A 70,752-nucleotide genomic window follows, 5' to 3' on the forward strand; every position below is an offset into this window, starting at 1 on the left:
CCTGGGCCCAGTTTTGTTCACGGGGGTGACCTTGTGTGGGGTGTGGCTGGGGCTGGCGGTCTGCCCTGTGACGCTGCTGTGTGTGCCTTGGCAGGAGGAAGCGCAGCTATAAGCAGGCAGTGAGTGAGCTGGATGAGGAGCTACACCTGGAGGACGAGGAGCTGCAGCCTCCCAGGAGCAAGACCCCCTCCTCGCCCTGTCCGGCCAGCAAGGTGATCCAGAACCCGCCCTCCCTGTGTTCCTTGCCCTGTCTGCTGAGTCCTGACGCTGGTCCTTGTCTGCAGGTGGTGCGGCCCCTCCGGACCTTCCTGCACACGGTGCAGAGGAACCAAATACTCATGACCCCAACCTCAGCCCCTCGTGGCAGCGTCATGAAGTCCTTCATTAAGCGCAACACTCCCTTGCGTGTGGACCCCAAGGTGAGGGAGCCCATGTCCCAGGCTGGGCTTTGCAGGAGCTGGGCTGCATGGCTGAAGGCTCTAGTGTGTCCCCTATGCTGCTGGGAGTAGCGTGTGTCTGGGCAGAGGCAGGCCCAAGCCTCTGTGGCCACAGCAGCCTCGACATCTGGGGACCTTGTCCTGACCTTGTGAGCCCTGAGTCTCGGGTTCTGGGCTGAGAAGTTGCAGGATTGGCCAAGCAGATCCCTGCACTGCCCAGCCACCCAATGGCCCTGGGGTCTGAGTGGGCACAGTGAGGGGCACACGTGGACACCTTCACCATTGGGGCTGAGGGTTAGGTGAGAGGAGGGTGGGTGGGTGGGTGCTGCTGGTGAAAGGGTGCAGGCCCTGAGACGTTGGCACAGCCGGGCACATGGCCTGCCTTCCAGGATGCCCTCTGCATGGCATTAACTCGGCTTTTTCCTTGTCTCCTCTCCTCCACAGTGCAGCTTCGTTGTAAGTAAAGCCTTTTCCTGTGTGGTAACCTAGCCCCACCTAGCACTTACCTGCGGTAGCCCTCTCCCTGCACCACTGACAGCACCTGTAGACGCACTAACATTGTAAGCGGGAGGGGAGCCTTAGGAACATGGGCAGTGGGGGTGCACTGGCTGGGGGTGCCCAGAAGTTCTGGGGCCCGTGTCCTCCCTGTGCAGTGCCCTCGCTGCCCTCAACTCTGCTCCCAGGAAGAAGCAAGGGGCTTGTGGCCTGTGGCTATTCACCAGGGCCACAGCTTGAAGTGTTCCCGGACAGCCATCTCCCCAAGACTGGGCCCCACTCAAGATCTGTGGGTCTGTGAAGAGAACAGACAAGTTGTCTCTGGTTCCTTAGAGACGCTGAGATGATGATGATGATGATAATGATGATGATGATGATTGGGTCACAGACCTGTGCAGTAGCCTTGAGTTGGGGAGGTGGTAGGGGAGGGGAAGTCTGGGTCTGAACTGAGGCTGGAGGCCAGGTCTTGCCATGCCAGGTGACAGAGGAACTGTCAGTGGCGGTGTCTAGAAACAAACCACAGGAGCTGTTCTCTTCTCAGGCACCTCAGTCAGAGCTGAGCTGAGCCAGGCCCCTGGCCATGAGCAAGGAGCCTCAGAGAAATGGCCCTCAGAGAAAGACCCACTCAGCCCCATGTCGCAGCTCCCTGTGCCAGTTGCCAAGGCTGCAGCCGCTTCGCTCCTATAGCTCCTGCAGGCTTTCTTCCTCCCGGCCACACAGTGATGCCCTGTGGCAGCAGGGAGAGCCTCTGCCTCCAGCTGAGGGGCTCGGGTGGGAGGGGCTTCGCAGCAGCTGGCCAGGTGGGCCCTGAACTTGCCTCTCCTGAACAGAGGCCTGCCACCTCTGGTTGGACAAGGTGACAGCATGCCTTCCAATACCACAGCAAGCGGGCTGTGTGGCCTCACGCACCTATTTTCACTCCAGGCCTCTGCTAGGCACCTGGGCCCATAGCGTGCAGAAGACTTGGACTTGTTCCTCCTATGAGGGGCCACCTGTGCCCCATCCAGTCTGATCAGAGTGGCACAGGAAGTTGTCCTTCCCTGCTTTGGGGATCCCAGGTCCCTGCACAGGCATCTGGTGGGTGCAGACAGTCCTTAGCTAGGAGATTGGGGCCTAGGAAGTTTGCAGGGGCCTTGGGGCCTTGGACAAGTTTCTTAACCTTTGGGCCTAAGTTTCCTGGGCCACAAACGAAGAGGCCAGCTGGGTACTACATGGAGATTTGGTGAACCAGAGAGTAACAGTGTCAAGCAGTCAGCATAGGGCCAGGTATCAAGTGGCAGAGATTGCTCAGGGGAGGGCCCTGGACGCAGGTGGGGCTGCTTGTGCTTATGGTTCCTCCTACCATCTGCTGGCCGCCTCCTAGAGAGCAGGGACAGCCTACATTTGTGGGTTGGACAGAGGAGAAACACAGATTCTGTGACATGAATGTCTCCAAAGCACCACGTTTTCTCCTATAAAATTGGCAATGCAACAGGATGAGTTCTCTGACCTGTGCTGGGGAACTAGACTCCAGCTTTGGGATGAAAACCTGCTCTGCTGAGCAGTGTTGAAAGCTGGAGTCTGGTTGGCTCATGGAGCAGGAAGAAGGTGGGGTAGGGGTGATCGCATCTGGTGCCACTTGGCCTCTGCTTTTGAGGGGCTTTCCTAGCAGGAGACAGGCAGGCATGGCTTGGCAGGAGAAGCAAGTTCTGGGTAGTTGGAGAAGGCCACCCCCTCCTTCCACATGGGGCCCCCCAAAGGCCAATGTCTGTACCCAGCTTGGCTTCCATAGCTCCTGGCATCTCTCTTTCCTTCCATTTCTCTCTTCATCTTTTAAACAGTGTACTATGTTAAAAAAAAAAAAAGATCAGAAAAAAATAATTATACCTACAGTAAAGTGGACTTTTTGGGGGTACAGTTAAATATGAATCATAACACATGTATCAATTTATGTAACGCCACCACAATTGGGGTACAGGACATTTCCATCACTCACAAAATGCCCCCTGCTACTACTCCTTTATGGTCACACACACCCCATCCGTGTTCTCCATCTCTGTAGTTTTGTCATTTTGACGATGTCATATAAATTATATTGACTGATATGATGCCTTTGGACATTAGCTTCCTTTACTCAACATGATGCCTTCAAATCCACCTAAATAATTGTAATTGAAGTGAGTTTCTTATAGACAGCATATAATCGGGCCAGGTTTTCTTTTTTTCAATTCATTCTGACAATGTCTTATTTGATGTATTTATATTTAATGGTATGTTTGGATTTAGGTCTACTTGTTCTCTGTTTTTCCCTCTGTTTCTTCTTGTCTTTTGGGGGGGATTTACATGAACATCTTTTAGTATTCCATTTTAATTATCTATTGTGATTTTGAGTATATCATTTTGGAGAGTTTTTCAGTGGTTGTTCTGGGCATTCCATACTTAACTTTTCACAGTCTGTTTAGAATCTGTTTACCAGTTCACTTGGAATGTAGAAATCTCACCCCGTATCTGTCCTTTCCTCTTCCCTACTGTATGCTGTGGTTGTCTTATAAATTACATCTATATACATTGACTATCCCATTAGACATGTTATCATTTTTGCTTTCAGCTGTCAAACATTTTAGAGAACTCAAAAAGAAAAGAAAACAATTTTCTAGTTACTCAGATAATCTGTTATTTCTGTTGCTTTTCTTTTGTTCCTGATATTCACATTTCCTTCTGGTATCACTTCTGTTCTATCTGAAGAACTTAAGCAATTCTTTTAACACAGGTATACTGGCAACGAATGAGAATACCTAGTTCACCTCTTATTTCTGAAGAATATTTTCACTGGATATAAAGTCCTTTTCTTTCAGCATGTTAAAATCTTCTGTGTCTCCCCTATGATTTCTGAAATCTTTAGTCATTTGAATTGTTGTTCCCCTACAGGTCCTTTTTTCTCTGGCTGCTTTTGACGTTTTTCCTTTGTCTTTAGTTTTCAGCAGTTTGATTATAGTATGTCTGGTCATAAATTTCTTTGGATTGATACCCTTTTTTTTGTGGGTCACTGACCTTGAATCATAGGTTTATATCTTTCACCAAACTTGGGGACATTTTCAGCCATTATTTCTTCACATTTTTTTCAGCATCTCCCTTTTCTCCTCTCCTTGTGGGTTGCTGGTGACACGAATGAAGACCTTTTTGTATTGTCTTATACTTCCCTGAGGCTCTGTTAATTTTTCTTCAATATTTTGTTCTCTTTGTGTTCAGATTAGATAATTTTTATTGATTTATCTTCAACTTCACTATTTTTGTCCTGTTTTTTCCATTCTGCTGTTGAGCCCATCTGGTAAGTTTTCAAATTTTAGTTATTGTATTTTTAGTTCTAAAATTTCATTTTGGTACTTTATATCTTCTATTTCTTTGCTGAGATTTTCTGTTTTTCCATTTGTCTCAAGAATGTTTGTGGTGACTGTTGGAGCATTTTTCTAATAGCTAAAGTCTTTGTCACGTGATTGCAGCATCGCGTCACCTTGGCATTGGTGTCTGTTGATTGTGTTTTCCCGTGCAAGTTGAGATTTTCCTGGTTCTTTGCATACTGAGTAATTTTGATTGTATCCTGGATATTATGCTGTGAGACTCTGGGTCTTGTTTAAATGTATGGAGAATATTGATATTTTTATCAACATTGCAATTTAGCAGCAATTGGCCTGGTTACGTTCAGGCTGAAGGTTCCAGCCTGCCTTCTGTAGGACGTGGTTCCAGTGTTAGTTCCAATTTCAGACGCTTTGCTGTGCTCTTCAGCTCTGTCCTAGGTGTGTTCTAGTCTGCAGTCAGTCTGGGACCTGGAAAGTGGTCTGTTAGTTTAGTTCTCAAAGTCTTTGGTGTGACAACTAGGGTCAGATCCTAGCATCTGCAGCTTGGAGTTGCACCCAGGAGTTCTTCAGTAACCTGTGGTATTATTTCCCTGAGCTCTTCAGCACTTTCTGGTTCTCTGAGGCTCCTCTTTCTGTCCTCCAGCTGGGAAACTGGGGCTTTGGTTACCCTGCTCTGCTGTGTGCTTCCACGACCATGTCCAGGGCCACCTATCAGGGGGACGGAGAAAGACAAGAGCAATAAACAGGGTTTGGCCCAGACTTTTGAGATCACAGCTCCATAGTTTGGAGAGGAAGGTTCTCCTCAGAGATTTCACTCTGAAGGTTCTTGTGGGCTAGAGCACAAGGGAAAGGAGAAGAGACAATAAACCAAAAACGAGGTTTCTGCACTGAGTGTTGGATGTTCCCTTTCTGCTCCTTGAGTCAGAACTGGAGGGCTTTTCCTGGAGTTCTGTCTGTACCCTGGCGACTCCTTTGGGGTTTCAGGCCGCATGAGTTAGGCTGGAGGAAAGGTAATGGCGAACTTACCGCTGTGGGGTGCTGCTTGGAAGTCTGGTCTTCTCCCATCTGCCTGATCCTTTTTCTTTTCAGAGGCCTCAAGTGACTGCTTTTTGTGTCCTGTCCAGGTTTTGTAGCTGTGTTTGGAGGGAGAAATAGGTAGTGTGTGTCTACTCTATCTTACCCATGACCAGAGCGCCTTCTCTTCATCTCTAGGAGGATGTATTACCTTTGGTCCAGGTCTCTAGGTGGGAGTGCTTCTCCTGGGGTCAGGGCCAGGGGCCAGGGGATATCAACAGTAGCCAGTGGGGAGACAGAGGCAGCTGCTTGGCACTGAACCCAGTGGTAGGAGTCTGGTGGGAGCCAGGATGGGGTACTGGGTGTGGGGCTTCATTCTGGGACAAGCACCAGTCTCGTCCTTGGCCAGGGAGTGCTGGGATTGACACTTGTGTACCTACCACCCCCTTAAATAGGGGGTCATTAACTGTGACTTTCAAAGCTGCCTTTCTGACCTTTTCTAAGGGACTTTCTTCTCTCTTCATTTTCTTTTCAAATGCACTGTTTACATAGTTATAATCAGTGTATAAATCCAATTTTGAGCCTGATGTTTATGCTGCCTACAACTTGGCAGGGCTCACTTGAGGCACCTGTGGCTTGGGCCCTTGGATGGGAGGCAGTTGGGTGCTCCTGGGAGGAGGGAGGGGAGATGCTGGCCTTGGCCTGGGTGGGGATGGAGGGCATGCTAGGGGCATCTCCACCTCTAGGAACCATTCTGGTGCTCACTTCGGCAGCCCATATACTAAAATTGGAACAATACAGAGAAGATTAGCATGGCCCCTGCGCAAGGATGACGCACAAATTTGTGAAGCATTCCATTATTAAAATATAATATTCAAAATTCAAAATTTTTTTTTTAATTATAAAAAAAAACCCAAAAGAACTATTCTGATGCTGCCACCCATGTGGCTGTGGGCTGTTGGGGACTGTGAGCAGCCTTTGGGGTCAGGGGCTTGTCCTCACTCACGTCCTGTCTCTCCCTCACCCCCGCAGGAGAAGGAGCGGCAGCGCCTAGAGAACCTGCGGCGGAAGGAGGAGGCCGAGCAGCTGCGCAGACAGAAGGTGGAGGAGGACAAGAGGCGGCGGCTGGAGGAGGTGAAGCTGTAAGTGGCCTGGCTCCCGGCCCCAGCTGGCCCCAGCCTGCCCCAGCCTTGGCGGGGCTCCCCGTGACTGCCCTGTGCCCCGCAGGAAGCGTGAAGAGCGCCTTCGCAAGGTGCTGCAGGCCCGCGAGCGGGTGGAGCAGATGAAGGAGGAGAAGAAGAAACAGATCGAGCAGAAGTTTGCTCAGATCGATGAGAAGACTGAGAAGGTGTGAGCCTGGGCTAGGGTGGCCGAGCCTCAGGTGGGCTGGGCCCTGGGGGGGTGCCCAAGCAGTTCAGATTTGGTGGCCCGAGGGTTGGGACTGGACTCCTTGGAAAGTTACAGGTTTGAGGCCTTGTACTCCTCTCCTGTTTGCCACACGGGCCCTAGAGTCCACTCAGAGCTAAGCTGAGGGTTGAAGCTCTCAGTTGTGGGTTTTCCCAGCAGCCCTTCGAGAGTCGGTTTTCTGATGCTCCTGGGCAGAACCAGCTTCTGGCATCTTCTTCCCTGGGCTGTGGGGAACAAGCCAGGTGTGCAGGAGCAGGGAGTGCCTGTCACGCAGGGTTCTGGGCCCCACACTGCAGGGTTGAGTGTGGGGCTACTGCAATGGGCGCATGTGGGTGGGCTCTGCAGGCCAAGGAGGAGCGGCTGGCAGAGGAGAAAGCCAAGAAAAAGGCAGCAGCCAAGAAGATGGAGGAGGTGGAGGCGCGCAGGAAGCAGGAGGCGGAGGCGCGCAGGCTCAGGTGGCTGCAACAGGTGCGAATGCAGGAAGGCCTTGGAGAGGAGGTTGGCGGGACGGGCACTAAGCGCCATGGGGACCTGCTGGGTGCACCCCACTTTGTGGGGTGGCTCCTGGCAATGGTGCTGCTTCAAGCCCAGAAGGAGGTTCGGCAAATGCCTCCAGGAGGGGGATGGTGACCAGAACCTGCCTTCTGTAGAAGTGGCAGTTGAAGGGTTAAGTGCATGCACTTGGAGCCAGACTTCCTATCTCAGCTGTGTCATTTATTAGGTGTGTGACCTTGCGCAGGTTACTTGACCTCTCTGTGCTTCCATTGCTTCAAGTAGAAGTGGTGTCTACATGATAGGGTTGTTGTGAGGATTGAATGTATTGATGTATGTAAAGTGTTCAGGTAGTGCCCGGCACATGCCAAAGGTTCTCTACATGATTACTGTTACGATCCATCCCTGGAATGTTCCACCCAGCTCTTCCTGGGGACTCTCAGTCTTATGATTCTAGGGAGTGCGGATCCGTCATTAGGGCTTATATAACTGATAACTAAGGTTTCTTATTTACTCTGTGCTACGCACTGTTCTAAGTGTGTTATGCATATAAACTCAGCAACTCTGTGTGGTGTAGATATGACTGTTGTCCCCATTTTATGGATGAGGAAAACTTGACCCAGAGGGGTTAAGCGGCTTGCCCAGTGTCACACAGCTAAGTCTGGCTCCAGAGTCCCTCACCTGCTGAATCTGCTGCTGCAGCAGCAGAAGTTGTCGCAAGATGCTTTTTCAGGCTGGTGGTGGTGATTTTTGCGAAGCCTTCCTTGGGTTGTCCCGCGGATCTGCCCCTGTATTGGTTGGTGTGAGGCACTTGGGCTGTGGCGGGGGCAGGCCTCCTCCCTCAGCCTCCTCCCTCCTCGTGGGCCACTGTTCTGCCTCTGTGGCCCAGGCCTGGCCATAGCGCCCGACCTTGCTCTCCATCTCAGGAGGAGGAAGAGCGGCGGCACCAGGAGCTTCTGCAGAAGAAGAAGGAGGAGGAGCAGGAGCGGCTGCGGAAGGCGGCCGAGGCCAAGCGGCTGGCGGAGCGGCGCGAGCAGGAGCGGCAGCAGGCGGAGCAGGAACGCAGGCGGGAGCAGGAGCGGCTCCAGGCTGAGAGGTGAGGGGCCTGCTGGCCAGGGAGCGCCTGCCCTCTGTGTGTGGCCCTCACCTAGATGCAGCCCCCACTTCCACTTGGGGGTTTGCAGGTGCTTTCCTTGGCTCCAAACCCAGAGGCCCACAGCTGGTGGCCTACCTGGCTAGGCTGCCCATTGGCTGCAGGAGATTCAAGGAGTAATGGGCAGGCCTGCCTTGTCTTGGTTCCGCCTCCAACTGCCTGTGCTGGCCCCTTTGGTGTCTTTTCCTCAACTGACAGGGCTGGAGGGATCATAGAATGAATTGGTATTTCTCAATAGGGCCACCGCGGGCGTTTTGGAGAGAAGAAATCTTTGTGGTACATTGCAGGAACTTAGCATCCTTGGCCCCTGTCCCCACTAAATAAATGTACCTCCCCTGGTGGTGATAACTCAGGTTGTGCCACCAGCATTTCCGACTGCCCCCCGTTGGGAACTGTGGATCCAGGCACCCCTGAGGTCTTCCCGCTCCGCAGATGCAGTGGTCTCTGTGAAACAGACAGGAGTTCCACATGTAGTTTTACAGGCATTTATCCAAGGCCTACCCTGCATCTGGCTCTGCTGAGTCCCGGGGACATCAAGGGGGATAAGCCACACTCAGTGTTGGCCAGGAGATAGGTGTGGGACCCCGTGCCCTTGAGTGTGGACGTAGAGAACTATGCCGGCATGTGTGTGCAGACATGCAGGCCTGGCAGCTGTCCCCTCTCCTACCTGTGCCTCCTGGGAAATACCAGGCAGCACTTTTTTCTGTGTCCATCTTTGGGTGGCTGCAGGCTTATTGGAGAAGTGAGGAGTCACAGCCAGAGGGTTGGATTGCATCAGGGCCATCTGATCGACACAAAGTTTTTCTGGTCCCCCCCTTTGGCAGAATCAGATGTACGAGTCCAGGAAGGGGAGAAAGTGTAGGGGGCAGTTAACATATGTGGTTTAGAATTGCATGGTGCCAGCAGGGCTGAGCACTTTGAAGGCAACGGTGTGATAGTCATAATGTTGCAGCTTCACCCACGTTTCTCTGTTGAATGCTCACTTGAAGCCCACTGTGGCATGGGACCGTCAGCTCCACTTGACAGACAGGGAAATAGGTTCAGAGGGGTTCAATGACTGTTCAGGGTCATGAACTGGTGCACTGTGGAGGTGATTCCCAAGCCCATCAGCCACCCCTCCCTTGCTTCATGCTTGGAACCAGATGTCTGTCCAGTGGGTTAGGATGAATAGAAACAGCATGCAGGGGTGGGGAACCTGCAGCCTTGGGGCCACACATGGCCTTCTGGATCCTTGAGTGCAGCCTTTTGACTGAATCCAAACTTCACAGAACAAATCCTTTTAATATGTTGGATCATCCCATTTGATTCTCGTGATGACCCTGGAGAAAACGTTATAATCTCCATTGTGTAAAAGTGAAGTGAGGCTTAGAGACTTATGTTGCGAGGAAGAGTGGGGGCCAAATCTTGGTAGACTGCAAAGGTCGCACTCCCTGCACCCTCGGTGTGCACGCGCCTGGCCTTTGGGGCAAAAGTGCAGCCATTGGCTCTAAGCTGGGTGCCCATTCTGCCATCCCACCATCTAGGACATGTCTTGCTGGGACTGGCTTTCCTAGCAGGGATGGAACGGGGCTGGGGCTCTGTTTGCTGCCCTGATGGGCTCTTGCTTGGTCCTCAGGGAGCTGCAGGAGAGGGAGAAGGCCCTGCAGCTGCAGAAGGAACGGCTGCAGAAGGAACTGGAGGAGAAGAAGAAGAAGGTGAGGGGAGCTCTGGAGGTGGCAGCTCCCGTGGAGTCTGCGCTGTAGGCTGGTCTGGGCTCTTGCTGCAGGGGCTGCGTGGGGAGGGCAGGGCAGGGCAGGGCACGGCTCCCTAACACCCTGTTGCTGCCTGGGTTCTAGGAAGAACAGCAGCGTCTGGCTGAGCAGCGGCTGCAAGAGGAACAAGAGAAGAAAGCCAAGGAGGCGGCAGGGGCCAGCAAAGGCCTGAACATGACCGTGGATGTGCAGGTGCGTCCTGGGCCCTGGTGGAGGGGCTCCCAGGAAAGAGACCCCCACTCTGATCACTCTCTTTCCAATAGCTGGAGGCACAGACTATATATGTTAGGACCCCAAGGAAGAGGACAGTTATACCTGGCCCAGTTTTTTTACTATTTTTGACATGTATATTCTTTCTTATTCTAAAAGTAGAATTCGTTTTAAAAAAGAAAGTGAACTTTATGAGTATAAAGTTAAAAAAAATGCAAGGAAGGACCCTCTGGAAAACCAAGCTGGTGTGTATGCATCTAGATTTTTACATTTTGTACACAGGCATACACACAGATCTTCACTGTCTCTCTCGAATACTCATACACATATTTTTAAATGGGCACATACAATTTGTCAGTTTGATTTTTTTCCCCCATTTACTGTATTGTAGACATCTATTTCCACATACATAAATTCTTACTTTCAGTGGCTGTGTATCAGACAGTTGTGCTGGAATTTAGCCAGCTCCTGTTGATGTGCATTTACTCTATTTTCAGTTCAGTTCTGTTACCAAACAGAAGATAGGACGAGGAAGCATTTTCATTGCAGCATAGTTAAGATGTTGAAAACTTGGGAGTTAGTAATGTCCATCCACAAGGGATGGTTACTTTGCAAATCCTGGAGTCCCCTGGAGCTGTTCCCAGGAGGTGAACCTAGACACACTGACCTGGAAAAAAGTCTGCAGTATATTATAACTTAACATGAAAAAGGAAGATGCAGAGTACTGTATGTCCTGTGACTTTTTAAATTTAAAAAGTGACCCCTGAACCTTTTTGTATTTCCTGTGAGATGGGGGGAGGTGAGCGGCACCCTTTGGTGGTGAGATGCAGGAATGCAGCGGAGGGTTATTTTTTCCAGTCTCCAGATTGTACCTCCTATCAAATGACTCCACAAGGGCCCAAGAGACCCCCCAAGATCAATCCGGATGACTATGGGATGGATCTGAACAGCGATGACTCCACCGATGACGAGGCCCAGCCCCGGAAGCCCATCCCCACCTGGGCTAGAGGTGAGCAGGGCCTGGGCTCCCTAGGACACTTGGGTCCTCCCCGTCCTCACTTTCCAGGGCCCTGGAAGTAAGGGTGGGCCGCTGCAGGTGTTGGGAGGCTGTTGTGCCCTCGGGCTGGTGGCTTGAGACTTTGGCCTGTGCCCAGGGGAGGGTGGAGCACCCTGAGGCCGGTGGGCTTCGAGTTCCACCCAGCAGGGCCAAAGAGTCTTGGACCCAAATAAGCAACCTGGGACAGGAGTAGAGCTGTGAGTGGTGACAGGGTTTAGGGAGAGTGCTTAGAGCTAGAGCCAGGGCTTCTAGCCAGCTGGGGAAGGCTGGGCAGGCCCTGAGGAGGGGCGTGGGCACTGGAGCAGGATTTGGCCGGAGTTTACAGGCCCCAGCATTTAGACAGGAGTGTGGGTGAGTGTGACTGTGCTGCCTCAGGTCAGGGCGCGAGACCTGCCCAAGTGGACAGGGGCCGGTGGGTACAGTGAGTGCTTCGCAGCGTTTGCTGGGCTGGGGGCCAGGGTGGGGTGCAGACTCTCCAGAGGGAAAGGCTTAGAATCCCATAGCAGGTCAGCGCTCTACAGAAAACAACCTGCTTTCATGAGTCTCACCTCATTTGAACCGCGAAGTAACTAGAATCTGCCTTAGTCTCCTTAACTACTAGTGTCAAGTCATGTGGGAGGTAGCAGCAAGCAGGGGCTGCAAAGCCACCTAACCATAGTTGACTGAAGATGGCTTAAACAGTTCCTTCATCTGTGCAATGGTGGTGATGAGAAGACCCACCTGAGAAGGTTTATCGAGAGTGACGTGAGCCCTTAGAGTAGCACCTGGAGCCAAGCAGGGGCTGGGGGCATGTTTCCCCTGTCACCCAGGGTCTCCTTCAGCCTTGGTGATGGGGCTGTATCCTCCCACAGCCTCGGCCCAGGAGTCCCCTTGGCCTGCATCCTGCACCTTTGGCTCTGTAGGCTTGATGAGAAGCTGCTGACCAAGGTGGTTGAGGATGGTGTCACGTGCTTAAGCTGTGGCGTTGGACTTGTCTCCAAACCTGGGCTCTGCCATTATTAGCTGTGTGCGTTTGGGCACATCTCCCCATCTGCACAATGGGGAGAATAAGTACCCACCTCCCAGGTGGTGAGGGGGACAGTGACCTCACATAGTCTAGGGTTCAGCGTGTGCCTGGCCCACCTGAACTCTTGAGGACTTTGTGCAAGTTAAGCTGCTGGCAAAGGCAGTGAGAAGGTAGAGTAAGAGTGATCTCAGTGTTTGCTGGTGCAGGCAGGAGGCGGGCCCTGAAAGAGGCATGCTGCGCTGGAGAGGGTGACAGAACGGGGTGGTTTATAGAGCCCCAAGGCAGCGACCAGCTTTGCATTCCCCCGCAGGCACCCTGCTCAGCCAGGCCATAATCCACCAGTACTACCACCCACCGAACCTTCTGGAGCTCTTTGGAATCATTCTCCCACTGGACTTGGAGGACATCTTCAAGAAGAGCAAGCCCCGCTACCACAAGCGCACCAGCTCTGCAGTCTGGAACTCACCACCACTGCAGGGCACCAGAGTCCCCGGCAGCCTGGCCTACAGCCTGAGGAAGTACTGAGGCAGGCCCACGGCCTTGCCAGCGGTCTCAACTCCTGTTTGTGTCTGTCTGTCCATTTCTGTGTTGGTCTGGTGCCCTCCTCCTGGTATGCCATGGCTGGGGGCTTGGTCAGGTGTATATACATGTCCTCTGTGTGCTGGTATTTCTGCTGCAGGTGGCAGGTGGCCCTGGGCCTATTTGGAAGATGGGCTTGGTGGGTGGTTGGGGAAGAACCAGGCCCAGCTCACCTGGCCTACAGATAGCACTCTGTAAATAGACTGTTATAATTCCAGCTGCATTTTAGCATTTTAGTCTCTGGTGTTTGAGAGCTAGATTAATAAAGTATATTCCTTTAAGCCTGCTGTTAATATTACTAAGACGGGGGCCTCAGCATGGTACCCTGGCCTCTGGCCCTGCAGCCCTGTGTCTTGGGCCACCAGAAGGGCTAGAGGACCAAGCCATTGTTCTGTCACCTGCGGTGTACATCAGAGTCACCTGGTGTTGGGGTCCCACCGCCAGAGGTGCTGCCACAGGCGGTGGTTCCACTGCCGGGACAACCCCTGAGGAATACTTCAGTTACTTTTGTGATGGAGCAGGTGAAGCTGCTTCCTGTTTTTCTGGGGTGCTCCCTGTTTGTAAAGGGGAGCTTTTTCACTGGGGAAGACCTGGGTCTTGACAGCTCTGCCACTTAGGCCCCAGCCTCTGCACCCTGGCTGCATGGGTGGCGAATGGACTTGAGAAAGGCTACATGCTGCTGAAGCATGACATCTGAGTAGAAAAGGGATGTCCCTTGAAACCATCCTGGGACCAGTGCTTGCAAGCAGTGAGATATTTCCCGCAATAAAACCCGGCACCACTCATTGAATGCTCGGCGCCCATGAAAGCTGGCCCTGGGCCTGCCTGCAAGCTGCCTGCTGCCTTCTGAATGCCCACCAGCCACTGCTCTATCCCTCGAACAGGGGTCTGTAGGCCAAATCATACCCAGTTTTTAAAAGTTTTATTGGTACACACCCAATAGAAAGGCCCGTTCATTTACCTGCTGTCTCCAGTTGCTCTGCTCTGAAGGCAGAGTTAAATCTTGCAGCAGAGGCCTATGTCCTGCGAAGCTGAAAACATTTACTGTCTGAACCTTTACAGAAAAAGTTCACTGGCTTCTGCTTTAGGATCAAATAAAGCCTAAATACAAGGGTGCTTTAAAAAAATGAGGAAATGGTGGCCACACACAGTCGACTGAAGTCTAGAAGAATCAACCCATACAAAGAAAAATGTGGTTCATTCAAATATGGTGCACAATTCAAATTTTTCCCACATATTTTCTGACTAGAAACTTGTATTGAGTAAACTGGCAAGTGTGGCTAAAACCACAATGCCAGAATACCACTTCTTGCAAGCATATCTATATAGTGTGTTTGAGAAAAAGTTGTTATTCAGCAGAAGATAATTGCAGTTGCTCTGCCTTCTCTCCAGACTTGCATTTGCCTAATGGCTGATGACGGTGAACATCTTATCATGTGCTTTTTTGCCATCTGTATGTCTTCTTTGGGGAAGAATCTACTCAAATGTTTCGTTCTTTTTTTTTTTTTTTCCAGTTTCCATAAACTGCATTGATTGTTCATTTGTAATTTAGGTTGTTTTATTACTGTTGAGTTTAAGGATCTTTATATATTATGCATGCAAATCTGTTGTTAGATATGTGCTTTGCAGTATTTTCTCCCAGTCTGCAGCTTTTCATTTACTTAACTGTCTTTTCACAGAGCAAAAATTTTAATTGGACAAAGTCCGGTTTATCAACTTTTTTTTCCTTTTATGGAGTATGCTTTTTTGGTGTTGTGTCTAAGAAAGCTTTGTTTAGTCCCAAGTTCTTAAGATTTTCTCCTATGTTTTCTTCTAAATATTGTTTTACATGTTACATTTAGATTTATGATTTTTTTCCTTTACCTTGGTCAATTTGCATAGATTTATGATCTGTCTTGAGTTAACTTTTTAAAAACTATGAGGTTTATGTTTTTTGTTTGTGTTTGGAGACATAGGGTTGGATGTCTAGTTGTTCCAGCACCATTTGTTGAAAAAGCCATCCTGTCCCTACTGAATTTATCTTGCATCTTTGTCGAGAATCAGTTCCCTTGGTATAGGCCTATTTCTCAACTTATTCTCTTCCTTTGATCTATGTGTTTCTCCTTTTTGCCAATACCACATGGTCAAGATTGCCGTAGTTTTGTAATAAGTGTTAATATCTGATAGTGTAATTCTTCCAACCTAATTTTTCCTTTTAAAATTATTTTGACTTTTAAGGCTGGGTGCAGTGGCTCACACTTGTGATCCTAGCACTCTTGGAAGCCAAGGCAGGAGGATCACTTGAACTCAGGAGTTTGAGACCAACCTGAGCAAGAAGAGCTAGACCTGTCTCTACTAAAAATAGATGCAATTAGCCAGGCAACTAAAAATAGAAACAAATTAGCCAGGCATGGTGGTATGTGCCTATAGTCCCAGCTCCTCAGGAGGCTGAGGCTGGAGGATCGCTTGAGCCTAGGAGTTTGAGGTTGCTGTGAGCTAGGCTGATGCCACAGCACTCTAGCTTGGGCATTAAGAGTGAGACTATGTCTCAAAAAAATAATAAAATTATTTTGACTTTTATCAATTTTACCTTGCCATACAAATTTTAGAATCAGCTTATCTATATAAAAGTCCTGCTGGGATTTTGATTAGAATTGCATTAAATCTATAGATAACTTTGGGGAGAATTCACATATGTATGGCAGTCTTTTAATCCATGAACATGACATGTCTCTACATTTATTTACAACTTTCTTTCATCAGCATTTTGTGGTTTCAGCATACAGATCCTGTACATATTTTGTTAGATTTATAATTATTTATTTTCTTGGAACTATTGTAAATAGTATTGGTTTTCTGATTTTGGTTTGTACTTGTTCATGGCTGGTATATAGAAATACAGTTGATTTTGTGTGTTGACCTGGTATCTTGTGATGCAACTAAAGTAGTACTCGGAGGGAAATTTATAGCACTAAATGCCTATGTTAGGACAAAAGGTCTCAAATCAATGACCTTAGCTTCTGCTTGCAGAAACTAGAAGAAGGGCAAATTAAAAGTGTATGCAGAGGGTTCTGGGCAAGATGGTGGAAGAGAAAAACCGCCAGCCATAGTGTCTCTGCAAGAAAGACAGATTATAGAAGAAAGTGAAAAAAAATAAACAGGCAGACAAACATAGATCATACGAGGGTCAGAAGGAAGGGTGCCTGAAACTACAGGAGACTCCACAGGAAGAAGCTGCAGAGGAGAACTGGAAGGAGAAAGGCCCCCAAGAGGCTTGGAGACCAGCAACAAGGGTAGGTGGAGCAGTTACATATCCCCTCCCTTGCATTTTGGACTGCAGGTGGGCTCCTGAGCAGAGAGACCTGCCCACACAAGCCCAGAGACGGCTGCCACCAGTGACCTGTGAGCCTCTTGCAGACAGGGCACCAGGCTCCCGGCTCCCTAGGGGCACCTTCCGGTCCGCAGACCGAGCCCATCGGCAAGCGCCATGTTGCTTCATTCTCCCCTCCCCTTTCCCTACTGGCGGCTGCCAAGAGAGACAATTTAGCTACCACCCGGAGGCATCTGCAGGGAACAGGACCTTCCCTTTTGGGGACCTACAGCAGACTGAGGGGTACTCAGATTGTGAGCTCCCTACCCGCCAGCCCTCCCAGGTGCTGCTTGCTTGGTGACTCCAGGAGAGCAGGGCAAATCCCCAGGCGGAGAGACGTCAATCCAGCTTGGGCATCCTGTGGGTGACTTGAGACCGGCACTCCTCTCCTGGAAGGGTCAGGGATTGATTTCCAGGGGACAGGCCTGCAGACCAGATCCTGTACAGGCAGGTCTCCATCGCATCGCCTTGGGGCACAGAAGGGATTTTTGTGAACGACTGTACTGAGTGTGTTTGCCTTCAAGGGCAGATCAGCATGCCTGAGTGGCAACCGTCCTCTCAAGGAAGGCCGTGCGCCCAGCCCGGTCTGCGATCCTGGGCAATGAACCTCCTGGCCTGCATGACAGCCAGGGTAGATCCACTGGCTTGAGATCCTGCCTGCTGGCAGAGGCCCTGGAGAAACTGCGGAATAGGAGACGGTGGAAAGGAGCAAGGCCTGCTTTAGACTGTGGGTCTCAGCCCCACCCCTACATGCAGACTTTTCTGCTGAGTGGGGCCATTCCAGCCCCTCCCTGGCAGCTTTGCCCAGAGGCAAAGAACAGACCTTTGACCCCTGCTAACAGCATTTGTGGAGCTTGAGGGCAGGCTCACCCAACCCAGCTCTGCCCAGACTCACTCCCTGACCTACCCTACTGAGGTGCAGAATAAGGACACACCTGGAAGTCCCAGGGCCCCACCCACCACGTGAGGCACTAGAGTGCCTCTCCAGAGGAACAAGAGCTGGTTATAAGACCCAAACACAACACTGCAGCCTGCCCCTCCCAGCAAGCGCCACCTACTGACAGGGAGGTCATTCTACACACCATTTTACTGCATCTACTGACTCATCATATAGGGTGTGGTCGAATCTCACCCACAAACACCACCTACTGGCTCAAAGACTAAACAGAGTGTGTCATTATCCAAATGAAAATCTAAAGGTAAGAAGCAACAGCTGATCCAGATGGGAAGGAATCAGCGAAAGAACTCTGGAAGTATGAAGAATCAAACGGAAAGCACACCCCCAAAGAGGAACACCAGCTCTCTAGCAATGGACATTAACCAAATTCAGAACAATAAAATGACAGAAGAATTTTAAACATGGATCATAAGAAAACTCAACGATATGCAAGAAAAAATGGGTAACCAACACAAAGAAACCACCAAAAAAAAAATCCAGGACTTGGAAGAAAAATTCACCAAAGAAATTGAAATATTAAAGAAAAATCAAACTGAACTCCTGGAAATGAAGAATTTATTCAGGGAACTACAAAACACAGTTGAAAGCCTCAAGAGCAGGGTAGACCAAACAGAAGAAAGAATCTGAGAGACTGAAGATAACACTTTCCAATTAAATAAGTCAGTCATAGAGATAGAGCAAAGAAATAAGAGAAAAGACCAAAGTCTGCAAGAAATGTGCGATTATGTGAAGAAGCCTAGCGTGAGAGTTACAGGCATTCCTGAGGGTGAAGAAGATAATATGCAAGGGTTGGATAAGCTATGTGAAGATATAATTGAGGAAAATTTTCCAGGCCTTGCTAAAAATCTAGATATACAGGTATAAGAAGCCCAAAGGACCCCTGGGAGATTCATTGCAAATAGGAAGACACCATGTCATACAGTCATTAGACTGAACAAAATATCCACTAAAGAGTCCCTTCTTCTTCAAGCTGTAAGGTGAAAGAAACAAGTAACATACAAAGGAAAGCTCATCTGAATAACACCAGATTTCTCAACTGAAACCTTACAAGCAAGAAGAGACTGAGGCCCCATTCTCACTCTTCTGAAACAGAATAATGCCCAGCCTAGAATCTTGTACCCAGCAAAGCTAAGTTTTGTATACGAAGGAGAAATTAAGACATTCTCAGATAAACAGACTGAGGGAATTCACCAAGACCAGCCCTCCAAGAAGTACTCAAAACAGAGTTGCACACAGACCAGCGCAAGAAACACTCACGAATGTAAAACTACTCAAAAGCTAAAGATCAAAGGCTAGATACCACAATGGCTCAAGAGAGAAAATGTAGCAATGAAGTTCTACCCAACAGGATGAACAGAAATCTGCCCCACCTATCAGTTCTCTCAATAAATGTGAATGGCTTGAACTCCCCACTCAAGAGACATAGGCTGGCCCAATGAATAAAAAATACAAGCCAAGTATCTGCTGTCTACAAGAAACTCATCTAACCTGCAAAGATGCATTTAGACTGAAAATAAAGGGTGGAAATCGATATTTCAAGCAAATGGAAGCCAAAAGAAGGCTGGCGTGGCGGTTTTAATTTCAGATAACTTAGTTTTTAAATCAACAAAAGTATTGAAAGACAAAGATGGTCACTATATAATGGTGAAGGGTACAGTTCAACAAGAAGACATAACTATACTTAATATGTATGCACCCAACTTAGGTGCACCCAGATTCATAAAGCAAACCCTACTTTATCGAAACCAAATGATAAACAGCAACACCATAATAGCTGGAGACTTCAACACCCCACTGACAGCACAGGACAGATCCTCCAAACAGAAAATAAACAAAGAAATAATGGACTTAAACAGAACACTAGAACAAATGGGCCTGACTGACATTTACAGGCATTCTATCCAAAATCCACTGAATATACATTCTTCTCATCAGCTCATGGGACATTCTCTAAGATTGACCATATCCTAGGACATAAAGCATGTCTTAAAAAAATTTAAAAAAAATAGAAATTATACCATGCATCTTCTCAGATCACAGTGGAATAAAAGTAGAAATCAACCCTAACAGAAATTCTCATTTCTACTCAAAGTTGTGAAAGCTAAACAACCTCCTGAATGATTATTTTATAAATGAGGAAATCAAGATGGAAATCAAAAGATTCTTTGAACTAAATGACAAAGGAGACACAAGTTATCAAAATCTGTGGGACACAGCTAAAGCAGTCCTGAGAGGAAAGTTTATTTCTGTAAATGCCTGTATCCAAAAGACAGAAAATTTACAAATAGACAACCTAATTAAGAGACTCAAAGAGCTGGAGAAAGAAGAACAGACCAACCCCAAACCCAGCAGAAGGAGTGAAATTAATAAGACCAAACCAAAACTAAATGAAATGGACAACAGGAAAACTATATGGGAGATTAATAAAACAAAAAGTTGATTCTTTGAAAAGACAAAATTGACACGCCTTTGGCTAGACTAAGAGCAGAAAAGAAAAATCTCTAATAAGCTCCATCAGGAACATGAAAGGAGAAATTACAACTGACGCCACAGAGATACAAAATATCATCTATGAATTCTACAAAAACCTTTATGCACATAAACTGGAAAATGTGGAGGAAATGGGCAAATTTTTAGAAACACACAGCCTCCCTAGGCTCAACCAGGAAGAAACAGAATTCCTGAACAGACCAATATCAAGAACTGAAATCGACACAGCAATAAAAAACCTTCCCAAAAAGAAAAGCCCCAGAACAGATGGTTTCACACCTGAATTTTACCACGCCTACAAAGAAGAACTGGTGCCTATCCTACAAAAGTTATTCCACAACATTGAGAAGGACAGAATCCTCCCCAACACATTTTATGAAGCCAACATAACCCTGATACCAAAATCAGGAAAAGACGCAACAAAAAAGGAAAACTACAGACCAATATCCCTTATGAATATAGATGCAAAAATTCTCAATAAAATCCTAGCAAATCGAATCCAGGTGTTTATCAAGAAAATAATCCATCGCGATCAAGTGGGCTTCATCCCAGAGATGCAGAGATGGTTCAACACACGCAAATCTATAAATGTAATTCACCACATAAATAGAAGCAAAAACAAAGACCATATGATCCTCTCAATAGATGCAGAAAAAGCCTTTTTGACAAAATTCAACACCCTTTTATGATAAGAACACTTAACAAAATAGGCATAGACGGGGCCTACCTAAAAATGATAGAAGCCATATATGACAAATCCACAGCCAACATCATACTGAATGGGGAAAAATTGAAAGCATTCCCACTTAGAACTGGAACCAGACAAGGTTGCCCACTGTCCCCACTGCTATTCAACATAGTGCTAGAAGTCCTTGTGAGAGCAATCAGGCAAGAGAGCAGAATCAAGGGTGTCCAAATTGGGACAGAAGAGATCACACTCTCACTCTTTGCTGATGATATGATATTATGCCTAGAAAACCCCAAGGATTCAACCAAGAGCCTCCTGGAATTGATAAATGAATTCAGTAAAGTCTCAGTATACAAAATCAATACACACAAATCAGAGGCATTCATATATGCCAATAACAGCCAAACTGAGAATGAAATCAAAGACTCAATACCCTTCATAATAGCAACAAAGAAAATAAAGTACCTAGGAATATTTTTAACTAAGGAGGTAAAAGACCTCTGTAGGGAGAACTAAGAAACACTGAGGAAAGAGATAGCAGAGCATGTAAACAGGTGGAAAACCATACCATGCTCGTGGATCAGAAGAATCAACATTGTTAAAATGTCTGTACTACCCAAAGTGATCTACAGATTCAATGCAATCCCAATTAAATTACCAACATCATTTTTTCATAGATATAGAAAAAATAATTTTACACTTTGTATGGAACCAGAGAAGACCCCATTTAACAAAAGCAATTTTAGGCAATAAGAACAAAATGGGAGGTATTAATTTACCAGACTTCAAACTATACTACAGGGCTGTGGTTATTAAATCAGCTTGGTTTGGCACAAGAACAGAGACACAGACTGGTGGAACAGAACTGAGAATCCAGATATAAAACCAGCCTCATGTAGCCATCTAATCTTTGACAAAGCAGACAAAAACATACACTGGGGAAAAGATTCCTTATTCAATAAATGGTGCTGTGAAAACTGGATAGCCACATGTAGAAGACTGAAACAAGACCCACACCTTTCACCTCTCACAAAAATCAAATCACGGTGGATAACAGACTTAAATCTAAGGTGTGAAACTATTAGAATTCTAGAAGAAAATGTGGGAAAAACTCTTATAGACATTGGCCTAGCCAAAGAATTTATGAAGAAGACCCCAAAGGCAATCACAGCAACAACAAAAATAGGTAAATGGGACCTGATTAAATTAAAAAGCTTCTGCACAGCCAAAGAAACTGTCACGAGAGCAAACAGACAACCTACAGAATGGGAGAAAATTTTTACATGTTACACATCCGATAAAGGGCTGATAACTAGAATCTATTTAGAACTCAGCAAGAAAAAATCAAACAACCCTATCAAAAAGTGGGCAAAGGACATGAATAGAAATTTTTCAAAAGAAGACAGAAGTATGGCCAACAAACATATGAAAAAATGCTCAACATCTCTAATCATCAGGGAAATGCACATCAAAACCACAATGAGATATCACTTATCTCCAGTGAGAATGGCCTTTATCAAAAAGTCCCAAAACAATAAATGTTGGCGTGGATGTAGAGAGATAGGAACACTCATACACTGCTGGTGGGACTGCAAACTAGTGCAACCTCTGTGGAAAGCAATATGCAGATACCTTAAACAGATACAAGTAGACCTACCATTTGATCCAGTAATCCCATTATTGGGCATCTACCAAAAGAAGAAAAGACATTCTATAAAAAACACATCTGCACTCGAATGTTTATAGCAGCACAATTCACAATTGCAAAGATGTGAAAACAACCCAAGTGCCCATCAATCCATGAGTGGATTAATAAAATGTGGTATATGTATACCATGGAGTACCACTCAGCTATAAGAAATAATGGTGATACAGCACCTCTTGTATTTTCCTGGATAGAACTGGAACCCATTCTACTAAGTGAAGTATCCCAAGAATGGAAAAATAAGCACCACATGTACTCACCATCAAACTGATTTCACTGCTCATCACCTAAGAGCATATTTAGGAAAACATTTATTGGGTGTAGAGCAGATGTGGGAGGGGGGAGGGGATGGGTATATACATACATAATGAGTGTGATGTGTACCGTCTAGGGGATGGACACACTTGAAGCTCTGATTTGAGGTGGGGGCAAGGGCAATATATGTAACCTAAACTTTTGTACTCCCACAATATGCTGAAATTTAAAAAAAAAAAAAAAAGTGTATGCAGAAGGGAAATAAAGGCAGTGCAAAAATCAATGACATTGGAAAGAGAAAAATCATAGAGAAAATTAAACAAAAAGCTGGTCCTTTGAGAAGCTCAAGAAAATTCTCTACCTCTATCTAGACTGATCAGGAGAAAAAGAAATAAGACACAGATTACCAATGTCAGGAATGGAAGAGGGTGGCATCCCTAAGCAGTCTACAGATATTGAAACAATAATAAGAGACTTACAAACAACTTATGACAATGCATTTGACAGTTTGGATGAAATGCATGCAAGTTCCTTCAAAGATACAGATGGTCTCCGTTCACTCAAGAAGAAATAGAAAACCCTTAATAGCTCTTAACTATGAAGGAAATTGAATTTGTAGTTAAAAATCTCACAAAGAAAACTAGGCATAGATGGCTTTAGTTGTAAATGTTACCACATAGTTAAGGAAGAAATACCAATTCTGCATGATCTCTCCCAGAAAATTGATGAGGGAAGAATACTTCTTAATTCCATCTATGGGGCCAGCATTGCCCTAATCCCCAAATCAAAGACATTGCTAGAAAAGTAGATAATTATCCTTAATGAACATCAGCACAAGAATTCTTAAAGTTTTAGCAAATCAAATCCAACAAATTATTCTTATATATAAAGGATAATACACCTTGACCAAATGGGGTTTATTTCAGGAATTTAAGGTAGGTTTAACATTTGAAAATTAAGTAGTGTAATTCACCATATTAATATAGAAGGAAAACCATATGATTTAATTAATAGATATAGAAAGTCAATAATCAGACAATTCAAAACTAATAATTCATGACAAAAGCTTTAAATAAATTAAGATTTTTAATATATTTTTCATAAATTTTTAAAATTATTTAAAAAAATAAATAAAGACGGGGTCTCACTCTTGCTCAGGCTGGTCTCGAACTCCTGAGCTCAAACAATCCACCCACCTCGGCGAGGCGTGAGCCACCACACCTGGCCTAAATTAAGATTTAAAGGGAATTTCCTCCATTTAATAAAGCGTTTGTACAAAAAATCTCCAGCAAACACTTCATGGCGAGTGTCATGCATTCCTCCTCCAACCAGGTTCAGTGCAAGGATGCTCACTTGCATTAATTACTTCTGAACATTTTACTGGAGGTTCTAGCCAGTGCTAAACTGGCAAAAAGAAAAATAAAAAAGGCATTGGAAAGGAAGAATTAAACTCTTCAGAGATGACTTGTAGAAAATCTGATAATATCTACCAAAAAACTATTAGGATTAACAATAAATCAGTTTAGCATATGAGATTAATATATAAAAATCTACTGTATTTCTACATACTAGCCATGTGCAAACAGAAATTGAAATTTAAAGAATACAATTTATAATAATGTCCAAGATTATCAAAATCTGATGAATAAGTTTAACAAAAGATCTGAGAGACCTATATAGTATGGTGAAAACTATAAAACATTGCTGGGAGAAATTAACAAAGACTTAAATGGGACGTATACTGTGTTCTTAGATCAGAAACTCAGTATGCTTAAGATGTCAATTTCCCCCAAAAAGATTGAACCCAATCATAATCAAGTTTAAATAGGCTTTTCTGGATAGAAGTTTATGATAAATCTGGTTTTAAAATTTATATGTAACTGCAAAGGACCTACAATAGCCAAAGCAACTTTGAAAAATAACAAATTTGTAGGAGTCACGTTACATGACTTTGACTTATTACAAAGCTACAATAATCAGCATAGTATGGTACTGGTATAGAAGTAGACATAGACCTATGGAATTCTATAGAGTCGAGAAATAGAAGTATATATATATATGATCACTTGGCTTTTTGACAAAGGTAGAAAGGCAATTTAGAGTTGCCTAAATCCATGAAGCTTTCTTCTTCTTTGCCCACAGATACATACACAAACACACCTACCTACATTGCTTTTTTCTTTATACAGTTCCCATTCCTCTACTATTAAGATATATGAAAGTTGGTCATATCAGATTAACTTCAGGTCAACCATTCTGAGGTTACCTATGACAGAAGAGCAATAACCTGTGAGTGCTGTGACATTTTTCTGGCTCCGTGTCTATTCTCCCTGCCAGCTCTGCCCTTGGCCTGGAGGGATCCATTCAGGGGGGGAATTGGTCCCAGAGAAGCTAACAGGGCAACCTGAGTGTGTTTGGTATCTCTGAATTGTGACTTGAGAGTAACAGAGGCAGGATTAGCAAAAACTATTAGGATTAACAGTAAATCAGTTTAGCATATGAAATTAACATACAAAAATCTACTGTATTTTTACAAACTAGCCATGTGCGATCAGAAATTTAAATTTAAAGAATACAGTTTATAATAATGTCCAAGATTATCAAAATCTGATGAATAAATTTAACAGAAGATCTGAGAGCCCTCTGAAGGGCTACTGCTCTGCTTGCCCCTGGGATACAATTAATACAACAAAACAAGCGTGGATTATCCCCAGTGAGGGCTCCTAAAACTAATTGCTTGAACTCAAAAGTGCCCCAGCGGTGCAGCAGACAGTTGGAGAGTGCAGCCACCACTGTGGGAGTTAGGGAGGCGGGTGGCAGCTTAGAAGACTCCTGCCCAGTTATCTCACGGTGTAGTCAGTTGCATGTTTGTGACAGCTCTGGACTAAATGGATTGAGAGCAGGCACGCACTATGGCTTAGAGAGAGAATGATTGATTTGAGGCTATGTGGGCAATCTGTAAGCTCAGAGTGGTGGTGGTGGCTTCATCTGGTCAGCATTTCATCAGAGACACCCTTTGGGGCTAAAAAAGAGCAGATTCAGTAGCTACTTGGGTGACTGCCACATTCCCTAGATGGACAACTTGTGTGGCCCCAAAGCTTTCCCTCTTACCCCAGTCCCCTCATTGTCCTCAGCACCAAGCCATCCTCTCCCACCACAGCACCCAGCCCTCGCCCACCTGTGTGGGAGACCGCAGCAGTGTTTTTGTGAAAGGAGCAGAGAAAGGGTGGCAGCAAGGTGGTTCCAGATTGAGATGGTGGCACTAGTGGGAGCAGGAGCATGTTCCCATTCAGGTCCAGGCCAAGTGCTCAGGTGGGAAGAGCATCCACCTTGCGCTGCTGTCCTCAGGATCAGGGACCGCTGGCTGACCCTTGGGCAGTCGTGTCTCATGTTCTACTGAAGCAGACTCAGAAGAGTGACTCGGGTCAAGAACACAACATGGTAGTGAATACCAACTCCATCTAACCATGTCCCGGGGAGTATTTTGGGAATACGGACAACAACCTTTAATTGTAAAGTGCCCATTGTGTGTGAGGCACTGGGCAAGTGCTTTGCCTTGGCTATAACCCTCAATCACAAATGTTCTCCGAGTTGGAGGTGATATTATTTTCATCTTCATTTTAAGCTTCTGGAAAGTGAGACTCAAAGAGTCAAGCCCAAGATTGCATAGAATGTGAAATCGGGTAGGAACCTCCTCTACTGTATTCCAAAGATACTGCTCCAAGTCAACTCTGCTACAATGCCTATTTCTTATTTTTTCAAATTCTTTGTAGAGAAAGGGCCTCACTATGTTACCCAGGCTGGTCTCAAACTCCTGGCCTTAAGTGATCTTCTTGTCTTGGCCTCCCAAAGTGCTGGGATTGCAGGTGTGAGCCACGGTGCCTGGCTTATGATGCCTATCCAGACACGAAGAATGTCAGAGGATGCCCTCCATTGCTTTTTGCTGGCCGAAAGCATTTTTCTGATGCCAGTGGGGAACACCCAGTCCTTGCCCTGGCAAAGCTGGACCCCCTCCCCAGATTACTGTTGCTCACCCAGAGTTTCTGGCTCCTGGCTGCAGGACATAGTATCTGGTACCACTGATGGAGGTAGGCAGATGACATATCCCAGCTGAAGTCTTTGTGGGGTGAACTTTTACCAGTGGAAAATAGGAGGGGCTGGGCAGATGAATCCTGTCACCTTCCTCTCTCCCGTCGGGAACTCCCAGGCACAGTTTCTCCTCCTTGCAGCCCACCTGGAGAAGTCCCACCTGCCGAACACACTGCTGTGTCTCTTGATGGCTGGGTGTGAACTGCACCTATCACTGCACTTTTGCCCTGTATCTGTCCTGTCCCGCTTCCCTTTTGCCAGGTTCCTGTTAGTCCAGAGATCTCACGGTGAGGCAGGGGCACAGCAGGTGTACCTGGTGTGGACATCCTGGGATTTGGCAGAGAAAGGGAGTGGCAGAGGAGTGGTAGAGTATATCAGGACCAAATGGGGTTTTTTTTAATTATTTTTATTTTTTGCTAAGTGACTCAGGCAGCTGGGCGACATTTTGGGGATCTGTGACTTCGGGTATTGGGATTCCACTTGTCAGGGGAAGAACCTAATGGTCATATTCTCACGTCTGCGCCCTGGCTGTATGCTGACAATGAACAGTGAAGTGGACATGCCCACCTTTGGGCCTCTGGGTCAGTTCCCTGTGGGGTTGTCCTGCCCCAGGCTGAGCCCTGACTCCAGATGTCACTGTGAGAGAGAAGTGCCAAGAGATGAGCACTTATATGATGGACAGTCATTGTCATCTACCCTCCCCTTGGGGGCTGGATCTTATATCCCGCACAAAACCAGAAGTGCCCTCCCCAGTCTCGGTTCACCTGGTTGCTGTGCTCGCTCTCCTCCCAGGAGTCCATTCTGCTGAGTTCCCACCATGCGGTGCAGGCAGGTCTTCTGCATTGACCCTGGGCAAAGCAGCTGAAGGTTGACTGTTACTTCGGCCTATATATTTTCTTCATTTCTGTCAAGCTTTCCAAAAGGCCTCCTCTGAATGTGTAGATTGGTTTAGGTGTCCTTTTCCCATACTCTCATGTTCCTTAAGCACACCTCTACTTCAGCCCTTGCTCATTGTGTGGAAGAAATATACTCGCGTTTGCTTCCCCCACAAGATGGTGCATGCATGGGTCTTTTTTATTCTTTTAATTACCAAAGCCTACTACAGGGACTGGCATATATTACAGGAGGAAATGTCTGTTGAGTTTTTCTTAAACTGAAAGCAACTATAAGGTTTGAACCTCAAGGTGGCACCATTTGATGCAGAATCTAGATCTTTCTGAACATTTGCAATATGCCATCGGTCACTGGGAGGCGCACTTAAGTTCGATTCCTGGACGCTCTGCTCAAAGTAACCACAAGGAAATAAAAGTTTTACTCGCGTTTGCATTAGCTGGAAACAACTGACCATCTCTTGTCTCCTTGACAAAAGAGGACTCTGCATCATCCCTGCAGGAGCATGTAACAGCTCTCTCCTCAGACTTCATCCGGACAGGAGCAGAAGCTAAGAAGAAATCCAGGGCAACATAGACTGCTGAAAATATGAGACAGAAGCTGAGAAGGAACTAGACTGGGGGGTTGTCCATTGAGGGGAGAGGGGAAGAAGGGTGAGATATGGTTGTTCTGGTGAACCATGGAGGGAAAAGGAAGCACTGGAGGAAGAAGCTGTAAGGGAAGTGAAAATGGCTCAACATTGACTTATCTGGAGAGGAATGAGACTGCCTGGATGGTTCGCGTTAAAGGGTTCGGTCATCCCAGCACTGTGCTGGGTGTTTTACACACAGACTACTATTTCATTTCTAGCACTTCCATCCAAAGAAAGTGCAGTCTTCATTTGCTGAGACTTAGAATGATTAGATGGCTTTTCTGAGCTCACATAATCTACATAACCTAGAGATGGAAAATTACGTCCAGACCTCAAAGCCTTGACTTATTTGTCTCTCTTCCTCTTCCCTATTGAACCTGGGAAGGCATCAGGATACCTAATTAGTGGTGTCCCACAGATAGACGAATTCTAAACTGGGTTATGAAAAGCTGGACTACTTTTCTCACTTAAATAATACCAGAACATCTTTCCCTGCTGTTGCTTCAGCTACTTTCGCCGGAATTATTTTCCACTTTGTCACTACCACAAATCTAGAAAGATTAGCGTTGCTAAGTACAGAAGCAAATATCAAAAGGAGATTTATTTATTTAATTTTTTAATTTTATTTTTATTTCAGCATATTATGGGGGTACAAATGTTTAGGTTACATATATTGTGCTTGTCCCCCCTCCCCCCCAAATCAGAGCTTCAAGCCTGTCCATCCCCCAGACGGTGAGCATCACACTCATTATGTGTGTATACACCCATGCCCTCCTCCCTGCTCCCATCTGCCTGACACCCGATGAATGTTATTCCTATATGTGCACTTAGATGTTGACCAGTGAAACCAATTTGATGGTGAGTACATGTGGTGCTTATTTTTCCATTCTTGGGATACTTCACTTAGTAGAATGGGTTCCAGCTCTATCCAGGAAAATACAAGAGGTGCTATATCACCATTATTTCTCACAGCTGAGTAGTACTCCACGGTATACACATACCACATTTTATTAATCCACTCATGGATTGATGGGCACTTGGGTTGTTTTCACATCTTTGCAATTGTGAATTGTGCTGCTATAAACATTCGGGCACAGATGTCTTTTTTATAGAATGTCTTTTGTTCTTTTGGGTAGATGCCCAATAATGGAATTGCTGGGTCAAATGGTAGGTCTACTTGTATCTGTTTAAGGTATCTCCATATTGCTTTCCACAGAGGTTGCACTAGTTTGCAGTCCCACCAGCAGTATGTGAGTGTTCCTATCTCTCTACATCCACGCCAACATGTATTGTTTTGGGACTTTTTGATAAAGGCCATTCTCACTGGAGATAAGTGATATCTCATTGTGGTTTTGATGTGCATTTCCCTGATGATTAGAGATGTTGAGCATTTTTTCATATGTTTGTTGGCCATACTTCTGTCTTCTTTTGAAAAATTTCTATTCATGTCCTTTGCCCACTTTTTGATAGGGTCATTTGATTTTTTCTTGCTGATTTTCCTGAGTTATAAATAGATTCTCGTTATCAGCCCTTCATCGGATGTGTAGCATGCGAAAATTTTCTCCCATTCTGTAGGTTGTCTGTTTGCTCTCGTGACAGTTTCTTTGGCTGTGCAGAAGCTTTTTAATTTAATCAGATCCCATTTACTTATTTTTGTTGTTGCTGTGATTGCCTTTGGGGTCTTCCTCATAAATTCTTTGGCTAGGCCAATGTCTATAAGAGTTTTTCCCATATTGCCTTCTAGAATTCTAATAGTTTCACACCTTAGGTTTAAGTCTGTTATCCACAGTGATTTGATTTTTGTGAGAGGTGAAAGGTGCGGGTCTTGTTTCAGTCTTCTACATGTGGCTATCCAGTTTTCCCAGCACCATTTATTGAATAAGGAATCTTTCCCCCAGGTAAAAACATTTAAAATCTACTCTTTTGGCAATTTTGAAATATACAAGGAATTGTTATTTATTATAGCCACCACTCTGTGTAATAGACTACTAAAGCTTACTCCTCCTGTCTAATGGAAACTTTGTACCCTTTGATCAACATACATCTCCCTTCCCTCTATATTAAAAAATAGACTTTATGTTTTAGAGAAATTTCAGGCTCACAGCAAAATTGAATAGGAAGTACAGAGAGTTCCCACATAATCCCACCTCGTGCTCTCAACATCTTACATCAGAGCGGTACATTTGTTACGACTGAGGAACCTACATTGACACATCACCACCCAGCGTCCACAGTCTACGTCAGGGTTCACTCTTAGTGTTGTACATCCTATGGGTTTTGGCAAATGTTTAATGACATGCATCCGCCATCATAATATCACACAGCACAGTTCCACTGCTCTAAAAATCCTCTGTGCACTGCCTGTGCATCCCTCCCTCTCCTGTAGCCCTGGCCACCACTTGTCCTTTCACTGTCTCCATAGCTTTGCCTTTTCCAGAATGTCGTATAGGTGGAATCACACAGTATGTGACCATTTCAGGTTGACTTCTTTCCCTTAGTAATATGCATTTAAGCTTTCTCCATGGCTTCTCGTGGCTTGTTAGCTTATCTCTTTTTTTTTTTTTCTTTTAGCACTGAATACATTCTGTTGTCTGAATGTACAGTTTATTTTTTTCATTCACCTGCTCAAGGATATCTTGATTGCTTCCAAGTTTGAGTAATTTACAATGATGCTGCTGTAAACATCCGTGTTCAGGTTTTCTGTGGACATAAGTTTTCAACTCATCTTAGCAAATACGAAGAAACACACTGGCTGGATTGTAGGGTAAGAATATGCTTACTTTTGTAAAAAACTACCAACTGTCTTCCAAAGCAGCTATACCACTTTGAGTTCCCACCAGTAATGAATGAGTTCCTGTTGCTCTGCATCTCACCAGCATTTGTTGCTGTCAATATAGGATCTGTTTTAAAAAGGAAAGGAAGAAAAAAGAAATGAAACAAAACAAATCAAAAACTAGGGTGAAGGGCCAGGCACGGTGGCTCACGCCTGTAATCCTAGCACTCTGGGAGGCCGAGGAGGGAGGATTGTTTGAGCTCAGGAGTTCCAGACCAGCCTGAGCAAGAGTGAGACCCCGTCTCTACTAAAAATAGAAAGAAATTAGCTGGACAACTAAAAATATATAGAAAAAATTAGCTGGGCATGGTAGTGCATACCTGTAGTCCCAGCTACTTGGGAGGCTGAGGCAAGAGGATCGCTTGAGCCCAGGAGTTTGAGGTTGCTGTGAGCTAGGCTGACGCCACGGCACTCTGGCCCAGGCAACAGAGTGAGACTCTGTCTCAAAAAAAACAAAAAACAAAAAACAAACAACAACAAAAAAAAACAGCTAGGCTGAAGTGTCACTGCCTAGAAGGCTTCATTTGAGTCAGAAACTGACATGCAAGGAGCAGCCGAGACAGAATGCGTCCACCTCCAGCCCATCCACCTCCAGCCCATCTGATGCATCACCACTACCAGAGGGATGGCCTGGAAGTACCACTTTGTGACTTCACAACTCACATATCATGGATGCCCAAGCTACACCTTCTTGTTACAAAACTATGGGACTTGAAGCAGGTTTATTACTTTCTGCGAGTTCGTTGCCTCAACTGTGAAGGGAAATGTAATAGCTGTTAGTGTCTATATTTGTACAAGGATTGAATATGACAAGTTTTGTTTTCCACAGTGCCTAGAATAATAGTAATCAAAAAATTTTGCCACTTTTTTTTTTATTACCGCTACTGTTACTAGGTGCAAAAGTTTCGCCACCCACAGCCTCTGCATGGAGGACGACAGCTGTGCGTTTCCAGATTCCCTTTTATTTTTTTTTTCTTTTGTAATTGAGATTTTATTGGTTGTGTTGAGGATCAGTACAGACATTTCAATTTGTACACAACTCTTAACATACGTACCGAAAATCTAAAAAACCATTTAATTCTTTTTAAGAGTTATTCCAGTGACTTTCCAGCTTAAAATTTGGAGGCAAATTTTCCTTAAGAAGATATCGAGTACCAGTGTCTTCAAATGTTGATAAGCTGTTACATAAGTCCCACCAATTCACAATTTATTATCATATATACTACATACTCAAATTTTCAATCTTTCACGGCACATTAACAAAGTTATTAGGAAAACAGGACTACCACGACCAAAGATGTTACAGAGTATACGCAATTCTGACAGAGACAGCCATGATCAAGGAGTGGTTTTCTTTAGGAAACAAGTCTACCAAAAAACAACATGAGAATAGAAGTAGTTTAAAATGTTCAAGACATTAAATGCAGGCCTGGGACTCCATATTGCCATTTAGTATGCTTTATATTATAGGATATAAAAACTAACCCCCATCTATGGAATGCTAAGCTGACACCCAAGCCAGTCAAAGCCTCCCATAATTCAATATCCCACACTATTTTCTGGTTGCACCAAACAATGAACAACCAGCAAATGATTTCACCTCTTAAAAAAAAGCATTTACACTTAAACAATGGGATGAGGTGGGGTTCCTTCCTTCTTAAAAATGTTTCTAGAGCTACTAAAAAACTTGCATTTACAAAATAGTTGATAAAAATATTCCTCTGGGTTGTACAAGAAGGGAGACAGGAACCACACTGATAAGACATGGTATATGATATTAATCAGACTTGGCTTCTTTCTCTCCTGCTTCATCAGAGGCTGGACTCTCCTCAGTTTTAGTTTCTCCATTTTCTGCAGGTAAATCTTCTTTAGTTTCTTGGTTAGCCACTTCGGCCTGTTTTCCCTTTGCTCCCCTTTTCCCTTTTGGTTGCACTTTTTTGTCTGAAGATTTATCCTTTGCTGCTGCCTTTCTGGGCTTCGTTTCCGCTTTTGCAGGAGCAGGTTTAGCTGACAGCCGCGTAGATCTCCCCTTGGGCTCTTCGTTCACCACGCCTTCGGCCAGCCGAGCTGACCTTGCTCTTGGGCATCTTGGCAGCAGGGAAGGGGGCGTGCCCCGTGCCTGTAGGCTGCGGTGCGCCCAGAGCCTTCGCGAAGCTGGGCTGCCTGGCCGCTGCCGTCGCTCCCGCCGCCCGAGCTGCTGAGACCGGCCCCAGATTCCCTTTTATTTTGATGCCTTCATTTATACTGAACATCCTATTCTCTTCCCCCTTGCCCCTGGAAACCACTATTCTACCTTCTGTTTCTATGAATTTGACTATTGTAGTTACCGCATATAAGTGGATTCAATACTATATTTACCATTTTGTGACTGGCTTATTTCAACTAGCAAGATGTTCGCAGAATTCACTCATGTTGTGGCATGTGATGGGATTTCTTTCCTTGTTTAGGCTGAATAATATTCTATTGTGTGTACAGACCACATTTTGTTTGTCCATCCATCTGCCAACGCACATTTAGGTTGTGTCCACCTCTGTTGAATAGTGCTTCTGTGAACAAGGATTTGCAAACATCTTGTCTAGACCGTTTTCAATTCTTTGGGGCATATACCCATAAGTGGGGTTGCTTGCTCATACAGTGATTCTATTTTTCATTTCTGAGGGACCTCCGTACTCTTTCCTTAGTAGCTGCTCCACCAACAAGGCATAAGGTTTCCCATTTCTCCATCCTGGAGTCAAAACTTGCTATTTTGTCTTTTTGATAGGAGCCGTACTAATGGGTGTGAAAAGCCCATGTGCTTTTGACTTGGGGTCTGAAACCCAGCAAGAAAGCACTGGGACAAAAAACACCTGGGTGGGTCACACCTGTCCTACCCATTCTGCCATCGTGACCCGCAGAGTAAAAGGAAAGTGCCCCTTCACGTGGCCCATCCTGTTCTGAGTCACAAAGCCTTCCCTGTTCCACCATGTGCTGCCTGATGATCTGCTCACGAGCGACTCCTGTTATTAGCCGTAGTGGTCGTGGTTCACCCTGTCTTGCTTTCCCTGGTGCTGTCCTCTCAGCCTCCCTCCCCCTCAAGTTTTCTGGATGACAAAATTCTATAGATCCTTAAAGTGGCTTTTGAATGCGCTCTGCTTACTTGTCCTCACCTCCCAACGCCTTTCATCAGACTGTTCCGCGCCCCCGCCATGTTTCTGTAGGGCCCTCTGCTCATGGCTGTGGAGAGGCAGAGGAGGAGGCCCCGTGGGCTTGCTGAGCTGCTGGGACCCTGACAGCTCAGCAGCTGTGATCCTCCTGATGGACAAGTAAAACTAAAGAAGAGCTTCTTTTTGTCAAGTCAGAGCCTGATTTGATTTGAAGACCCATTTGATTTTGGGGGAGACTTTGGATGATGGTAGAAAATTGGGAATTGGGGTGGTGGGTGGAGAGTCATCCTCTGGCCACTGTTCTTTCTAGAAATACAGAAAGCCACTCAATTTCTGACACACTCATAACCATACTACTAACTTTTCTCCCTCACTGTAAGTAACGGTGACTCGGTGGTCAGTCTGTGCGCATCCCAATATATCTGAACATAGGAAAGGTACAGTAAAAACACGGTATTATAATCTTATGGAGCCACCATTGTGTGTGCGGTCAGATATTGACCAAAACCTCATTCTGTGGCACATGACTCGTAGTTCTCAAAGTCGGTGATTTCTTAGATTTTGGCTCTGCTCTAACTAGGAACTGGTGACGATCCATGACATGTATGAAAAATGAGACTAGTTAACAGTAGTTAACATTATTGAGAATGTACTGTGTGTCAGACTTTGGTAGATTTTAAACACACACGTGCTTGCACACACACTCATTTGATCATCTATGAACCCAACAGTGGGAGATGCTATTATTAGCCTATTTGGACGAATGAGAAAACTGGGTTTACATGAGCTCAGTGATTTTCCTAAAGTCCAATAGACTGTAAACGCAGATCTGAACTCCAGCAGCCATGGGCTTCCCCAAGCACCTCACGCTCCTTGGTGGTGGAAGCAGAGCTGGCTTCAGGGATGCCCCCCTGCCCCCCACCCCCACCCACCCTGTGTGGTGGAAGTGACAGCCACTGTTGCCCTCCACCGGGCTTCAACCAAACCTGCCAATGTGTGTCTCACAGCACAGCCAGTAAGGTCTTTCTGGGTGGTTCTCAGCCCTCCTGCCCGTCAGAATCACCAGAGGAGTTTTAAACAGTGCAGGAGTCCAGGCCTCACCGCAGACCCACTGAGTCAGACCCCCAGAGAAGGAGGTGGGGCGGGGAGGGGGGTCTGGGATTTTCACAAGCTCCCAAGTGATTTGATTGCAGAACTGAGACTGAAAACTTCTGGCTTCCCAGTGACTCCTCTCAAATATCCTTTCATTTAAGTGAGAAATTTTTGGTGATTTCCTTTTTTTTTTTTTTTTTTTTCCTGTTGAGACAGCATCTCTCTCTGTTGCCCCACCTAGAGTGCAGTGGCATTATCGTAGCTCACAGCAACCTCCACCTCCTGGGCTCAGGCAATCCTCCTGCCTCAGCCTCTCTAGTAGCTGGCACTACAGATACGTATCACCATGCCCGGCTAATTTTTTTATTCCTTTTATTTATAGAGATGGGGCCTCAATATGTTGCTCAGACTGTTCTTCAACTGCTGGGTTCAAGTGATCCTCCTCCCTTGGCCTCCAAAACAGCCAAGATTACAGGTGTGAGCCACCACACTTGGCCAATTTCTGGAAATTTCCTAATCACACATCATAACAGCACAGGTCTGGACTGGCAGGGTGGGTTGTGCATGATGTTGACTAGGGGCTGCCTTGACTGCCCATGGAAACTGGGATTGGCCCAGACAGCAAAGCTAGGTTGGAAGTGGAAGACTTGAGCCCAAGGGGGGAGGGGAAAGTGCCACCCACCCTGCTCATCTGTCTCATCTTTCCTGCCTGGGGCCCTGGAACAGAACAACTCTCCGTGCCTCTGATGCTTACCCGGAACCTCACACCCCAGGAGCTCCTTAGAAAAAAAGAGTCTGGATCACTGAATCATCACATCACCCTGTGATGACATGGGGGTGGCTCGTTGTCCTAGGACACTGATGGACAGAAAATCTGAAGCTCAGCTATGCTGACAACTCCACCCATAAGCAAAGCCCATGGCAGGCTAGGGAACAGGCACGGCAGTTGCTGTCCCCAAGCAAGTTCTCCAAAGGTGGGGTGTATTCAACAATGCCTTAAGGCACCTCCGTGGTGAAGGTGGAGGTGATGGAAGGCGCTGGGGAGAGGATGTGTCTTGTTCAGACTTGATCGATGAGCAACTGAGGCGCACCTGGTCGGCTGTCAGACACAAACATGGGGGCGCAGAGTGGGGTCTTCTTATGTGCCTGCTGTCCGACAACCAGAGCCCAGGCCCCCAGGTTCCTGTGTCCCCCTGGTCTGTCCTCCTGAAGTCAGAACCTACCTGTGCCTCTGCACTGACACTAGAACAAACATATTGTTAGCAAATCCCAAAAGCAAACTGAGGATCCAGGAGCATTTCCAGAGGCACCTGCACACTCACCTGGAGGACCCAGTAGAGCTGCCTTTGGGCCACCCTCCCGTGGCCCGACCCACTCAGGATGCAGGGACACATGGGGACATGACATCGATGATGGAATCAGCCCTCCCTGAAGAAGGAAGGGCTGGAAGCCAGGCCTTGTGACCTGGTATCTGCCTATGTGGGCAGGTTCCCTAAGTACAAATAAATAGCCCTGGCTTCTCTGGCTCCATAGCCTCCCGCAGCTGAGTCCAAATTCCCCATCATTTGCCACAGCTGATAGCTCAAAGCAAAACAAACCACCATGAGGCCGTCGGTGTGTCTTCTGATGGTCATTCTGGCCCTTTCCTGCTACGAGGGTGAGTATCAGTTGTCATCAGTCTAGCCCCAGCCCCTGGCTGGTACCCTTCTCTGAGCACTAGGTAAACCTAGCAGGGGTGGGGTTGGGATCTGGAACAAACCAGAATTCAAAACTTTTCCTGTGCTTGTTGAACTATCCCTAAAACAGCCCAGAGCTCATCTCATCCACCCCAATACCATGGAAGGTTTACAGAAAACCATTCCAGGCAAATGTTAGGAATTCTCCCTGAGCATCACGCCCTGACTGTGGTCTGTATCCAGATGCAGCAGGATGTATCGGCAGGTTTGGGGGAAGCTGGGCTCTGCCACTTTCAGCCCTTTGACCTTGGGCAAGATGCTCGCCCTCTGCAAGCCTCCTCCTAGCACCAGTGCATGGAGCTTCTGCCAGGAGTGGCTCTGGGAGTGGAGTGAGATTAAGCCTGGTAAGAGTTCAGCTGTAGTTGGAAGCTGGTATCTGTGGTTATCAGACATTCTCCTCCTAGAGCCTTTAGTTGACAACTGACCCTTGAGCCCAGGCTTCCTAAGTCATAAATTAAGACTCATAACACGTTGCAGCTGGAAGGACCCTGGAGAGCTCCCACTGCAAGAAGCACTGGTGCCCTTGGCCTCTCTGAAAAATAAACCTGCAAATGGACTCAGACCAAGCAGCACTCAAAGTACATCTCGGGGCACGACTAGTTTTCTAGGGTCCTACCCGTCTTGGTAGTTAGCATTATTATTTCTGCTTTTCTAGAATTAGATTCTAGCCTTTCTTCCTGCAATTCTTAATGCACATCCTCATGTCCCCTCTCGGAACTGGTCCGGTCCCTCTGAGTTTTCTCTTTCTACCTACTTTCTGAATCTCCTCCTCTTTCTCTCTGTTGCTTCCGGTCCTGCCCTCTCCAAAGTCTCCCCGCAGTTTGATGCTATCCTGTCAGGGGTCATATCAGAGCCTGGTGGGGCCCTTTCTGGGTGCAGGGTGTTTGCAAAGACTTGGGGAATCCAGAGTCCAGACCAGGCGGAGTGAGTGCTCCAGGTCCCCCCACAATTCCCAACCGGGCCAGGAATGAGCCCCAGTTTCCTGCTCTCACCCTCTCTAGGGACTCTGGACGTCGCTACACAGTAAAGCAGCCAGTCGCACTTTCTGTACAAGCTGCTGATGGGGTGAAAACTGATTCGCTTTCTTTTATTTCATTTTCCTCTTAGCTCTGTCTGCATCCAAGGGCATAATCCAAACCCTCCGACTTATTCTCAAAATGTCACCTGCAACATTTTAACAGTTTTTCTTGTTTTCTGGAGTTGTCTTCACTTCTCTGATCTCGGGCAGGGTTCTGAATCACTTAAAAATCTGATTACCCCAAAACTGCTCTTCACCAATAGCCAAGACTAATAGGCATCACTCAGTAAGCAGAGAAAATTTAATATTCTCACATCTGGAAAAGGGAATTTCAACCAGAGACGCTTTGGGAAGTAATGCCTTAAATAAACAAAAGCTGAATGAGCGTTCAGGAAACCAGCTTTCCAGTCCCAGCTCTGGACCTTGCCCTGAGATCTTAAGGAAGTCACCATCTCCAGGGTCTTACATTCTCATTGGCACTATTATGGGATGGAAGCAGAAAACTGTTGGAATCCTGTTGGGTCCAACATAAGGCAGCAATGGAAAAAGATTGATTTCCTCTCAAAAATTATAATTTTATTCTTCTGCTCTAGCCAATGCCAGGATCTGTCCAGTCTTTACTTCTGAAATCACAAGCTTCTTGTTTGCTGAAGAGAATGCATTTCGGCTACGACTTGACAAATATAGGGCACCTCCAGAAGCTGTTGCAGCCAAGCTGGAAGTGAAGAAATGCACAGATCAGATCCCCTTATGGAAGAGATTGGAACTTGAAAAAATTCTGGTAATTTCTTTCTTCTTTATGCATAGTTAGAGGCTTCTGGTCAGCTACACAGCATCAAACGAGGTCAGCTTGCTGCCCTATGGGGACACAGGCGGTGGGGCACCTGCCTTGTTGGTCACCTCTTGATACGGTGACCAGGGGCCACAGGGTGGGTGCTATCATTCCTGCTGAATTCAGCTCAGCTGCACACAGAGTCCTGGGCATGCTCCTCCTCCTCAGGTCCCCTGCCTGCCTGCCGTGTTCCTGTTGTGTGCCAAGAAGGAGAACAGTCGGGGCCCAGGCAGGCAGGGATGGTGGCGGGCCAAGGGAGCTGTCCCGAGGCGGAGGTCCACTCAAGCACTGGGGCACAGTCACTGTGGAGCCTCGTGGGGAGTGGTGGGGGCACTAAACAGGGAGATAAAGGGGTGGGGGCCCAGAGCCGGCCCTCGGGCAGACATAGAGCTGGCAGGCTGGGCTTCTCTGGTGGTCTGTGCAGAGCCAGGAGCCCACACCCAGCCCTGACATCCCACTGTCCCCACCCTGCCCACATCACTCTCCAGATCACGGCAGCTGGCCAGAGACCTCGCTGCTTTGTGTCCGGCAGGGCTATGGGAAGCTGAAATGCTTCCATTATGTCTTTCTCAAGAAATCAGGTGTTTCCAGAGGCCTCTGGCCCGTCTTCCCCTGGGGTTAGGTCGTGAGGCTCAGCTGCAAAGGCCCATGGGAGCTGGAGGCCCCGAGCCAAGAGGCACACAGGCCATGAGGCACAATGCCCACCCTGCGGTGCTGGAAGCAGGGTCCCAGGGTCCCTGAGTCCCTCCCAGCCCCACCAGGCCTCCCGGCCCATGACCCCACTGCAGGGAAAGGGAGAGTCCTCAGCCCTGGACATCAGGGAAAATCACCCCGGGGCCGCTCTGTCCACTTCTCCTCCCTCCCCTCCCTCAGGAGCTGAGCCACGAGCTTGGGTGACCTCATTGGCCTGACGGGAAAAGGCTGTCCCCTCCTTGCATGGCGTGCGGTGATGGTACCAGGTCCAGGCCTTGGTGTCCCCCAAACGCTGGGCTCCTGCCTCTACCCCTCCAATTGCCTTTGGTGGCAGAATTCCATGGCGACCTGATGTGTTCACACATCCTCTCCAGTTTGGCATGACTGACGTCACCTTCATTTCTTCTTTCATTTCAGGAGATAATAGTGGATAAATGTAATCTCTGAGATGTAAAACCTATATTATCCTGATTTTCACCGTCTTTCAATGATCTTCACTGCAGAATGTGTGGTTTCGACGTCTTGCTTTAATAAATTCCTGTCCTGCACTTCTGCACTGGTCTTGTCATGATCCTCCGTCTGGGGCCTTGGGTCGAGGGTGGTTTTCAGAATGAAGTGCCTTTTGCTGTGGGTACTAATCGGTTCCAGAGAACCAACGTCCTCTTGGCAACGGTGGCCGGAGGTCCAGGCCTCACAAAGGAAATGCTTGGTCCGAGCCACCCTGCATTACCCACAGAGTCCCACTCAGGAGAGGAAGCGAGAACATGACAGTGGAGGGTGGACAGGGGCTCCAGCGTTGCTGCCGACCGTGCTCTGACGGAGCCCCAGCCTCGCTGGCTGGCCAGGCTCGGGGCTCGTGTCCAGCAGCAGCATGAGTGTGACGTCCCCTCAGAAGCACTGTCAGCCTGCTTGGTGGCCCCAATCCACTGTGGTTTGGCTGCTATGCCATGCCCAGTAGAAATTAGCTGCCATTTATCACAAGTTTAGGTGCATGCGCAGGTTTCCGCCTTGACTGACCATTTGCTTCGTGCACTGGCTCAGGGAGCCCCTCAGCGCCCGCACAGCCCCCAGCACTGCGGGCTCCTGCTTCCCCTCCCCCTCCGCCCGGAGCCCCAGAAACCAGCGTCCGGCTGCCAGCAGGCCACCTTCATGCACACCCTGCACAGTCATTTCAGAAGCATGATGGAGCCCGACCCACTCTCTCCCCTCCACTGCCTCTTCTCTCCATGAGCCCCCTCCTGGCCAGTGGACCCACCGCCCAGCAGGTCACCTGACTCAGGTGACCGGGTAGGTTCCTGGCTTAGAGCTGTGGCTGCCATAACAAACAACCACAAACTTGTTGGCTTAACACAATTTATTCTGCCCCCCTTCCGGAGGTCAGAAGCCCCAAATTGGTATCACTGTGGGGAGATCAAGGGACCCGCAGGCTCTGCTCCCTGCGGAGGCTGTAGGGAGAGTTCGGTAATGGTCGCCTACAGCTCCCGGGGGCTGATGGTCGTCCCTGTCTTGGGGCCACATCCCCCTCACCTCTGCCTCCAGGATACATGCCCTTCTCCTTTCTTTCCATGTCCGGTCCCCTCTGCCTTTCACTTAGGAAATACATGGGTTGGGCTTGGGGACCACCAGACTTTTCAGAACCATCTCCCCATCTCAGAATTCTTAACTTAATCACATCTGCGCGGTACCCTTTTGTCGTGTAACATAACATTCACAGATTCCAGGGCTGGAGTGTGGATACTTTTGGGGAGGAGGCCTTAGTGGGCCAACTACAGCTCCTCCCCCTCCCGACCTCTAATAGTGCACTAAGCCCCACCCCATCCACTGCCAGAGCGTCCCGCCTGCGAGTCCCTCCTTCCAGTCAAACGGCCATCCTCACAGTCCAGTCTGCGTCCTTCCCGGCTCACACCAAAGTCTCCTAAATTGTGTCCCCCCCTCTGTGAAGCCTTCCTGCAATCCGTCCTCCTCATTCACACCAACCTCAGCCTCTTGCAACGGGAATGTGAGCCTGATCCTCCCTTCAATAACCCAAATGACTAGGGGACTCTTGTCCTGAAGTGGTTCCAGAAGGGGACTTCTTTTTTTCTTGTAAACCCACCTTCATATGATAATAGCTATTTTTTTTACAATTCGGAAAATAGTATGTGACACTTATTAATTAAACATTGCTTTTAAAATCAATCTGTATTCTTAATCACATCGGGAAATATGTACCCTTGAAACTAGTACCTGAATGCGTGACGTTCACTACCAGTTCAGTCTACGTGCTCTGCCCGGCAGACGCAAGCACTCACGGAGCCCTTGCAACACTCTGGGGAACCCAGATTGGAGCCACTGCTGGAGGTGCAGCCCACAGCCTGGCAGTGCACGGGACCTCAGGGACGCTGTTCCTGCCCCGCCAGCCTCACCTCCCTCTCCCTGGGTACTCTGTGCTTGGCTATAGCTGCTTATGTATCATTTCCCCCAAATGTAAAGGCAGAGTAATTCAAACTAGCCCTATAAGTATATCTATTAACTTATATTTTCTTCTGAAATTAATTTGAATGGGTTATTAACAACTCATACAATACTAGTTTTCTACTGAATTTTAAGAATCTACCAGATGATGCTCAGGTTTGTACAAACGTTGGAATCACACTGAGCAATGTTTAGTCAATTACGAACTTAAACACATTCCTGGGTCTTTTATCTCAAACTATGAGCTCCAGGTAAAGTCTAAAAGAACATGCATAATAAAAATATTTCCTAATTTAAAAGACATGTAGTAAATACAAATGAATTAGCTCTGAACATTACCTCCTTACACACAAATTAAACAAAATCATAGCAAACACAACGCTTTGGGGAGCTGATTTGGTGGGCAGCCTCTTTGTCCCCAGTGCAACGCAAGGCCCAGTCTGCCTTCTTCTTCACACAAGGCATCGTTTCAATGGCATTGAAGAGAAATTCCCTTTCTTTGGAATCTTTAATGTGTCCATGAGGAACTATACATCTCAGAATGTATGTTTTACGTGGCAATTTGGAAGCCATAGAAACAGTGGGCTTCTGTAATCTGAACGTCTTGGCTAAAACGCTCCACTCAGTTGTCATTTACGCTGCCGTTGCTTGCTGCAAAGAAAGCCAGAACACATGACATAAGGTATCTCTCCTCAGTCGGGTTCAGTGGCTCACGCCTGTAATCCTAGCACGCTGGGAGGCTGAGGCAGGAGGATTGCCTGAGCTCAGGAGTTCGAGACCAGCCAGAGCAAGAGTGAGATCCCCGTTTCTACTAAAAATAGAAAAAATTAGCCAGGTGTGGTGGCTCCCCTGGAGTCCCAGCTACTTGGAAGGCTGAGGCAGGGGGATTGCTTGAGCCCAGAAGTTTGAGGTTGCTGTGAGCTAGGCCGATGCCACAGCACTCCAGCCTGGCCAACAGAGTGAGACCCTGTCTCGAAAAAAAAAATCAAACCAAAACAAAAAATTCTTTAGAACATGTAAATACCAGAAGAAACAGAGAAGAAGTTGAAGGTGAGGACAGGGCTGGATGGCCTGGAGGGGAAGGGGTAAGGAAGAAGGGCTTTTCATTGGAAGGTTTTCTGTGCTAGTTTACTTTTTCAAACAATGCATCTATATCACCTTGTAAAAATTAAAATTGTGAAAAATAGAGGATATTGGAAGACAGAAATGAAAAGTGAAAAGAGGATAGAAGAAAACAGGCAAAAAAGTGGGCAGAGGGGAGATAATGTGGCAGAAAGACGTTAAGAAGCTGCAAATGAGGCCGGGCGCGGTGGCTCACGCCTGTAATCCTAGCACTCTGGGAGGCCGAGGTGGGCGGATCGTTTGAGCTCAGGAGTTCGACACCAGCCTGAGCAAGAGCGAGACCCCACCTCTACTAAAAATAGAAAGAAATTATATGGACAGCTAAAAAAATATATATATATATAGAAAAAATTAGCCGGGCATGGTGGCACATGCCTGTAGTCCCAGCTCCTCGGGAGGCTGAGACAGGAGGATCACTTGAGCTCAGGAGTTTGAGGTTGCTGTGAGCTAGGCTGACGCCACGGCACTCACTCTAGCCTGGGCAACAGAGTGAGACTCTGTCTCAAAAAAAAAAAAAAAAAAAAGAAGCTGCAAATGATCTCAGGCCTATTCAGAATCCACCACACCAGACCATGGAGGAGCTGGACGCCTTTTGTTGAAAGCATTAATGGATTTCCTTAAGGAATTAATTATCAAGTTTCATGAGAAGATGTAGAACTGAAGAAAGATACAATGTGTATCACCAAGACAGTATCTTATTATACAAATTAAAGGCCTCTAGAAATTCAAAGAAGAACAAAGGAAGGCTTTGAAGAAGAGGTGATGGCTGTGGTGGACCATGAAGGACCTGGAAGATGAGGATGATAGGCAGGAGGAAGTAAGGCCGTCCAGGTGCAGGGAGCAGCCTGGGCAAAGGCATGGATGTGAGGCTGAATTCAGCCTCCTGGAGGACAAAGATGCCCACACTCCTGCTGTCATCTTGCCACCCCAGGGGCTCCACTCGCTGTTCACTAAGTGTGAGACTCACTCAAACTCCTAATCATATGTCACAAGAGCAAAGTGCTTTTTGATATTTCTCCAGCACAGGTTTCTCAACCTCATTAGTATTGGCATCAAGGATGAATAACTCTTTATTGTAGGATCTGCCCTGTGCATTGTAGGATGTTCAGCAGCTGCCCTGGCCTCTGCCCCCTTGATGGCAGTAGCACTCCCACTGCAGTCCAGCTGTGACAACCAAACACTCCCCAGACTACTGTCCCCAGGGCTGGGTGGAAGTGAGGAGTGTATACGCCCCTGCTGAGAATCACTCTCCAGCAGTGGAGGCTTTATAGCAGTTCTCCTGCTTAACTGTTCTAACGCCCCTGTGGATCACTAGAGTTGGTGGAAAAATAGCGGCATTGAAAAAAAACTAGAAATTGCTAACTTAATGGAGAAAATTTTGTGTAGATATTTGATGAACCAAATCAACTGTCACATCGTGTACAGCATTAAACTTTTAATCACACATTATTGGTAAATGTCAAGTTGAGTAAAGTTCAGGGTTTTGGTAAAGGAGCCAACGAGAATTAGCCAGGGGCTGACACCTGGCCCTGGCTCTGTTTCCAAATCCGGCTCCTGGTCACAACTCATTAAGTGCATCCGGGTTAGATGGTATCCGGATAATGGTCACTTTGGGGGGAAAGGGGACTGAGGGGACTCAGGCCCTAGTTGTCAGGGGCCCCACTCAGCCTCCTCCCAGCACCTACCTCCTTCCACCCCAACCCCAAAGTCCTCTTGCAGGAAAGTACAAGGTTTGTGTTAGTGCCCAGGTGTCCCTGATGTCTGGTCTAGTGTTGGCTCTGGTCCCTGCCTTTACTAAAGGTCGAAATTGAGATGCGCTTCTCTTTCTAAATAGTCCTAGTAATAAAACGTGGAATATAATCAGTGAACTCTTATAAAACATCAAATTTTTCTGCAGTAAATTAATTTCAAATTTAGGCCAGGCGCGGTGGCTCACGCCTGTAATCCTAGCACTCTGGGAGGCCGAGGTGGGTGGATTGTTTGAGCTCAGGAGTTCGAGACCAGCCTGAGCAAGAGTGAGACCCCATCTCTACTAAAAATAGAAAGAAATTATATGGATAGCTAAAAATATATAGAAAAAATTAGCCGGGCATGGTGGTGCATGCCTGTAGTCCCAGCTACTCGGGAGGCTGAGACAGGAGGATCGCTTGAGCTCAGGAGTTTGAGGTTGCTGTGAGCTAGGCTGACGCCACGGCACTCACTCTAGCCTGGGCAACAGAGTGAGACTTTGTCTCAAAAAAAAAAAAAATTTCAAATTTATATATTAAGCACCTACTGTATGACGGTGCCATACAAAGACAGGACGTGCACAGGCCTTGCTGTCGTGGAGCAGGGACAGGGAGGGATGCCAGCACTCAGGGTCCTGGAGATGGCAGGAGAGCTGCTCTCGGGACCTGTGGGGTCCTGCGAACAGGAACATCTGTGCAGATTCAGGGAACAGGAAAGGTGGACAAGGCATGGGTCTTTGATTGGCTTTGGGAAGGAACGAAGTGTTTCCTCCCAGAGTGACTGAGGCAGGGGCAGTGGAGGAGGGGCATCCACAGGAGCAGAGGGCTCAAGCAGAAAATCATGGGGCTTGTCCAGAAATCCACCTGGAGTCCACATAGTGCAGGAGTGGAGTCAGTAACAGTGCTGAGGGCTGTCTCCGGGGCCAGAGCACCCGCTTCATACCCCGTTTGGCCACTCACTGGCTGTGTCCCAGGGAGTTCTGTTTCATCTCTTTTCCTACTGTTAGCGTAGGCAGGAAAGTAAGCCCTGGGCAGAGGAAGGAAGGATCGAGCAGTGTGAACAAACCGTAAGAATAATGAGATGAGGGTAACCGTAAGTGTCACAGATGTTACGGTAGGTAGGAGAGTAAGACATGAGCAGGAGAACATACTGTAACAATGACAAGGTGAGGATAACCACGAGGGGCACATCACACCACATTGCAGTGTGCCCCTCCCCCAGCGGGCTTTGGGGGCCACGACACCCTGCACCTAACCATGTAAGGCGGAAAACTGCCCTGTGCGATGGCAGGAGGGGACAACATCCCCACTGGTCAGGAGAAAAGGGGATGAGGCAGCGCCACAAAGGAGGAGAGGAAAAGCGGTGGCACGGAGACCCCAGCCCCACTGTTCGTTTGCCCGTGTGCCCGCTCCTACCCTCTTTGGAGTGTACTGTTGCTTACTAATAAACTCCTTTGCTCGCTGACTTAAACTTTCGTGTCCCCGCTTTCCTTCTTCAGTCGTGGGGAGACAAGAACCGAGGGGTTCCCATCAACTGCCAGTGACACCATGTCCCACACCCGGAGTGAAATGACCGGCCCAGCCCTCAGGGTGGTGACCACACACCACACTTCGCTCAGGACAGTCCCGGGTTATCCTGCTGCCCTGGCATCCCATCCATTTAGTGTCCCTTTCACCCTGCAATGTGCCCCACTTATCACAATGAATATTATGGTCACTCTGGGCATAGGATTGTGATTGTGAAGATTCAAAGAGGCTTACAACAGTGCCTGGCATTTCATAATTGGTAAATAATTGTTTTTCACTTGTGTTTTATTGAACATGCTCATGACAATTGCCAAGAAATTAGATCATAAGTGTTCTTATCACAAACACAAGTTATCGGAGGTGACAGATTTGTTAATAAGCTTCAGTGAATTCTTTCACAACATACATATATCGAAACATGTCTTGTACACCGTAAGTATGTACCATTTTAACAGGTCAATTATTATACCTTAATAAAGTTGGGTAAAAATATTAAAAAGGAACAATTTTAGAAATATAAAATAAATTGGAGCAGGGTTCTGGCAAGATTAATATGGCAACAGAATGTAGAATATGCTTGGGAGAAAAGCTATTTTTTAATTACATCAGAAAAACTCCCTGAAAAAAGACAAACTCAGAAAAATCAAGTAAACATGCTCAAAATACAGTGCTTTATTTTTAAACCTGAAAGTTTAGCTGGTATCCGAATATGGCTGCTCTGAATTTTAGAGAATGTCAAGTGCAAGCTGAGTTTTCAGTGGTCTCCGAAAGTGCTTGGTGGTCCTTGGAGATGTATCATAAACACGTTTGCTAATTACGTGAAAATAATGACTAGCAGCGGACATTTAGACAGCACCTACTCTGTGCCAAGCACGGTTCTCAGGACCTTACACTTTTTAACTCATTTAGGACTCACAGCAGTTCTGGGACTGTTCCCATTTTAAAAAGGACACAGAGCATGGAGTCTCCTGCGCAATGTTGCACAGTCAGTGAACAGGGAAGCCAGGACGTGAGCACGGACGGTCTGGCCCGAGTCCTCGCTCACAACCCATCTGCCATCAGGCTCGATGAGGGAAAGGGCTGCGGATCCTGCAGGGACGTGAGGCAGCGGACGACGCACAGCCAGCTCTCAGCCCAGCCGCAGCGCCCCAGGCCCTCCCCTCCCGGGCCCTTCCTGGGAGCCGTGGGAAAGTCCAGCTGCGGGTGGGACCACACCATGGAATAAGGGATTTCATCCCTTCCTGGCCTTTCACATTTCTGACTCCTCTGGGCACACCCGCACCTCCTCATCTTCTGAATTCACCCAAATGTAACCCGCCTGTTCCCCACCACTGCCTCCCCTGATCCTCTGAGCCAAAGGAAGTCTCTCCCATTTAAGGGAAGTTCCCGCTCCCTCCTCTGGCCTCCCAGAGCCCCACCCCCCTCTCTGCCCTTCTCCTGGCACTTCTCCTCGCCTGTCAGGCGCGGAGCTTCCTGGGTGCGTCTCCTCAGGCCTCTCAGGGGTACAAAGGGGCACAGGTCTCTTCCGACAACTGAGTTCTCAGAAGAAATCCCAGAGAGCTGTGATGCGCATCTTCCTGTGTGTAGGGCGGGGGGCAAGGGCCTCTTTCTTGGTTGCTGTGGCCTCACCGTGGAGCCACTGGCCTCTCCTTCCTTCCATCCCATTCCAGAAAGGAGTCTATTTTGGGCCGAGTTACTGTTAATTGATTCACCAGAGAATGATCAGCTGTCTGGATAAACATGGAGATTGAAGAAAACAGAGCCTCTGTGGAGTGTGCATCCTGTACCTGATGTAGGGTATTCTTTAGATGAAAAAGAAACCTCTGAAGGGGCCTCTGGCTAGTAAGTGACAGGACAGGTCCATAAGGACGGGGGCACCAGGCAGAGCCCCCAATAAGTCCTGGCCAAGGAGACAGTCTCCTATTTCGTTATCACTACCCTTCTGCTCCCTTTGGAATGAGGGAGGCCGTGGCCAACTGCATAAAAGTGCACATCTCGGCACACGCCGCCTTCTGCTTCCTGTCCTTTTCCTAAGTCAGGTATGTTCCTGGCAACTGTGGCTCCAGGTGAGTGATGGAAAGATAATGTCCTGGGAATCCAGACAGCAAATAATGCAGTCGCAGATTAGGAACAGACTCTTCTCTCTGGCTCGCTTGTCTGTTCTTTTTTATAAAGCTGAGCCAACTTTGTTTTTCTTGTTCATGTTACCATCACCTTGTCCCTGATTAAACTGGGATGGGCTTTCGGTCATGTGAGGCTGCCCTGTCCCCCTGTTATCGCCAAAAGGCATACCTTCGCTGCCTTCTCTTACCTTGCCAAGTGCCATCTGCCCTCAGGCCTCTGAACTTGCTGTTCCCTCTGCCCAGAACACTCTTCCCAGATCTGTCCCTGGGCATGGCCGTCCACTCATCCCGCCTCATCCCACAGGCTGTCTTGGATGCTTGCAGGATGCTCGGCAGTCAGTCTTGACAGCGTTCTCCTTGTGCGCATGTTTTGCATTCTTTGCAGCAATTACCACTTTCCAATATCTCTGACTTATTTGTAGGTTTGTTCGTTGCCTTCCTCATTAGAAGGCAAGGTCCAAACAGCAATCACCTGGTCTAACTCGTTCCTACAGCTGAATCTGCAGCCAGGAGCTCGGGGCTCAGCTCGTAGGAGAAGCTCAGTAGTTACGTGTTCAACAGTGAACGGGCACAAGGATGGCAACTACCGTGTATTCATGGTTACCCCGTATCAGACCACGTGGTAGAAGCTTTTGTACAGTGTCTGTCTCCTTACAAAAATTCAGCATGGTGTCATTCACACCCATTTCACAAAAGAGGGAAAGAAAAGTCAAAGAGACCAGCAGTGTAACCCGCCCAAAGACTTGTCAGGACTCCATGTTGCCGCCAGGATCCAAACCCACATCTGCTCTTGCCCAAATCCCATGACCATTCGCTGTCCGGCACTGCCTGCCCTGTGCAAGCAGTTACTCTACTAATTCACAGCGTCCTGTGAATCCGTGCAGGGAAAGCCCCAAAAAGGCCATAAAGAACTAAACAAAAATTAATTCATGTATTCATAATGGAGTGAATTTATAAAGTGGAATTAAATTAGTGAGGTAATTCTGATGAAGAAACAAAAAGAAAACAAACAAACAAACAAAAACCCCCAACTTTCATTAGAGGTTAGATCTTAATTAGTTTTCTCCAAAACTTGAAACACCTTTCCTGGAAAAAAAAAAAAAAAAAAAAGGAAGAAATGTCTATGGGTTAGGAAGGTCTGCCTCCCAGAGGATAATTGAGGTATTGCACCTAGCCCAGCTGTCGGATCACAGAGGACAGACAGACACAGAGGTTACCCTTAGGAAGCTCTCTGCACCTTGAACAATAAGGAGAAGAGGAGGAAGATGATGAAGAAGACGAAGATGATGAATAGGAGCAGAAGAAACAAGAGCAGAAGAAGGTAAGGAGGAATAGACGAAGACCACAATAATAACAGTGGTGATGACGGCACAGGCTCACACTGTTGGATTTGTTTTAGAGTTTGGAAAACACTTTCACATCCATTTTACCTAAAGCCATGTGTCATTACTGCAGTCCCCAAATTGTCATGGATCCAAAAATCACTGCCTTCTGGGTTTCTACACACTGGCTGGCTGGGTTCCCCTGGGTGCACACGATTGTTTCCCGGTGCCGTGCCAGGCCGAATGTCTGACTCATTCCCTCATTCCTGGAAGGGATTGGGGTGCCCGCCTGGGGTATAAATAGAGCAATTCTGGAAGCCCAGCTCCACAGTGACTTCCTTGCTCCCTGCCACACACGACTGGACAGCCGACAACAGCAGCCCCACCATGAAGCTACTGACGGTCCTCCTGCTGGTGGCCCTTCCCCTCTGCTGCTCCGCAGGTAGGCCCCGTGCAGGGACAGCCTGTGGGCTGGAGGCGTTGCCTATTCCCTCTGGAAGAACTCTGGGTTCCCAAGCCCCAACACAGGGCAGCCCCAGGACAAAGGGTCTACATGCAATAGACCTTAGGATGACGATTAATTGCAGGCAACCAAGCAGGTAGTGCCCTCATGGACTTTCCTCTGCAGAAGAGCTACAAGTAGAGTCTCACTAAGTTCAGGGTGTTCCACCAGGGTCACAGTGACCCTGAAAACCAACATGAGTCTCAGGATCAAATATTGGAATTAGCTGTTTTGGCAGAAGGGAAGGAAAAGATGTAACTGAAGGCCCCGTGGCATCTGCATCCAGAAACTATGAGACAGTCACAAATCTCCTGAAATGGGGTTGCGGGGGGGGGGGGGGGGACACCTCCCAGAGAGAAGGCTCAGGCTGCAGTGTATGACCCAGCATCTTTCACCCTGTGGGTCTTGCTCTGCCTTTGCAGGGTTGATCTGAGCTCTTCTGAGGTGCCCTCAGCTCCCAGTTCCTTCCTGCTCCAAGCAGACTGGGGAGGAGAACACCCGGCTTCTGGGGTCTCCCTCAAGCAATGAAGATGGGGGCAGGAAAAAGCCCTGGGAGCCGGAAGGAGGGCAGCACTTGCACAGCACGTAGGAGGTGCGCCCTGTGCGATTTTCTAAGCCCGTTTACACACCCACCTCTTTTCTTCCCGGAGTGGGTGCAGATGGGGAAGCAGGTGATACGCTCACAATCATCTACATAGAAATCGCACGGCCGAGAGTACAACCAGCTCACAGGAACCCAAGGCCTGAGCTCTTTCCCCTCCACGACAGGGGTGGCCACAGCAGATCACTTCACAAACAGGAAGTTCTGTTTTATGTTCTTTGTTGTTGCAGACAATATTGAGAGTCAAGTCAAGCCAGTGGACAATATTCTAGACCCAATACTTCTATGATGCGTGGAAATCCTACCAGATGCTCTGAAGGATAATAGGGAATCATTGCATGACTTTAAACCGAGCAAGACCAGATAATGTTTAATATGTTGCACCAGGTCAGAGCATCTCAATTCCCAAGTGTCCTTATTAACCAAGGAGACATAGGGTTCAGCTTCTCTGGGCTTGGGAGGTAGTAGAAGAATACACAGGACTTAAAGGGAACCCCAGAGCCTAGGTTTACTCTACTGGAGTTGAGAACTCTAGACCATGCACCATAACCTTTCTGAATTTCAGTCTCTGCTGGGATGTACACAGAGGACTGATACAGGTATGTTCTAAAATGGGTGCACATTTGTGGTGACAAGCCCATGTTGTTATGCTCTGTTCTCAGGTTCTGGCTGCCAAGGACTCGAGGATATAGTTGCAAATACACTCAATCGAAACCTCTCCCTGTTCAAATTCACAAATGGGCTGACGGAGTTTCTAGGCGGCATTACCAACTCAGACGCCGTTGGGGAATTTAAACAGTGTTTTCTCGACCAGTCAGATGAAACTCTGAAAAATATTGGATTGATGCTGGTAATTTTGGCCTTTTCTCATGTGCCTTTTAACTGACCAGGAACAAGTAGGCTCTAAACTTGGCACCAGCGGTACCAAGCAACTGGTGAACAAGCTTTTTTAATACATCACTTAATTTAACTGTGTCTCTAGGCTGCTTTGCCACTTCACTTCGAGAATCTTCAGTGAATGATAAATGGAAAAGGCCAAAGAGAGAAAAGAAACTTCCAGAAATGGCTGAGCTACCCAGCTCCACACGACACACACAAATGGACACTCATATAGACGCACGTACACACACACAGACATGCACGCACACATGAACACACACAGGGACCGACACAAACACATTTTCTATCAAGAGAAAAAAATCTAATTCTCAAGGAGCTGCTCACTTGTAGGAGAAACCAACAAAGAAACTTAACCTAACCCTTTACAAAAAATTAGAAAAATGGTCTTAAAAATTTTTATAGAATCCAGAGAATACCATTTGTTCATATTGTACATATTCCAATATAAAGAATTTAAAATGAATGTCTGAGCAACCAAGATTTGTTAGCATACTTGATTGGAAATCATGCACCACTTAATTAAGTAACTTGTGAAATGGAAAGTGTAGGTTACGGGTATGAAACCAGCATAGATGAAGGAATTATTTAAAAGAAACGTCAATTGTTGTAACAAGGAGTATTTCTGTCTGGTTATATATACATGGTGTTCAGGGTGGAGGGGTTTTTTTTAGCATTTATTTAATATCCCAATATTCCATCTGAAACAATCCATAGGAGAAAATTTTAAAATATACCCAAAATTTTGAGGATAAAAGGGAACATCATCTGCAATTTAGGATTATTGGAGCATTTTTTCTTTTAAACCAAAATTATGTCAATCGTTTTTAGTGTAGAGCTCCAAGAATTTGTAGTTCTCAAAGGTAATGGTGGAGAACCTCAGTCTGTTAAAATATTTCTAACTTTTAAGACCATGCAAGGACTCAAAATCATCACATTCTTATATGTGAGCTGAGATTTTAACAATTCTGTGTTGAAAAAATGGTATCAGAAACAGTTCAGATTGGCAGGTCTTCAACAAATAGTATATGCAGCATATTTATTGGATAAATTATTTCAAAGAATAGAGATCTTGGAGGAAAAAATTATTAAAGCAGTCCCCGATAGGGAAAATATCTAGAAATATGAGCACCTCTTAGGTATTAATAAGATACTTCTGATTTTGTGTCCAGTGCTAATTCCCTTGGGAGTTAGATGTTTGCAGACAAATGCAGGAAAACAACAAGAAGAAAGGTTTCTGGATTTCAATATTTGACTTTGCAGGAGAGAATTGAAAATCTAAGTGACATGTCTGTTTTTGTTTTCCAGCGAATAATATATGACAGTCCTTGGTGTGCATCCTTTTAACTTTCCACAAGACCTTTGGCTCAGACACTGCAGTCAGACTATGATCAGAACCTGACTTCTGATTGCTAGAAACCACAATTTTCTTTCTTCTTTTGTTCTTTTAAGTGGAAACTGCAAGACAATTGTTGAAACCTCACATACATTTTCATTTCAATAAACTAACTGCAAAGCACTGAAGTTCCTTTCTTTTCTCCCATAAAAACAGAGGCTTTCCAGGGCCTCCCATGTCAGGGTGCTTGTTGGGGGCAGACCCAGACAGACACAGAAGGATTCAGGGAGGGACTTTCTTCCTCAGTTGTCCCCCCAAGCCTGGGCCTCCCTCTGGAAGGTGCTGTCCCTCCCCTCATCCCACCACCTGCCCACGAGATCCTCTCTGAGGCCCTCAGGCTCTCGAGTTCTGACTTGAGGTCGTGCTCAGAGTCCTTGTTCCCACCCCAGTCCCCCTGTCCATGCTGGCCCCTGCTGGCCATGGCCGGGCTCCTCTGGGCTCACCCTAACCTCACCCAGGGGTGCAGGGCTGGGACCACGTCCAGAGTGCAAAGGTGAGGCGTGCAAAGCAGGGTGGATCCCATCTTGATTTAAAATTTTGATTTTTAGTCATCATGGATTTGGGCATTAATTTTGGTTTTTAAAAATATTGCATTAAAATATTGCCTACCTTCAGCCAGGCACGGTGGCTCACACCTGTAATCCTAGCACTCTGGGAGGACAAGGTGGCAGGATTGCTTGAACTCAGCAGTTCGAGACCAGCCTGAGCAAGAGCGAGATCCCGTCTCCACTAAAAATAGAAAAACTGTGGCACGCGTTGTGGTGCACCCCTGTAGTCCCAGCTACTTAGGAGGCTGAGGCAGGAGGATCGCTTGAGCCCAGGAGTTTGAGGTTGCAGTGAGCTATGATGATACCACTGCACTCTACCCAGGGTGACAGAACGAGACTCTGTCTCAAAAAAAAAAATAAAAAATTACGTACCCTGATTACTGAGTTTTGTAGCACCTCCTGAAATTGTGCGACATCCCTCATCCTGTCCCTGCAAGTGGGAGTGGGGTCCACCGTCTCCTTCTCCACACTGAGCTGCACAGTCGATGAGGTTGAGGGGACGTGTGTGTGTGTGTGTGTGTGTGTATGTGTGGGAATCGGACACAGTGAGTGATTTTTAAACTGCACCTGAGGCCTCCTTCATGCCCCAGTCCCCAGCACTCCCGTCACCAGGTAGGTTATTGCTGCCTCTTCTGCTCTCCCCCCAGCCTGGCCCTCTCCTCTCCTGGGCCATCCGCTCAGCCAGGAGGACCTTGTCTGTCTCCCAGGACAATTCGGCTCCAACTGGATGACTCTTCCACCAGGAACAGCAGGTGCGGGAATCCGGGCCCACAACATTTTTAGAGATCAAGGAAAACTTATAATTAAAAACAAATCGTATCTTAAAGTAAATATAACAATAATGAATCTATATCAATGAATGCAGCCTGCTGCATGTTCACTGTGATACCGATGTGGTCGTAAAATATAACATTGAGTATGTTTTGGCCGGGCGCGGTGGCTCACGCCTGTAATCCTAGCACTCTGGGAGGCCGAGGCGGGTGGATCGCTTGAGGTCAGGAGTTCGAGACCAGCCTGAGCAAGAGCGAGACCTCGTCTCTACTAAAAATAGAAAGAAATGATCTGGCCAACTAAACATATATATAGAAAAAATTAGCCGGGCATGGTGGTGCATGCCTGTAGTCCCAGCTACTCGGGAGGCTGAGGCAGTAGGATCACTTAACCCCAGGAGTTTGAGGTTGCTGTGAGCTAGGCTGACGCCACGGCACTCACTCTAGCCCGGGTAACAGAGTGAGACTCTGTCTCAACAAAAAAAAAAAAAAAAAAAACAAAAAAACATTGAGTATGTTTTGTGGAGAAGTGGCCCACGAAGGATTCCCGAGAGTGACAGTGGGGCCTCACCGCTGTCCTTCTGAGTACCTCAGCGTCTGCGATGCCCTTAGGCTCAGGCCAAGGGCCCTTTGGTGGATCCCACTCATCACAAACACACACGCGTGATTATCCAAGAGCTCCTCGGCCCTGCTCGGCCCCACCAGGGAGGGGTCCACGCCGGCCCTACCCTGCAGAGATGGGGACCACTGTCCTCCACCGTCTCTCACTGAGACTGAAGGGAGAGGAAATGGAAGAGGAGATTCAGAGTGAGGAACCAGAGAATGGACCCAGAGCTGGGCCCCGGCCCATTTGACAAGTGACTGTGCGTTTTTCCTGTAAGGAGTGGGGCGTTTTGATGGAGGAACAGAGGGCCCCGCTGGGAAATCCTGAGAAGAAATAGGACTGTGGCGGCTGAAATTCCCGTTCACTAAGCCAGACTGATCCCTGCTTTGGAAGAGAGGAAAGGCCTCAGCTCTTGATGAAATTAGGAGCCAGAAGCCAAATAGAGCCTTGCGTCGAGTTTGGCCATGGGGGGCAGAGGGAATATTTGTGGTCCTTGGTGATTTTTAAAGTGTAAAGTGTTCCTCCTACCACTCTGGGAGGCCGAGGCAGGAGGATTGCTTGAGGTCAGAAGTTCCAGACCAGACTGAGCAAGAGCAAGACCCCGTCTCCACTAAAAATAGAAAAATTTCCCAGGCACACTGGCACACACCTATAGCCCTAGCTACTTGGGAGGCTGAGGCAGGAGGATCGCTTGAGCCCAGGAGTGTGAGGTTGCAGTGAGCTATGATGATACCATTGCACTCTAGCCCGGGCAACAGAACTAGATTCTGTCTCAAAAGAAAAAAAAAAAAAGGAATAAAGGAGTGTGCTGGGAATGCAACATCCTGGATAGGGCAGGACTGGCTGAAATAGCCCGGGCTCTGTTTCAGTTCCTCCTAGAACAGGAAGTCCTGCGGTACCTTAGCCTAACATGTCATGTCAACTTAGGTTTTGAAACCCAGGGTGGGCTGCTTTCCAGGGTCCCTCCGCTGTGGAGCAAGCGAGGCACACACAGACAGGACTCCTTTAGGCTGGGCAGCTTTCCTGACCCTTGAGGGACTGGCTCATCGTGGATTCTAGGCTTCTGTTGTCCCTTGCCGCCTGTCTCTGGGTAGCGAAGTTGCTTCACTCAACTTGTGTGAGTGTTTCGTCTCACTGGATTCAGGCAAGAAGTAGAAACTGCAGCCCAAGAGGCAGGGTGCTGGAGTGGTAACCCGTGCAGTCAACCCACTTCACAGTGACCGCTGACCTGGAGCAGCCCCCACACCCTGCCTTCGGGACGCCCCAGCCCCATGTAGGCCATGCAGTCCTTCAGGGCCCGGGCTCTTCTAACGAGCGGCTCCAGCATCTGTTAGGGCCTAAAGTCACGATGGATCTCTACCTCTGCTGGCAGATGAGGGGACAGGGAGGAGGTTTTATGGGCAAGATTGGAGGTGATTATCACGTCCTTCAGATTCCATCGGGACTGGCCTTTCCTCAGTCACATGCCCACACTCCCTGGGAATCGTGGACACCTGTGTGTCCAGGAGAAAAAGAAAGCTGGCTTGGTAAATAGCTCCCTAGTCTCTATTTTTAATATCCTTAGCTAGACCAGAAACTATTTTGGAAATTGTCGATCCTCGTAAGCACACACTGTATTTCATTTCTGGTCCTGTCATCCTGGACAAGAACCAGAACAGAAAGCACGTTTATTACGACCAGGTTCCTAGGCTACTGCGTCATGCTTACTTCATCTGTGAGAAGTGGCTTCATTCAGAAGTCACGCACTCTAATTCCATGCAATGCACTGTTTACGTAGATCCACACAGGTGTTGGAAGGACAGCCAGCACCGTGCATTTCTGCCTGGACACGTCACCATCCTGTCTTCAGCTCCAGGCTGCCCCTGCCTCTCACTACAGGGTGTTCCTAGGGACCGTGCTGGGAAGAAGTGGGAGGAACATTCCATAGGCTCTCTCCCCATCCTCCTCTTCCCATAAACTCTGGAGACTGTATCAGTGATCCTGACCTCCGAACTGGTCTCTCGGATTCCTGTTTCTGTCCGCACGATTTGTTCCCAGTGTATTTTCCACCGGGCCTTTAGCCTCGGACACCTGTGTCCCCTCCTCCCCTCGTGATTCCTGAGTGCGGACGCTGCCTGTTGACAAATGAGGACCCTGTGTTGAATAAGATCACCATTGTCCCTGCCTGCAAGAGCTTACAGCCTAGTGCTGGAGTCAGACACTGTACCAATGGTTTTTAAAAGTATTTAATTACCAGTTGTTTGGAATATGCTACTTAATGACCAAATGATTGGAAATTTCCTTTTATTATTTTGTCCTTGATTTTCAGTTTGTCTCAGTGATGGTCATGGAACATAATGTGTATGATCTCAATTATTTTAACCTTGTTAAGGTTGGTTGTGTGACCCCAGCTGATTGGAGTCCTGGGCCCGCACAATCTCATTCAGGGGTCTGGAGACCACCATAGCCGGCACCTGAAGCTGCAGGCCGGGCCCTGGCTGGTCCCCGTGCTGGGTTCCTGCTCCCCACGGAGCTCCTCGCGTGGTCGGTGCTGGGCCTGAGCCATTCATGACCAGTGTCCCTCCCACGGGTCACCACCCTGGTCCTCGGTCTCCACACCTCTTCATCCGGTCCTGTCTTCGGGCCTCGGCACCCACCCCTTCCCCCTGGACCCACTGGAGAACTCCCCCGTAGGATATAGCTCCCATCAAACCATGTCCAGAAGGAACTTCCTTCATGAGCCAAGACACTGAGGGTTGCTCTGAGTGTTCAGATTTTCCATGCCGGGGCCTCGGCCAAGGCGGGCTTCCCTTCTGGTTGTCAAAAGTCACCCGGGGCCGGGCGTGGTGGCTCATGCCTGTAATCCTAGCACTCTGGGAGGCCGAGGTGGGCGGATCGTTTGAGCTCAGGAGTTTGAGACCAGCCTGAGCAAGAGCGAGACCCCATCTCTACTAAAAATAGAAAGAAATTATATGAACAGCTAAAAATATATATAGAAAAAATTAACCGGGCATGGTGGTGCATGCCTGTAGTCCCAGCTACTCGGGAGGCTGAGACAGGAGGATCGCTTGAGCTCAGGAGTTTGAGGTTGCTGTGAGCTAGGCTGACGCCACGGCACTCACTCTAGCCTGGGCAACAGAGTGAGACTCTGTCTCAAAAAAAAAAAAAAAAGTCACCCGGGATGGTCCCTCTAAGCAGCTCAGAGCCTCATCTACCTTCCCACCGTAGCCACCTTAAGTCCTGTGCCCACACTGAGCCACGACAGTGGAGGGGACAGTCATGAGTGTCCCAGTGGTCTTTAGGACGTGCTGGGTGTGGGCACCCTGTGCCTCAAAGACCCAAGTTGCTTTCTCGTCATCCTCACGCTTGCTTTGGACTCTTTCTGGAAAACATTCATTTCGTCACCAATTTCAGAAGCTTTTAGGTGTGTTGCCTCCACTGTGGTAGGGTCCCCTTTCAACTGCACGGATGTGACATGTCAGCCACAGGCTCGTCCACCTGAGCAAGCCTGGTGGGGGTGCCTGGGATGCTCCCCACTGGCGAGGTCATTCTGGAGCTGCCCCTTCCCCGGGAGCCTGTGTCCTCTAGAGGACACGTGGCCGTCTCACCACGTGGGCCGGGACCTGCTCTGAACACGCCCACGTCTTCTGCGCATGCACCTGCCCGTCTTCCAGTTCCGAGCTCTGAATCCCTTCGCTCTTTTCCTCTCCTTTCAGTGTCTAAGCAAAAGAGGGTGGGCCGTGGTTTGGGGACGGGGTTGGGGACACGGCCTCAGTGTGACTTTTGTAGCTCATATCACCTTCATAAACCACATCTCCATAAAACATATTAAACATTATATTTTACAACTGCTATTGGTAATATGGTGTGTATAATCCAGGCTGGGTTTGTTAATATATATTCATTACTATTATATGCACTTTGAGAGATATATATATTCTAAATTATAACATCTCTTTGGATTCCTAGTATTATTGTGGGCCTGGATCCCTGAACCTGCCATGCGTGTTGGGAGAGTCAGCCCTGGTGGAAGCTGAATTGTCCTGAGAGACAGACAGGATCCTCCTGGGTGAGAAGGTGGCCAGGAGAGGAGAGGGACAGGCAGAGGAGAGAGCAGAAGAGGCAGCAATAACCTATCCCTGGTGACAGGAGTGCCGGGGACTGGGACATGAAGAAAGCCTCAGGTTCAATCCTTAACTCTCTCGCTGTGCCTGCTTCCCAGACACACACACACACACACACACACACACATCCTCAACCTCATGGCCTGTGCAGCTCAGTGTGGGGAAGGAAAGGGTGGACCCCACTCCCACATATGGGGACAGGACAAGGGGATGTCACACAACTTCAGGGGCTGCTACAAAACTCAGTAATTATGGTAATATTTTAATGCAATATTTTGAAAACCAAAATTAATGCCCAAATCCATGATTAAAAATCAAAATTTTAAATCAAGATGGGATCCACCCTGCTTTTCACACCTCACCTTTGCACTCTGGACGTGGTCCCAGCCCTGTACTCCCAGGTGAGGTTAGAGCGAGCCCAGGGGAGCCCAGCTGTGGCCAGCAGGGGCCAGCATGGACAGGAGGACTGGGGTGGGAACAAGGACTCTGAGCACAAGCCCACGTCAGAACCCGAGAGCCTGAGGACCTCAGAAAGGGTCTTGTGGGCAGCTGGTGGGATGAGGGGAGGGAAAGCATCTTCGAGAGGGAGGCCCAAGGCTTGGGGTTAGAGATGACAAGGAAGAAGGCGCTTTGCAAAGTCTTCATCCGGCACCCTTGAGCTCTTTAATGAATAGGTGTGTGTGCGTGCGTGTGTGCAGACACATGTATGATGTGTGATGCTCTCTGAAGCCTCCATTTTTATGGGATTTCAAAAAGGACCTTTAGTGTTTTGCAGTTAATGTATTGAAATGAAAATGTATTTCAGGTTTCGACAATTGTCTTGCATTTTATAGTAAAAAGATAAAATAAGAAAGAAAAGTTGTGGTTTATCGCAATCAGAAAATGGTTTCTGATCATACTCTGTATTTCTCTGAACCAAAGTTCTTGTAGAAAGTTACAAGGGAATACATGAAATGCTGTCATACACTGATTGCTGGAAAGCAAAAACAGAGACATCGCTTAGATTTTCAACATTCTCTTACCAAATATAATCTTGAAAATCAGAAACTTTTTGTTATTTTCCTGGGTTTGTCCATAAACACCTGGCATCCAAGAACGTTAGTGCTGGAAGTAAAATCCAACTAGTCTCCTCATTTACACTATCGTTCGGAAGGTATTTATTGATGTCAAAGAGGTACTGGTGTTTCCGGATCCTTTCCCCACCATGGAATCCTTTAATATATTTTCTTTACATTTTCTATCCTTTGAAATAATTTATCCAATAAGTATGTGCACATATTATCTGCTTTCACACAGAATTATTAAAATTTCGGCTCCAATCCAAGGAAATGTGATGCTTTTGGGTTCCTGCATGGCCTTACACCGTAGGAATATTGAAAGCAGTCTGACAGCCTCCGCTACTACCTTTGTGCCCCACGACATATCAGACCAGTAGAGTATGAGTCATCTAACCAGGCTTTTAAAGAAAAAAAACAATCCCATCAACCTTAATAGCAGCTGATATTTAACTTTTAATGAATTTTTAATTGTAAAATACACATAAAACTCACCATTTCAAGTGTACAGCTCAGTAATGCTAAGTATATTCACACAGTTATGCAACCAAACTCCAGAACATTTTTATCCTGCAAAACTGTTATTGTACCCATTAAACCGCAGTTTCCCGGTTTCCTCTGCACCCAGCCCCTGGCAGCCACCGTTTCACTTCGGTTTCTCGGAGTCCAAGAGATATCGGACATCCATGGAGTCATGCAGTATGTGTGTTTCTGTGACTCTGGTTTCACTTCGCGTAATGTTCCCAAGGTTCGTCCACGATGTAGCACCTGTCAGAATTTCCTTAGGTGATGTTCACTTTTATCCTCATGCTTTTTGGTATATTTGTAAATTTTTCTACGATGGAATTATTTAAATGGAATTTTAGCATTATATGTATATTATATATGGAATATATATATGGAACATATATATGGAACATATATATGGATTCATGGTGGGGTCGCTCTTGTCAGTTGTCCTGGCCAATAGCTGGGCCAGGCGCAATACCGCACGCCTCCTCCGGGGGGCAGGCTTTTCTCACCGTTAGACGTCCGGTTTTCAGAGAGGCACGTTAAGTTTTGTGCGAGAACTCCGTTCTGGTGATGGGCACACCAAAAGCCCTGACTTAAGCATTATACAGTATGTCCACGTCATAAAAACACTTATAGCCCCCTAATTAATATTTTGAAAGAAAAATTTTGTGTGGAAATTTGACGACATCCGCCCCCCACTGAAAGTTGTTTTTACAGGAATTATGTCACTTAGTTAATAACGTCACAAATTCACTCTGCTGTCAATCCATTAATCACTTTTGTTTAGTACTTTTTAGCCTTTCAGGGCTTTCCTTCCACTGCTCCTCCGGACGCCGTGAATGAGGAGAGTCGCTGAAGGCTCAGGTCAGCCCGTGCTGGACGGCGGAGGGTGACGGGGTTTGGGCTCCTGCAGGTGCAGTTTGGAGCCTGGAGGCAGCACGTAGTCATGACGTGTCCCTGGGCAGGTTACAATGCTGGCCTCTGAGCTTTCTTTTCCTCATTTGTTAAAAAATAAACACACAAAAAGGTGATGCCATGCCGGGTTTTATGAGAATGACAGTTGCTGTGTGTTACGATTCTGTCCCATGGTGTAACATGAGGTAATCTTGAATGAATGAGCGCTTTCATCCAGCTTGCTTGCAGCCACCCACCAACAAACAACTGCTGAGCTGCTCCTGCGGCCCGAGTGCTGAGCTCTTGGAATAGACTCAGCTACAGGAACGAGCTAGACCAGATCCTTGCTCCTGTGGAGCTTATTTGCTAATAAGGGAGGCAACAGACATCCTTACACGTAAGAGAGATGTTGGTAAGTAGTAATTGCTGGAAAGAACAGAAAATGTCCACACAAGCAGAACAATGTCACAGACCAGTTGCGCAGGGGCAGTGTCCTGCAAGCATGGAGGCAGCCTGTAGGAGGAGGTGCTGTTTTAGCTGAGACTGGATGAGTGGACGGCCACGTCCAGGGCCAGATCCGGGAAGAGTGGTCCAGGCAGAGGGAAGAGGGAGCACGGAGGCCTGAGGGCAGACGGCACTGGGCAAGGTAGGGGAGGCACGGAGAGTGGCTGCGTGGCATCAGGAGAAGGACAGGTCAGCCTCATATGGTAGCAATCCCACCCTAGTTTAATTAGAGACAAGGTGAAGGTAATAGGAGCAAGAAAAGCAAAGATGGCGCATGTTTTTAAAAATAGAAGATACCGATGAGAGAGCCAGAGGGATGAGTCCGTCTTAATTTCCCATGAATGCATGTTTGCTGTCTGAATTCCTCGTGACATCCCTCTTCCCATCTTCCAGCTGCAGTCTAAGTTGCTCTCAGCTGAGAACAAAATTGATTTAGGAAGAGGCTAGAAAAGAAGGGTGTGTATTTCCGCGTGTACTTTCACGCACTTGGCCATGCACGGCGCCCTTCATTCCTAAGTGAAGTGAAGGACTTCGATGATGAAACGGGAGACTCTCCTCAGCCAGGACTTAACGGGGCTCTGCCTGGTGCCCCGTCCTCATGGACCTGCCCTGTCTCCTGCAGGGGCAAAGGCTCACCAGCAGTACCGTCCTCATCGATCGCCGCATGGTGCCCACACTGAAGAGGTTGTGTTTTCTTTCCTCTCCATGTTTTATCAGATCTGACAGTGATTATTCCCCGGCAGGTCACATAACAATAACTCTGCTCTGGAAAGCCTCATTTGAAAGCCAGTATTTGCAGGGAGAAATAGGAGAACCAAGAGTCGTAAATAACCGTGTTACAAGTGTAAGTGTGCTCCACTGAATTTGGGAGCAGAACACCCCACATGCTTTCTTTTTCTCTCATTCTGTAAATCTAGTTCTGTGCCTCAACTACCAGGGCTGCTGGGAAATCAACCTCGGGCTTGTCTTTGGAGGTGAATTTCTTCCTCTTTAAGAACATACCAAGTCTAAAAGCGGGTGGGAAGCTGCTTCCCCAGGACAGAAACTTTAAGAGAAGCCTCTGGTCTGGGAGACGTCTTGGTTGGCAGTGAGATGTCTGTGGTGTAAGCCACCGAGGCCTCTCCTAGACCAGGGGCCTCCCTGGCCTTGGCCCTAGCTGGGGCTGGGATTCCATGGCTGTGTTGCTCAGTATTCAGTCCACATCTTTTTCTATTTAGGGTCGGCCACCTCTGGGGTTACTGCATGAGGAGGGACACAGGTCTCAGCCATCCTGGAAGCCACACACTCCCCAGCCTGGCCCATTCCCCACCCTGGGGAAGGAGCCTCTGGGTCTGGTCTTGTCCTTCTTCAATGCAGAGCCCTGGCCTGGCCACCCACACCCTCTACCCCACCCCGTGACAGCTCAGTGCCCCCAAAGGAGTCCAGGCCTGCAGATGATCGACTTACCCTCAGGGGTGTGTGTGCATGTTTGACAAGGGGTTGGGAGACGAGTGCAAAGGGTGGTGTGATTCCTTAAAGACAGCACGAACATCGGTTAACACTTACTGGCTTCTCCTTCCGGGAAGGGGCTTAGAAAAAGAAGAGGCCGCAGCCTCCAGGGTGAGTGCAGGGCAGCTAAGAAAGAACCCCTCCTCCCCCTCATACACACAACGAGATGCACATCATAGTGGGGCTTTTCCTCCCACCAACTCAATCACGGGAAGAGACAGGTGTCCCTTTGTACCTCTGAGAGGCCTGAGGAGAAACCCACAGGGAGCTGCAGGGCTGGATGGGAGGGGAGAGGTGAGAGAGAGTAGATGGAGCGCTCTGGGAGACGGACCAAACGGAGGGAATTTCTGTTTCAAACGGGGAAAACTTCCTCGGCTCAGAGGATCAAGGACAGGTCTGAGTAGGGGATTAACAGTTTGAATTTGGATGATTTAGGAAGATGAAGGAGCTGACGGTGTGATTGAAGGCCCTGGTGGGACCTATTTTCTCTTCGGAGAGATTCTGGTCCAAGGAAGTGAGACACTCAGGCCGGTCATTTCCCTGGAGCAATACTGTAAAATGATAGTCTCTTCTCTCTAACTCTACCTTTTAGATCTGCGGTCCCCAACTGCATTTGGGTTTCTTTAAAGCTAGTATAACTGCCTCTGAATCTCCTTATAACATTTGTTTCTGTATTGAGAAGACCTAAGCTTCCTAGATTTGGTGGTAGTGACAAACGGGAAGGTATTTACAGGGAAGAAAGCCATAGCAACAGTATGGAAAATGTTTCAGTATCATTAAAAGTAGAAAACTAGTCCCGCTTTCCAAATCCAGTGTAGAATTTGTCTATCTATAGGATACCACTAAGTGGGTGTTCTGTGCCTTCCCAAGATCAGTGAGGAAGAGGCAGAGAGGCCAATCCACGAAATCAAGGATTTGAGGTCTGGCTCTAACTTTCCAACCATGGGTTATATGCACTATGTGAGGATGGGAGAGCCATTTAATCTTTCTACGTCTCCATAAACGGAGACTACACTTTCCTTATGTGAAAGTCATAGGGATTAAATAATAGTATGCATAAAAAACACTCATCACTGTGCCTTATGTAAATTACCCATTTAACATGAACTATAAATCCAGGTAGCATTTATGGCTCTTGGACCTATGGTTCACGTTAAATGGATAATGTATGGATAAATTCCATACAACACCAACATGACCATATCTTTCCTCTTTATTCCCTCTGCCCACAGTTGCCAACCCTTAACATGGTTTCTATTCACCTTCTGTCTCAATTTCATCAGCCTATGTTGCCTTCAGTTATCCATCTCCTACTTCTCGGGTGTAAAATATGAGGAGATAGACATTATATGCACAAGCCATGATAATGCACAACCCTCTTTTATCAGAAATAGAAGAGCTGATCTGTTGTTTTGAACTCATGTAAACCCAGTGAAATAGTCATTTCATTTTAGTCACTTTGAGTATTGCATCCAGGAATGGAATTTAAGAGCGCCTCCTAGTGATCAATGGTATATTGCAAGTGTTTAAGGAGATTCTAGATCCTACATGAAATGGTGCTACGTTGAGGTTCATGCCCTGCGGTTGTGTTCAATTTAAGAAAAACTTATTAGACATCTCCTTCTAACTAATGCTAGTTTTTGTTGTTAAAAGAATAAAAAGACCTATTCATGTACCCAAGGTTCTTTCATCTTGTGGAGGAGACAGACACATAATCTACCACTTTGATACAATGAGCAATGGCTTGAATAGAGGAGTGCGTACGCAATTATACAGGCATGGAAAATGAAAAATTTGGTGGACATTCACAGGAGACTTCTTGGCGTGTATGATATGGACAAAAATAAAGAACATTCAGGCTGGAGTAACATTTAACTTTCAACAATTTTCACAGGGTCAAAACAGAGAAAGAACTGATCTCATTACATGCTGGTGAATCAGCAAGATTGAATGCTGAGGAAAGAGGTGAGGACCACAACCGGGTGAAAGCAAGACTGAGGAAACAGTCCTCAGCTTTGCAGAGGGGATAGGATGCAGCCCCTGTAGGGGACATGGGTGACAAAAAGTATGTAAGGCCTAAGTGCCCTGTGCACCCTAAGTTCAAGAAAGGATTATATTCCCAGTAGAAAATTCTGGATTTAATCAGATACCCTGACAAGAGCTATCTTGTGTGTTAAAATAATACAGCAATAGTTTTGAAAATATGGTTGGTAAGCACACTCTAGCACATTGTACAGAGGAAACCATGAATGGTTTGACATTTAGTCAATAAGAATTCATCAGAAATTTGGAAGGTCTGGAATTGGTAGCTTGCTCACCAGCTGTAAAGGGGATTGTTGTTAGAGATCAATACTTACAATTATCAGCTGCCAGTGGTTTACCACAGAAGAAAGAAGAATATACTTTCCCCACCTCCACTGAGGAAAAAAAAACTCTTACGGTGTTTTAAAAAGTGCTGCTATCTCCTTTTAACCATCTTAAACAGATCCCTCATCTTCCCATGTACATGGCTTGGACAAAAGACCAGCCAGGGCCAGTTGTAAAGACATCTAAAGATATTCTAAATTGTAAAGACATCTAAAAAATCCTAAAGATAGTTTTCCACACCAGGTTTAGGGACTGTGGATGGTTTGGAGACTCCAATAGCTCGTGAAGTGGAAGGCACTCACCCACAACTGAGACCAAGTTTGCTCACAGGGTTGGAGAGTGAAGAAAAAAGACAGAGGAAAACATAAAGAAAATTTTAAAGAAAGTGACAATTCTTGTCCCCAATTTTAAAACAACTTTATACTCATAAAACTAAAAAGATGACATAAAAAAAATTTTAAGGGGAAAGTGATGCCAGCAAGATGGTAGTACAGGTAGCTCCGGACCTCATTCTCCCACAGGAACATTGACTTAACAACAATATGTGGTCCAAAGAGCTTTTATGAGAACTCAAGAAACTAGTTGTAAAGTCATAATACCTTGGGAAAGTGCAAAGCCAAGAACACATTGAAACCAGTAAAGAAAATTCATTTTATTTAACATGTCACCTCCTTCTTCAAGCTGGCAGAGTTCACAAACAGGAGGAAAAGGCGAACTTCCACAGTTGACTGGGAACTTTGCCATACTTTGGATGCCTGGGAGTGCCTGACAACAAGTTGCTAAGCAACTTGTAGCAACACTAGAGGACCTACAGTACTGAAGGGAGATGCCAAAGGGGGTTAGAGCCTGCAAGCTCCTGAAAAAGAAACCAGCAAACCTTTCTAATTGGGAAATTATATACATATGCCCAGAGAAAATGCATCCCCATAAAAGTTTGAGAGGCCCCCAGCATCTCTAACCAGATTGACTGAAGAAAGTCTTCCCCTCTATGAAGCCAGTCTAAAAACACAGGGAGAGTTGGCTGTCTTTTCAAATACAAATATAAAAAAAAAAAAAAATCAAGGCACATGAAGAAAAAAGGAACATAGCCCAAGCAAAGGGCTAAAATAAATTTCCATAAACTGGCCCTAAAGAAATGGAGATCTATGAATTACCTGACAAGCAATTTAAAATAATCATCTTAAGGAAGCTCAATGTACTACAAGAGAAAACAGACAACTAAACAAAATCATGAAAACTATGCATGAACACAATCCTAATATCAACAGAGAGATTAGAAACTATATAAAAAAGAAACAAACAAATTATGGTGATGAAGAACACAATAACTGAATTGGAGAATACACTAGAGGGGTCAAGAGCAGACTTGATCAAACAGAAGAATGAGCAAACTCAAACTCAAGTCATTTGAAATTATTGAGGAAGAAGGACAAAAAGAACAGCTAATAAAGAAAAGTGAAGAAAGCCTAAGGGACGTAAGGAATACTATTAAGCAAACTGATATATGCATTATGGGGGTCCCAGAAGGAGAAGAGAGGAAATCTGGGGAAAGAACTTATTTGAAGAAATATGGCCGAAAACTTGCCAAATCTTAGGAAGAAAATGGGAACCAAATTGAACAAGGACTGTAGACTTCAACTAGAATGAACCTGAAGAGGCTCATACCGAGATATATGAGACTCACACCATGATACATTATAATCAAATTATCAAAAGTCAAAGACAAAGAGGAAATCTTGAACACAAAACGATAAAAGCAACTTGTCATACACTTGAGAGTTCTCATAAGATTATCAACGGGCTTCTCAGCAGAAATGTTACAGGTCAGAATGAAGTGGGATGATGTATTCCAAGTGCTGGGGAAAAAAACTGCTAACCAAGAAGACAATATTTAGCAAAAACTATCCTTTGAAAATGTAGAAAAAATAAAGACCTTCTCAGATAAACAAAAGCTGAGAAATTTCATGACCACTAGGCTTGCCTTACAAGAATTGCTAAAGAGAGTTTTTCAAGTTGAAATGAAAGGATGCTAGACAACAACACAAACGCACCTAAAAGTATAAAGCTCTCCAGTAAAGAGAATCTTCTAATACTGTAGTGGTGGGGCATAAATCACTTTTAGATTCAGGTATAGAATTTAATAGATAAAAGCATTTTAAAAACTACAATTATAAAACTATATTTTATGGATACAATATATTAAAAGATGTAATTTGTGGCATCAATAACATCAAGCAAGGAGATGTAGCAAAGCAGAATTTATATATGACATTGAAGTTAAACTGTTAGTTTAAAATAGAACTGTAAGGTGTTTTATGTAATCTCTATGGTAACCTCAAAGAAACTACCTACAAAGGATGTATTATACAAAGAAAGTGAGAAAGAAATCAAAGAATGTCACTAAAAGAAATCAACTAAACACCAAGTAAGGCAGCAAGAAAGGGAAAAGGGCACAAAAAACCCTAGAAGATATGCAGAAAACAATTAACAAAATGGCAATAGTAAATACTTTCTTATCAATAATTACTTATGTAAATGGATTAAACTCCCCAATCAAAATATGTTGAGTAACTAAATGAATATTTAAAAATAAGATCTAACTGCAAGAGACTCATATTAGATATAAAGACATACACATGCTGAAAAAGAAAGGATGAGATAAGATATTCCATGGAAAGTATAATCAAGAAAAAAATGGAAGTGGTCATACTATATCACACAAAATATACATTTAGTCAAAAACTGTAATAAGAGACAAAGTAGGACATTATATAATGATAAAGGGGTCAATTCACCAGCTATATATAACAATTACACATATATATAAATAGAAGGAAATTACAACATAAAAATGCCACATATGGGCCGGGCGCAGTGGCTCACGCCTGTAATCCTAGCACTCTGGGAGGCCAAGGTGGGTGGATCGCTCAAGGTCAGGAGTTTGAGACCAGCCTGAGCAAGAGCGAGACCCCATCTCTACTAAAAAATGAAAGAAATTATCTGGCCAACTAAAATATATATAGAAAAAATTAGCCGGGCATGGTGGTGCATGCCTGTAGTCCCAGCTACTTGGGAGGCTGAGGCAGTAGGATTGCTTAAGCCAGGAGTTTGAGGTTGCTGTGAGCTAGGCTGACGCCACGGCACTCACTCTAGCCAGGGCAACAAAGCGACACTCTGTCTCAAAAAAAAAAAAAAAAAACACGCCACATATGACAAGCCCACTGCTATCATACTCCATGGTGAAAAACTAAAACCTTTTCCTCTAAGATCAAGAACAAGGCAAGAATGCCCATTCTTTCCACTTCTATTCAACGTGGTACAGTAAGTCCCAGCTACAGCAGTCAGGCAAGTAGAAGAAATAAAAGGCATCTATACAGGAAAGGAAGAAGTAAAATTATCTTTGTTTGCAGATGACATGATCTTGTTTACAGAAAACCCTAAAGATTACACGCACACGTACAAAGGAAACCTGTTAGAACTAATGAACAAATCCAGCAAAGTTTCAGAATACAAAATCAACACACAAGAATCAGTTGTGTTTCTATATACTAACAATGACCAATCCAAATGGAAATTTTAAAAACAATCCCCTTTACAATGGTATAGAAGAGAATAAAATACTTAGGAATATATTTAACCAAGGAGGAGAAAGACTCATACGCTGAAAATTGCAAAACATTGCTGAAAGAAATTTAATAAGAAACAAATAAATAGAAAGACATCATGATTGGAAGATTTAATATTATTTAAATGTCCATACTATCCAAGGTGATCTACAGATTAAAAGCAATCTGTATCAAAATCCCAATGATTTCCAGCTGTTCTTAGCAAGAACGAAAAAACAAAGAAGAAAAAAATAAAAAATAAAAGAAAGAAAGAAATCATGATATTTTTCATAGAACTAAAAAAATCCTAAAATTCTTAAGGAATCTCAAAGGACACCAAATAGCCAAAAAAAATCTTAACAAAGAATAACAAAGCTGGAGGACTTACACTTCCTGATTTCAAAACATGTTACAAAGCTATAATGATCAAAACATATGATAACTAACATAAAAACAGATATATAAACTACAAGAATAGACCAGAGAGCACAGAAATAAGCCCTCATGTGTATGGCCGATGATCTTCAACAAAAATGCCAAGGCTACACAATGAGGAAAGGAGAGTCACTTCAACAGTGTTGAGAAAAGTGGATATTCACAGGAAAAATGAAGAAATTAGACCCTTATCATGCACCTATATAAAAGTCAACTCAAAATGTCTTAAAGGCCTAAATGTAAGACCTGAAGGAAAATTCTACAAAATTCATAGAAGGAAACAGGGAAATCTTTATGGCATTGGATTTTACGATGATTTCTTGGGTATGACACCAAAAGCACAGACTACAAAAGCAAAAATAGACAAATGGGACTACATCAAACTTTAAAACTTCTGGGCATGGATAAAACAATCTAAAGAGTTAAGAGGTGGCCGGGCATGGTGGCTCACACCTGTAATCCTAGCACTCTGGGTTGCTGAGGCGGGAGGATCACTGGAGGTCAGGAGTTCGAGACCAGCCTGAGCAAGAGCAAGACCCCGTCTCCAATAAAAATAGAAAGAAATTATATGGACAGCTAAAAATATATATAGAAAAATTAGTCAGGCATGGTGGCGCATGCCTGTAGTCCCAGCTACTCAGAGGCTGAGGCAGGAAGATTGCTTGAGCCCAGGAGTTTAAGGTTGCTGTGAGCTAGGCTGATGCCACGGCACTCTAGCCCAGGCAACAAAGTGAGACTCTGTCTCAAAAAAAAAAAAAAGAAAGAAAAAGAAAAATTAGCCCCACATCATGGTGCACACCTATAGTCCCATCTACTCAGGAGGCTGAGGCAGGAGGATTGCTTGAGCCCAGGAGTA

General features: G+C 46.5%; 3 protein-coding genes, 1 non-coding gene and 1 pseudogene across 4 annotated transcripts in view; 4 read left to right on the forward strand and 1 right to left on the reverse strand.

Moving 5' to 3' along the window:
- INCENP (inner centromere protein) overlaps positions 1–12,882 on the forward strand; it is a 22,006-nt gene extending 9,124 nt beyond the window's left edge. The window contains exons 8-17 of the mRNA XM_069470113.1: positions 95–212; positions 285–419; positions 6,314–6,423; positions 6,509–6,629; positions 7,034–7,156; positions 8,107–8,276; positions 9,949–10,027; positions 10,169–10,276; positions 11,153–11,303; positions 12,668–12,882. Of these exons, the coding sequence (XP_069326214.1) occupies positions 95–212; positions 285–419; positions 6,314–6,423; positions 6,509–6,629; positions 7,034–7,156; positions 8,107–8,276; positions 9,949–10,027; positions 10,169–10,276; positions 11,153–11,303; positions 12,668–12,882 (1,330 nt within the window). The remainder of the gene's footprint in view (positions 1–94; positions 213–284; positions 420–6,313; positions 6,424–6,508; positions 6,630–7,033; positions 7,157–8,106; positions 8,277–9,948; positions 10,028–10,168; positions 10,277–11,152; positions 11,304–12,667) is intronic.
- On the forward strand, positions 6,039–6,145 carry LOC138385521 (U6 spliceosomal RNA). Its single transcript, XR_011233755.1, has one exon. It is a non-coding gene; the product is annotated as a U6 spliceosomal RNA (small nuclear RNA).
- Positions 12,883–32,584: 19,702 nt separating the features above from the next.
- LOC138384582 (non-histone chromosomal protein HMG-14 pseudogene) lies at positions 32,585–32,912 on the reverse strand (annotated as a pseudogene).
- A 3,750-nt stretch (positions 32,913–36,662) lies between these two features.
- On the forward strand, positions 36,663–40,569 carry SCGB1D4 (secretoglobin family 1D member 4). Its single transcript, XM_069470654.1, has 3 exons — positions 36,663–36,717; positions 38,408–38,595; positions 40,381–40,569. The coding sequence occupies exons 1-3, from the start codon at positions 36,663–36,665 to the stop codon at positions 40,567–40,569; spliced, it is 432 nt and encodes a 143-aa protein (XP_069326755.1).
- Positions 40,570–50,001: 9,432 nt separating this feature from the next.
- On the forward strand, positions 50,002–52,961 carry SCGB2A2 (secretoglobin family 2A member 2). The gene is made up of 3 exons (XM_069470655.1): positions 50,002–50,056; positions 51,380–51,567; positions 52,923–52,961. Exons 1-3 carry the CDS (start codon positions 50,002–50,004, stop codon positions 52,959–52,961), a joined length of 282 nt encoding a protein of 93 aa, XP_069326756.1.
- Positions 52,962–70,752: the final 17,791 nt, after the last annotated feature.

This window comes from Eulemur rufifrons, chromosome 6 (assembly GCF_041146395.1).
Source record: "Eulemur rufifrons isolate Redbay chromosome 6, OSU_ERuf_1, whole genome shotgun sequence".
NCBI classification, from domain to species: Eukaryota; Metazoa; Chordata; class Mammalia; order Primates; family Lemuridae; genus Eulemur; species Eulemur rufifrons.

Bases quoted from the DNA above. Each gene is read 5' to 3' on its own strand.
- SCGB1D4 (XM_069470654.1), top strand. From the start codon at position 36,663: ATGAGGCCGTCGGTGTGTCTTCTGATGGTCATTCTGGCCCTTTCCTGC. The intron at 36,718-38,407 runs GTGAGTATCAGT...CTTCTGCTCTAG, and splicing joins GGCCCTTTCCTGCTACGAGG to CCAATGCCAGGATCTGTCCA. The intron at 38,596-40,380 runs GTAATTTCTTTC...GCACTGGCTCAG, and splicing joins TGGAACTTGAAAAAATTCTG to GGAGCCCCTCAGCGCCCGCA.
- SCGB2A2 (XM_069470655.1), top strand. From the start codon at position 50,002: ATGAAGCTACTGACGGTCCTCCTGCTGGTGGCCCTTCCCCTCTGCTGC. The intron at 50,057-51,379 runs GTAGGCCCCGTG...CTCTGTTCTCAG, and splicing joins TCCCCTCTGCTGCTCCGCAG to GTTCTGGCTGCCAAGGACTC. The intron at 51,568-52,922 runs GTAATTTTGGCC...TTTGTTTTCCAG, and splicing joins AAAATATTGGATTGATGCTG to CGAATAATATATGACAGTCC.